General features: G+C 41.0%; 1 protein-coding gene across 4 annotated transcripts; it reads right to left on the bottom strand.

Moving 5' to 3' along the window:
- Window positions 1–33,940: 33,940 nt before the first annotated feature.
- On the bottom strand, window positions 33,941–70,594 carry DSP (desmoplakin). 4 transcript variants are annotated; one of them, XM_072329344.1, is made up of 24 exons: window positions 70,159–70,594; window positions 62,139–62,241; window positions 60,327–60,475; window positions 59,828–60,002; window positions 57,265–57,393; window positions 56,211–56,261; window positions 55,215–55,376; window positions 54,117–54,221; window positions 52,892–52,987; window positions 51,908–52,033; window positions 51,356–51,508; window positions 50,091–50,245; window positions 49,479–49,605; window positions 48,753–48,957; window positions 48,042–48,259; window positions 47,101–47,267; window positions 46,644–46,782; window positions 45,148–45,341; window positions 44,515–44,677; window positions 43,864–43,947; window positions 43,154–43,261; window positions 42,426–42,524; window positions 39,297–41,588; window positions 33,941–37,864 (listed from the first exon to the last, which is right to left on the bottom strand). In XM_072329344.1, the coding sequence occupies exons 1-24, from the start codon at window positions 70,350–70,352 to the stop codon at window positions 34,670–34,672; spliced, it is 8,589 nt and encodes a 2,862-aa protein (XP_072185445.1). In that variant the 5' UTR covers window positions 70,353–70,594; the 3' UTR covers window positions 33,941–34,669. The 4 variants fall into 4 exon arrangements, with proteins under 4 accessions (XP_072185445.1, XP_072185447.1, XP_072185448.1 ...); XM_072329346.1 differs by having other exon boundaries at window positions 40,623–41,588; XM_072329347.1 differs by having other exon boundaries at window positions 41,091–41,588.
- Window positions 70,595–72,089: the final 1,495 nt, after the last annotated feature.

Raw genomic sequence — 72,089 nt, 5'->3', positions numbered from 1 at the left:
GAGTCTTAATTCATAAATACATGCACATGCAGGACTCCAGAAACACATTGCAAAAGTCTGACCAACTCCAAAATTCAAACAGTTTTAAGTTGGATGTTTGAACTGCTTCTTTTGGGACAGGGCAACTTTGGATACATGTATAGACTGAGGGCCAAAAGGCTGGAGAACAGCCCCATGGAAAAATAGCTAAGAGGTCTGTCTGATGAAAAGTTCAATCTGAGTCAACAGTGTGCCCTGGCAGCCCAAAGGGCCAGTTGTACCCTGGTGTTCATAATGCCCAACTGTGTTCTGTGCTGTGAGGCCTCACCTCAAGCACTGGGTGCAGGTTGGGGTGCCATGATATAAGAAGGACATAAAACTATTACAGGGTGTCCTAAAGAGGGCTGTGAAGATGGAGAAGAGCCTGGAGGACAAGACCTATGACTGTGGTTGAGATCCTTTTGTTCAGCCCAGAGCAGAGGAGCTGAAGGGAGGCCTCATGGGAGCCACAGCCCCGGATGAGGGGAGCAGAGAGGACACGCTGATCTCTGCTCTCTGATGACAAAGACAGGAGCTGAAAGAATGACATGGGGCTGCACTGGGGGAGGGTCAGGTTGAAGGTCAGAAAGAGATTCTTTGCCAGAGTGAGGTGGGCACAGAACAGGTTCCCCAAGGCACTGGGCACAACCACAGGCTGCCAGAGTTCAAGGATTCTTTGGCCAGTGCTCTCAGACATAAGAACTGATTTGTGTGTGGTTCTGTGTGAAGCCAGGAGTCAGATATAATGCCCCTAGAGAATCCATTCCAACACAGGAGATTCTATGATTCTCTAAAATTGCTCTTCCAAAATACTGCAGAAAGGTGGTACTTGTACTTCTCAATTTCAGAAACACCACTTGAGTCCCAATCATTTAGCTTCTATTTTCAACATACATCAGAAGTACACACCATTGAAGAATGAATCACTCAGTTTTTTTAAAGTGATCATTACAAAACTAATAATCAGTATTCGATACTTCACAGTTCTGAGCTTATGCACATGTACCTATTCACATATATCCATCTGCTAGTATTTTAAAGCACATCAAGTAGATCCAACTGTGTATGCCTGGTGTAGTTGTCAATATTTTACATTTGTAAAATGAAAAATATCTGCCTTTGAAATGACACTCTAGAAACTGTGGCAAGCCTTCTTAATGCTTTAATAGTAAACAATTCACACAGAAGTTTCCCACCTATACACCCAAATAACGCTTCCTTCTAATTAACAGTTAACAATGTCTCTCCTTGCTTTACTATCTTCTTTTGATAACTCACAAAAGTTCTCTGATAAACCCTTTGAAAAAGCTCAGAGTTGCAGATTCCAGACATGGGTTTTGTTTACCATCGTCTCACTATTCAGCAGTGAAACTTTCAATATAAATGAATACAGTAAATAAAGCAGGCATTAAATAACATACATGCACTCTTTCCTTATTTTGTGTTTCATAGAACCATAGAACACCCCAAAAGTTGGAAGGGACCCACAAGCAATATCAAGTCCAACTTCTGGCTCCACACATGACCACACAAAAATCAGACCGTATGCCTGAGAGCAGCATCCAAATACAGCAGCCTATGCCCACAGCCCAGGATAACCTGTTCCAGGACCTGACCACCCTTTGGTGAAGTATCTTTTCCTAACCAACAACCTGACCCTCCCCTGACTCAGCTCCATGCCATTTCTTTGGGTCCTGCCACTATCAACAAAGAGCAATGATCAGTGCAGCCCCTTCACTCCCCTCCTGAGAAGTGGTAGGTCCCCATGAAGCCACATTCACATGACTCACAAGGGCTTGGAGAATCAGCCCTACAAGGAGAGGCTAAGGAAGCTGGGGCTGTTTAGTCTGGGGAAAAGGAGGCTGAGGGGAGATCTTATCGCGCTCTTCCAGTACCTGAAAGGTTCTTACAGTGAGAGTGGGGCAGGTCTCTTCTCACTAGTGACAAGTGACAGGACGAGGGGAAATGGCCTCAATTTGCGCCAGGGCAAGTTTAGGTTGGATATTAGGAAGAACTTCTTTACTTAGGAAGAACTTCTGGGTAGTTAGGTACTGGAATAGGCTCCCCAGGGAGGTGGTTGAATCGCCATCCCTGGATGTGTTTAAGAGCCGTTTGGATGTGGTACTCAGGGATATGATTTAGCAGAGGTTTTTTTAGAGATGGGGTACTGGTTAGGCTGCGGTTGGACTTGATTTTCAAGGTCTTTTCCAACCTGGGTAATTCTATGATTCTATGACTCTGACTATGCCTATATTGCAAGCAGTGCAGATCAAAATTACCCATGCTAAGGATCCATTTTCTGTGCTACATACATTTCAAGGCAATTTTACTTTCTTTCAGTTATATGGTTCCACAGAAAGAACTTCAGTCCATGGTTAGAGCTCACGCTTTGTACTCCTGTACTGCTTCTTCCTGCACATGGAAGGAACCCAACTTGAATACTCTACAGCATGAGAAAAAAAGTACATGAAATAGAGGAATTCAGCTTCAGGAGTAAACCCTTGCTCTATGCATCTCAGGAACACAGAGACTGTAACTAGGTTTTGCCTAGACTTTCCAGGCTAGAAAATGCACTAAATGCACAATGAGCTCTTACTGTAGCCATCTGCTGACTGTTAATATTAGGGCTGACAACTGTAAGAAACCTCACCTATTCTAGAAGACGCAGCCAGAGTCATCCACTTCAAATGTACTGAACATCAGCAAAAATAAAGCTGAAGCTCTTCTGTTTAGAGCATTACTAACTTCTGGTCTGTTAATCCCAACTTCCATAATGGCTCTCTGCTTTTCTGTGATGATGTCTCCCTTCTCATGCAAAGACAAAACACAACAGCCAGACTTAAAATGCATTTGGTTCATTAACAAGGGTGTCTGGGATGCTTACGTTCTCCTATTACATTTACCATGACACTTCAAAATAAACACCAGAGGTGAATCTAAGGTATTATTCCCCCTGCCCCCAGAAGTTACTTCTTCACAAGCATGATCCATCATGAAGTATGATTTCAATTTTTACACTGCTGTATTTAAGTGGATTTTGCTCAGCCTGTGTTTAAAAATCAACAAATCAGAACATAGGCCATTTCCTGGGGATTAATAAGAAAGACCAGCTGTGAAGAATGGATGGTCTCAGGCACAGCTGGGGACCACTAATCTCTCTGTACAAAATGAAAGATATTAAACTTTGCCTTAATGCCTTAGACAGATTTGGTCAGCACTGCAGACATGTAACATCTGGGACTTAATTCACGTAATTCTGCATACTTCAAGTTGTTTGAAATCTCTTTTGGTAGTCCCCCTTCAAAAACATGAACATCTAATTAGGCAGTGATTAAGATTAAATGACAACAGAGTAAAACAAAGTTTTCATGGGATACAAGAATTCAAATCTATCAAGAAATGAAGTCCGGGAATAAAATTCTATTCTCAGGGAAAGTAACAGGCCTGCAAACCTTCTGGGAAGGGATTGTCTTGTGGTACGTGTTTGAACAGCATCTAGCAAAACGGTTCGGATTTCTAGGCACTATTGTAACACAAAGCAATAAAAAATAACAGCAGGAATTTACACAGAACTACTCCAAACAACTCAAGCACAATGGCGAGTATGAAGATAAAGGTACATTCCTTGTTGACGTCTTCACTGCACATAGTTGAAAATACAAAGTTTTGCCTTTGAATAACACTAGGTAGGAAGGTAATATCTGAAATTCATTTATATATATGTATATATATGTGGTTGATTTTTAAATGTTTTAAACTGTTTCATCCTATTTTCCTCAACACAGCAAGCTGGATGTATACAACCAGGCTCTGGCCTTCTCACACAGTTCCGGCAGCTTCATGGCGGTCTCCTATCTCTGTGCAACACTGCTGGAGCTACAAATGTTGGAAACATTAATGCTGAAAGCTCTTCCATCAGAGGAAGAGGACAGGGAGCCCCATGGCGGGACATACCCTGTGAAGAGGTCCGTTGATCCTGCATAGCTATCTATTTACACACTTGGGGACAGAAAGACTAATAGTTGTGGGAACAGGATATTTTGTCATATATTATTATTCTGGATTGAGAGTGAGGAAAAACTGCTGGCTTTCCTTCTCAAGTTATTGTATTTTAAATTGCTCGCAAGGTCTCCTGGAGCCCAGAGAGGTATTCTGTTAAACACTGAAATAAATAAAAACTGCTGTCTGATTGGCTAGAGATGAATAATTTCTACTACTCCCAGATGCATCCATCTAGGATGTGCTTATTTGTATGATATGTGAACTAATTGTTTAACACTACCCCAGAACATGGTATTGTTCACCCAGAGAAAGCTACACAATAGAAATTTATTGACTCATCACACTACTATTTTTTAGCCAGTGATGTGCCAGGATTTTTCCTTTGGATATGTAACAATAGCAGAAAGATACTTCATTTCCTTGGGACTATTGCTCTCCTGGGTGGCAAAATTAAAATCAGCCTCCATAAAACACTCTTGTGACAGTTCACAGCAGCCCCAAACTGCACAAAGGGCAGACTTTCTTCTTATACATTATTAGTAGCAAGCTGAAAAACTGCCTGTGTCGTATGGACGACATCCGTGCGCCATCCCCATCCCACTGAGAACTACCCCAAGGCCATCGGCCATAGCGCTGCGTGTCGATGTGATTGAGCTCAATGGACGCCCGCCGTCGTAGCAGCGTCCCCTGCCGGTAGTCCGCCGCTCCTGCGGCCTCCACAACCGCGGTGGTGGGTTAGTAGATGCGAGTGGCACCAGCTGGGGGCCATCCAGGGATCCTGACTTCAGTCACTGTGCAACCCTACAGAACCCTCGTGTCACATCCATACCTTTGTTTTCTTGGTGTCCAGAATGAGCGAGCCATCTGGGTTATTAAGGTGCCAAATGGCCTGCAGGGCGTCCTCCCATTAGATCTAGCACTTTTATCACTTCCGCGTAACAGTTTGGGCAGATAGCCTACGATTCAGATGTCTCAGCAGGGATGTATCTGCAGCTGCAGACAGCACATAATGGTGTGTCTCTGCAAAGGAAAATTTTATGCCTTCTACAGATACCTTCAGCTTGTTTTTTTTCCCCAAGCCCTCTCCTCCTGAACAGAGAGACCCTTTCAAAAACCTCTTTACTCCAGAAATACCCACGTTACTGTTGCTTTCAATCGATGAAAGAGCAAAAGTTCCCAAAGCCAATATTTTCATTTTTTACCTTCATGAAATTTCAAGAGTTTGCTGGCAGATGGCCTTTTTTGGGCCATTTGTCAGTACCTCTGCTTGCTTTTTCTCCATAGACTCCTTCTGGGCAGAAGAAATGGATCCACATAATGAACACTGCAGGTAAAAACATTCATATTTGTACACTGTTTTAGGGCAGATCCTCAGCTATTGTAACCAGCCTCTCATCTAAGCCATGTACTCTTTACTACACTTAACCCTAAAATAGTGCTGATAGAATACAAGCCTGTTGTGATACAGGGTCAGCTATAGCACCGCCCGTTAATGTATACACACACAGTCCTCGCTTCACATCATGCATGTGAAAAGTTCCATATGTTCAGCTATCATTTTAAAAATGTGGTTTCCTGTTTGCTTTTCCAGTGAATGCTCTTCCTTGTCTATTCTGCAATCCATATGCACTCTGCAGCAAGTCTGGACTAGATTTCAAATATAACTTCCAGGTACCGTCCCAGTATCTGCTGTAAAATGTGCATTTGTCTTATTCTTAATGCTGCTACATTTCTTGTCTTTAGCACACTACGTACTTGCGACGATTCTAGGCCCTTTTATTCTACCTTCAAGTTGTAAGAGAAGGAACAGTGTTCTTCATTTCAATACCCCAAATTTCATCCAGAGTTCCAATCTCCAGGATGACCTGTTGTCATTTCCTACCGCCTTTGGGAACTTCATGGAAGAATTTGTAATCTTATTAAATGACAAAAAGATGCAAAGCCTGCTCTTTGCTATCAACCTGGACACGTTGTTTGGCTGATCGTGATGTCTTTTTAATTGTTTTATTTTGGGAAATGTGTGCCTCCAGAAAGAATATTTGATCAGTTGCAGAAGTATCTCGGTTTCAGTAAATCAACTGGTAAGTAACGAGGATGACTACATTAGTCTCTCTTTACTGCCCATAGAAAACCAGCAAGAATTTTATTAGCAAGGGGTTGGCTATGACCCAGAGCAGATCTCTGAAAGCAAGGAGCTAGCAGCGTATATAACTTAGACTGATCATGAGCTTTGGGAAAGCGATTTAAGAAAGATGCATAGAGTAGTGTTGTATTTTAAATGTGGGTGAGCATTTTTTGACATACAAGCCCAGAAAATATCTGAAGAAAATAGCAGAGACAGAAACTTGGACTTCTGCACAAATTATTAACGCAGCTACCTTATCAAACAACAGAGCAATGCACAGAGCATTCTAGAGCACTCCATGGGATCAGAAGTAACCCCTCACTCTGCAGCTTCATGAGGAAAAAATCCTCTGGTTAAGGCTTCCCAGGGCAAGACCGTCACTCACTAACAAGACTGAACAAGGAGCCTGAGGCAACAGAGTTTTCCATGTTCCATGTTCCTCCTTATTATGTCTGGAAAAACATAACAACCCCAGCATGTAGGAAATTAATCTGCTTCTCAGATGCCTTCCCTTTGGGAACAACTAAGTAGGAAGAGAGCATGCTTTTTTGCCCATAGGTCCCACTCCCATTTTGCAGAATCAGAGAAGGCAGGGAGTGCCCAATAGAGCACTGATCTCTATTTGTGTGGTTGTGAGGTAGCATGCCAAGGAATCATGTCTTTCCTGACACAGCATTCTTGCAACAGGTAACAGGTAAGTGATAAGGAGTTGAACTCAATGATCCTTGCAGGTCCCTTCCAACCCAGGATTTTACATAAAGTCCTGCTAGATCCAGTCAAGTCTCTGTGTAAATTTGGCACATTCCTCATCAGATACTTCAGCTGGAGAATATCAACATAGGTCCAGAGAAGCTGTGCCTATAGGTTTGTGTTGACCACTATGGTCCCTTCACATACTCTTTGACAGGGAAAAAAATTCTTCTCAATCCATTGTACTTTAAATTCCATCTCCTAAGTTTTATTCACTCCCTATTAGGTTTCTTGGCCTATCCCTCATCATGACAGTTTTTTGTTGGCTTGTGTGTGTGCATTTTTAAAGAGCTCTGCTGGATAAACCATGTCACAAAGTATGCAGCTCAGTGTGGACTGGCATCTCTAAACTGTGCAAAACCTAAAGAAAAAAGTATTTTATAGTACATTTCTGTCTTTGATTTCTCAGTGTTGGGTATACTGGCAGTAGGCTCCCAACAGAAAAGCTTTTTTTTTCCCCCTTCTCTTCTCCACACTGTCAGAGGCAATGACATATCCCCAAACAAAACAGCTCTTCAGCAACAAGAGATGCAATGTTGTCCTGCTTTATCATCCATTTAATCCTTCCTCTGTTGAGGCTAACAATTAATGCAACGATTAAAAGAGACTCAAAATGCAATATCTTGGTATAAAATTTTGTACTTGTTACTCTGCGTGTCTGTGTGTAATACATCATCTTATTTAACAAACTATCAGTTCATTCATTAATCACCTATAGGCAGTAATTCTCCAGAGAAAACCACCATTTTCCTGGTCATCCTGTATGTCAGAACACCAGATAAACAGTTGACAGTTGTTCTGCTTAGTACAGAAGAGTTTGTATTACAAACTTAAAGCCAAATGCAAACAATAAATGACAAACTGCAAGGCTAATCAGCCTTTGTCTTCTGGCCCTCCAGAATCCAATTTGAAGAGAAGATAATTGGAAAACTGCATTTGAAATTGCTCTCAGTGTCATTAATTGGACACATTCTATTTTTCTCCCATCATATTTCAACCATATGTCCAAAGTTTCTGTTTCCTAAATGACTGTGTTGAGCTCCCCCCTAAGCATCTTTATAGGCCACGTTTTGAAAAGAAACACATTTCAAATTAATGGTCATATGACAAGAAACTTGGGGAAGCATCTGTATTTTGCTTTTTCAGATGCTTTGTGGTGAGAAGAGGTTTTTCTTTTTGAAACTTTCTGGAAAGCCCTTTGCTTTTTGGTAATGATTTCTTGGAAGAGTTTATTTCATTTGCTAGTACTTCTGATTAGAGAATGGATCACCAAGATGCTTACGTGGGAGAAGCAGGAATGCGTCAAATGTTAGCATCGTTTTATGCATGGGTATAATTAAGAATTAACAATGTTCTTCTATGTCCATTTGACCCCTTATCACTCTCACACCCTGATTTCAAGGGACGCTACACTGTTTAATATAAAAGGTCTACCAAAAATGAAAATTTAATGTTCCAGTTTTAGCTCGCTTCAGCTGTAAAAATCAGGAATTTGTAATCCTGAGCTAAGTTAACGGAACTATATGCACTAAGATTCTGTACTGATGATTCTTTGTGGGTTATTTTTCTTTCTGCTGGGGTTTTTATCATATGTTATATCATTTATTTGGGTCTTAGAAGGTTCAGAAGTACGTCTGGGCCCCAAAACCATGGTGCCTGAGTGTCTCCCAAATTATTAGAAACAGATCAAGCAACAACATCAACATCTATTTTTATGTATAGTGCAATCATCAGTGCTGTGACCCCCATTCAAAATGAAATAAAATAAAATAAAATAACCCCTCAGCATATGTTTAACTAAACATTAGTATGAACCACATTGAAGTGGAGAGACTTAAGCACGTCTGAAGCTAAACAAGGTATTTATGTGAATCATATATTTCATCCCACATTCAACTACTAGTGCCACAAGAAAGAAGAACTGCAGAATAAAACTTCCTATTGAGTAAAATGCATTACAGGACCGGTTTCAAGTCATTTATACACTTCCCTTAAGTCAAAAATGAGAATTAGATTTTAGCTTATCTAACTGCTTCTTGCAAAGTTTGTATCCTTTTGCACAGCTTCAGTTGTTATGACAGATATGCATAAATGGAACCAGGAGTGAACGGTCCGCTTATTCCAACCACAAGAGAACAATCTGGAAGACAATTTGAGTCATAAATTAGTGGAAAGTGAATTAAAATTGTAACTTCTGAGGCCGATCTGTGGTCTACTGAAGCTGTAAAAAGATGAAAAAGCACACTGATTTATGTTGGTTTACTGCTCCTTTGTCAGTTGCAGAAAAGGATCAGTAGTCAAAAGTGATGATTTCTGTGAAGAACTAATGCCAGACTAAGAATTCTTCACTATAGCAGTAGTAAAGCTACCCTGAGCCCCTACAGAATTCAGCAGCTCTTAGGAAACAATGGATTCATTTTGAAATTGTTAAACAGAGCTACAAAGCTTTTGAGTTTGCTTCAATAGAATCTGATTGAAAACAAAGTTTGGTTTCCTTTCTCTGGTTTTCTGATCACAAAGCTGTAGGCTATGTCTGAACAAAACCACTACTGGTTTGCTACAAAATCTGCCCCATCCATTTTGACCCACTTAATGTGCCCCTATATTTCTAAGAAACTTAATGCATCAGAAATTTTCCCTCTGTCTATGAAGACCCTTCTGGGCTTCATTGTGATTTTAAGGAGTTCAAGAATACAGAAAAGGAGAACATCTCTATTACTAAACAGCTTAATCTGGGCATTTAATAGCCATGCTCTTCTTGGAAAAATAACAGATTGTCTGCCAGGAAAAGAAAATAAAAGTCAGTGATCCTTATGTGTACTTCATCTGTACATCTGTGCATGCACTTTCATTTCACATTGTCACGGTTAACCCGTGACACACATCCAGATGGAGCATCTAGGTTCACATCCACATTCCTGAAGGCATTTGTACAGACTTTCATACTCCAGTCATAAATGTTACCAGGGCCAGGTTGCAGCACTTACAATGCCTATTGTGGGCTGCAAACATCTGATGTGGCCTCGCTGCTGATCGCCTTGACCAGCACTGCTCTCAGTCAGACCCTGACTTTCAGAAAGATCAATTGGCCTTTCCGACATACACCACCGAGGGAACCGCTAGATGGCACTTCAAAACATGATTTTGCAAGTAGCGCCCAGCCAACTACAAATCCGGACCTCAATGGCAAGATATGCTGTAAATTTGTACAGCAGATGCTGTTATCCTTGATATACACCGACTCCCCCAAACACTATATATTTTCAAGTGTCTGATGAAACAAATATTAAAAACAAACAAACAAACCCACAAAACCAAAAACAAACAAGTTTATCCTTCCCTCATAGCATGATCAGAGCACCACCCTTCCTGTAGCACAAGGCCATCAGTTTATAACCACGGGCATGATAATTATGACATCTGATAACCCCTACAACGTTTTATGACGGGTAAGATAAAAGACATATGGGGAGCAGCAGTCCCTTTCCTACTCTGCAAACGACCCAAGACATCAGATTTTTCAGCCATGAGACCAGAAATGCGCTTACATTTTAAGTATATTTTCTATGTTTCTCTGTTGTATCCCTCCTTGGCTGCTCTTGCTGGAGTCAATACAGATAAAGAAATTCAATTGTAATAACAGAAAACCGAATTCTTATTTTAGGCAAGTTCAGTGGGATGTGACAGTCTCTTTCTGTTTCAGTAGTACTCTATACCATCCATGCACACTGAATGAGGCCTTGAAAACCTTCAGCAGTATAGGTGAGCACAAGAAAAATAATCCTTTCATACAATGTTGCCCGGTGTTGGTAATAAGCCATTACAATTAGCCACATATGATTACTGTTTTCTCACCACAAATCAGAACAGATAGAAGCATGTTACTAGTGTAGTAGAGAACAACAACCTACTAAGCCTCTTTATAAGTGGGTTTCAAATCCATTGTAATCTTGTAACACCTGAAATACAGACACCACCAGGCACATATAACGGTATTCAGATCTCACAGCCACGGATTTAGAATTGCTAGTTTCATTTTCATCACTCACTGTCTAAACATGTCTATAATACCTTCCAACAGTATGTCAGCAGACACCTTCAGACCCTGAGTCCTGTTATTTTTTAGAGCTCTGGATGTATAGTATGTAGGATTAGACAGGGTTTAGTGGCTCTGAGTGTCTTTGTTTTCAAGGCAGTTTTAAAGACTGCACTTAAAATCCACACAACCTCTTAAAAGCTCTACGACCTCAGCTTTGGAAGGATTTTCTGCATATGGAGTTGATTTTGAGGGTGTAAGGCAGTGCCAAAATGGGTACCATAGAGGCACCTATATCGCTCTATGCACTTTGTTGTACAAGACATACTATAAGTGTATTGCTCTGAGGGAAATTTCTCACAGTTCTAAATTTTGTGGTTGAGAAGAAGATAAAATAACCTTATTCTTGAATCAGACGAGGCTTTGTTCCTCTAAGCTAGCATTTCTGATAGCATATGGAAGTCTTGTTAACTGTGTCAGTCTGCTTAGTCTACAAGGATTTGGAATTCTTGTTAACAGGGAAGCATTTTTAATGTTTTGTAGGGTAATTTTTTTGTGGCAGTATGGAGAAAGATAGTTTTTATGAAAATGAAGACAAATCATAAATATATGTATCATATACAAAAAGAAAAAAAAAACAAAAAACAAAAAACAAAAACAAACCAACTTCTTTAGGTTACATAGCTGAACATACCTGAGTCAGGAAATACCAGAATTAAGGTTACTCCTGGGCCATTAATTTCATTGCTTTGAGCCTACAAATTCTGCTAGTCTTTAATTTCATTACAATAGCCTGGTGGTGTTTTACTTAGACTGTATTAACTGACTGTCATGTATTTTGATATTGATAATTATTGTGTTTACTTTTGTACAACGCATGGCGCTTAGCCTTATTTGCTGCACATTATTTAAACCTTTATATGAATTTGCTCATTAAATTTTCTAAGGTGTTAATCTCTTAAATAGCTCGGTGCTTCATAAATCATGCATTTTCATAATATCCATGTAAATTGATGATAAATGAGAAAGGGATCTCACAAGTGGGAAAGGAGGCAAAGAGAGATCAAGGTTATTAACATTTATTATGGATGCTTACCTGGTAATTCCTAGGATATAACTTTTTGCACATTTACCACTATATGACAATTTACATAGGCAGGCAGGACGCTACTGGTGCTCACGCAGTTAGTGAAAAACAAACTATTCTTTTGTGAATTCTAAGTGACTCATTAGCATCAAGACTAGCAGAAGTAAACAGGTTAAACTGAGAATCACACACTTCTCAAAGGATTTGATGCAATTCTTTGATGAAATGAAATGAATGGTCTAGTAGAAGAGAAGAAAATAGTGGTTATTTTCTACCTGGACTTCAGTAATGCCTTTGCACTATCTTTACAAGTGGCTGATCCATGGGCTGGATAAGAAGAGAGTGAGATGAAGTGAAAGGCAGCCCAGCGGTCAGTCCCAAAGGGCAGTGATCAGTGGAACAGTCTATTTGGAGACCAATACTTAGCTGTGTATCCCTCAGATCAGTCCTGTTTAACATCTCCATTAACAGACCAGGCAAACTGCTAGAATGTATCTCCAGCAGTGTGCCGTTGCTGCAAAGAAAGCTAAAGTTAGCCTGAGCTATGTTAGGCAAAGTATTCCCAGCAGGTCAAAAGCAGTGATCCTTCCCCTTTACCCACTAATGGTGAGGTCTGTAGCAGCCCAAAGAAAAACACTTTATCTGTGGTATGCCTGAAATTGTTTCAAACACTTGCAAGATAAGACCTTTACCATGTCAACAAATTGAAGACTGGAGGATGGAATCCTGTGAACAACAGGATGGCCTTGCTCTGTCCAAAACATTCCTATTTTGCTGCAGGAAGTTTTGGCTGCATACTTGTTTTTGACAAAATTATTCATTGCAGACTTGCTTCTTTACAGCCTTGGGATAGCACACTGATAAATTTAGTAGGTGTAAAAGGATGCCTGAGAGAAGCTTGGGGAGCTTTGATCTTCCATACCTTGAAATTTCAGAATGAGTGCTCTCACACACCACCATTGCCTGGACCAGCAAAGGAATCTAGACCAGTGGTCTCTTTATCTGTCTGTTTCTCTCTCTCTCTCTCAACCCCACTGCCCTCCCACCCCCCATCTCTCTCTTTTCTTTCTTTTTCCCTTGTAAATCTGTTAAGTAATGCAAGGTTTATTTCCACCCTTCTGCTTGACTTCCTAATTCACATTGTTCAACATCTGTGATAAAAGAGCCATATCTATGCAGACAACAATGCTTTCATCACATAGGCTTAACTTATCTTCAGAAAGTTTCCATCTTTAGCCCTCAGTGATGTAAGACTTCCATTGGAAAAGATTGGTGGGTCTCTAACAGCACCATATTAACATCTTCAGATATTAACCAGGTTCCAACTTTCAACCTAACACAAAATTCTGACAAAGTAAAAATATCATAATTGCAAAACTGTTGTTTTCTTTGTGAATTAGTTCTACAAGAATCTGGTTCTTACTGCTTTTCCAGAAAAATCCACTTCTGTTGGAGTTGAAAATGTATCCTGATGGCCACAAATTCTCTTAACTGTTCCAGAAGGACTGGTTTTAGTTATCAGTCTGTAACATGTCCTTATCCTTATTCATCTTTGAATTCTCCTCCTTAGTTCTAGTCTCCTTATCTATTAATCCCCTTTAATGGCTCCAATTTTCATGCTTTCTCCACACTGAGCTTGAAATAGGCTCTCCCTCATTACCATTCTATTCTGGTTGGTGGGGCAGAGCTGTCGCCATGAGGGTGCAAAACAGGAAGTGACTGCATTGCAAGCCAGACCAGGCCCTTATGCAGGCCAAGGGCCAGAGATGACTCCCCAAACAGTAAAGAGAAAAATCTAGAGTGTGTAAGAGACGGTGTCCACCTTATCAGTGTACATTGTCCTTCTGCAACATTTTCATGTTAATTTGGCTAGTGGAAAAGAACTAGTATAATTAAGAATGGAAGATGACACAGAAACACAAAATCTAAGAAATAAAAACACAAGAACCATTTCACACATGAGGTTAATTACAGTAAATCAATATACTTATTTTCTCCTCTGTTGCATGGCTCCTATAAAGAAAATTAAAAACTTAAATGAAGAAAAAACAAAGAATTAATTTCCTCCTTGACAATAAAGAGTGTGGAGGAAAAACAGAGGGGAAAGAGTGTCTGGCTGACCTGTGAGCTGCTTCTAAAATAAGTGGCCAAGTTTAAAAATTGCTTTCCAAGTTGCATAAATGTCTCAAGCTCTCCTCACTGTAGTCTGTTCAATACTGCAGGCGCTGAAAAATTCTGCATATTTAAGCACAGAAATTGAACAAGACACTGTTTAAAATACAATTTAAATTACTAGTAGGCCTAAACAGAAAATACTTTGATAGAAGAAAATGTTTCCTTGTAGATGAAGCAATTTTGTCTAGGAATGAACAGCTATGACTCATCCTCTGACTAATCAGAATCAGAGTGAGAAACAAAAGGCAAATTCAATGAAATTATTTTGCATCTGCTAAGGAAGAGGCTGCTTTTGTTCAAGTTTTGTTTGTATCATCGGGTTGTTAGAAGACAATCAAGTAGCTTAAAAGTTCCAGCACATGCACTGTTCCTTTTCTGGATACTCCTTCTTACTCACTTCATGCGCAACAAAAGGAATTGTGACATCTATTTCCAATACAAAAATCATCCTGGCAAGTAATGGGCAAGCAAGGGCATGAAATTCTCACAACAGATCCGGCATGTGCAATAGACTGCTACGAATCACTAGGGGACCAGTTTCACATTCTACGAAGAGTGAGCTTCGTTTGCTGGTGGTAGGATCGCCGAATCGATAGCACCCATGGGAAGACCCGCAGCTCCGGCCCCACGCTGCGGTTCAGAACCATGGACAGCGCCAGCTCCCCGAGCCTCTTCGCCTTGTGAAACGCGTCGAGTATGCGGTGTGTCTCCCGGAGGGACCATGGCCATCACAGCGCTGCACGATATAGGACAAGTAGCAATGCAGGCAAAAACTGCTGCAGCTGGCAATAAGACCAGGTTTTGAGAGCTGACTCAATCGGCACTTCTGATGTCATGCTACCCTCAGTAAAAATAAATAAATAAAAATAATAGTGCATTGTAGCATTTCAATAGGATGACTTACAATGACTGAATACTTGTGCTAACATTTTACCCCTCGCATGTTTCCTACCTTACTAAATACACATCAGGTCATACTGAAGCACTGCCTTTGCTGTTGATCCAAAAAAAGATTAAGTACAAATAACAAGACAACAAGCAAGTTGTCAATGAAACAAATAAACAAGAGAGAAAGGAAGGTGATCACCAACAGCCAAAGTAGCAGTGAGGTCCTGAAATGTAAAGTTGAAGAATTTATCCTTATAGTTAGTAGATCTTTGTCCAGACAACTGCACTTCATTATAAAAGTGGAATATGAAATATAAGAATATTTCATATTTGAAATAAACCTATGTTTAAACGATTCTAGGAATGTTAAATGCTCTTTGCTTGTCATCTCAACCTTTTAATGGGATATGAGAAATATTCCTTTTGGCATGGGTTTTTACATTTTTCCTACGGAAAAGAATACTGTAGAAAACCCAAAATTCATATGCACTAGTTAAATCACAGAACATGTTGTGGTGAGGGGCATGTGAAAATAAGAGAACTGAGCAGAAAATGAAAGAGGCTCAGACATGTCTGCTGTTTGGAAGCAGGTATTTCCTGATTTTTTGAGCATTATTATAGGTGTGACTGGAGCACAGCCATCAGCATGAAACAGAAGCTTTACAAGAATCTGACCAAATATCGTCTTGAAAAAAATCATCACAAAAAAAGGCAGTCAAGGAAGAGAGAAAGTTCACAAAGGTGCAGCATTAATGAGTAAATGTTATGAGTTGTTACCAAATGTGGAACATTCCTGGCTGGTAGTTTTAAAGACCAGTAATTGCAAAATTATATCTGGTTAAGTACAAAGGAACAGCAAAACCTGTATTTTCTTCTGTTGTTTTTTAAAACAGTTATAAACCTGTTTAAACAGCAACCTGTAAATACTATCAAAATTAAATCTATAAGACAGTGTGGCTTTTTGAATAATATATCCTGTTGACAGAATCTTACAAGAAGGCTTACTTAAAGGGTACTTTAGGCTATATAATTTTAGACTGATCATGTGTTCTTCTGGGCATCTCTTTCTGTGTCATGTGGCAAGCTGGCCCTGCTTATTAAGCCGACCTTTATGGCATCTTCAGAACAACATGACAGTTAATTAGACATTGTGTGTGACTGAAAAGGACTGAGTATTGTGTATTTTACATGTCAGGAGATGAGCACATGTATTTTCTCATCTAACTTCAGCTTAGAAAAAGAAAAACAGAGAGAGAGAGGAAAAAATGTAAATGCAGTCATTACTGTGTCCTGTAATCACCCATAATTAAATATGGACTTGCCTGCACATTCACTTATAAGGGAAAGGCTCTTGTCTTTTCATTCTAATGTAAAGAAGATGAAGTCATGAGTCTTGGTTTTCAAGACACTAGGGCAGTGGCATAACAAAGTATAGAAAAGCTACTTAATCACCAGCATGTGAGAAGTCTCATTGAGACTTGAATATGGAAATATTCAGGCTGCATTTTAACCAGTCCCTCCAAAGCCAGTGGGACTCTTTAAGAACTGATGTTACTTGGTACCATGATTTTGCCACTTTCCCTTATATTATAAGGCATTCAGAATCACACAGAATGGCCCACATTGGAAGGGACATCAAAGATCACGAATCTCCAACCTTCCTCATTTAATACTAGACCAGGCTGCCCAGGGCCCCATCCAACCTGGCCTTGAACACCTCCAGGGATGGAGCATCCACAACCTTTCTGGGCAGCCTGTTCCAGTACATGCCTTCCTTCCAAGATTACTCCAATACATCAGTCAATCCTGTATTTGCCACAGCACTGTACTGAAACTGCAAACAGGCAAGAAAGTGACCCATGAAAGAGCAAAACTGCTCCATCATACTGTTAATTCTTCTAGGAAGTAATTTCACTACCACTAGCTTGCTATTTTTATTCATTTTAACTTTTCATTCTCAGAACACGTAAGAAATAGACCAAAACTTAATCTGGCCACACTTTCCACTAAAGCTACTACACTGGAACTCCTGCACATTTGAGATGAGCTCCTTTAACTTTCATGTCAGTGGTTCCCACATCAGTGCACAGCACCAAGTTTAGCAGCCTGATTTGAATAACCTTCTATTTAAAATTAAATGGAAATCAAATGGAAACATTTTCATGTCTCAAGGGAGAATGCTCAGACATCGATAATCTGCAAGGCAAAACTGTTCCTTTAAAGTTTTTACAGTGTGACACACGCATCTGAGACACACTGTAGATTACTATGCACCATGGACTTGGGTGGCCTACTTGGTTAAGCAGTTGCTCCTGATGTATTACGAAAGCATATGAAGACATAGGTATGCATATCTTGTTACAATATACATTACAATTACAAAATAACTCCTTTTTTAATCAGTCTTAATAAGAGATTGCTGAAATCAAGTAACCTCTACATAGCTATAAACTTTTTTCCCTTAGGCCTAAAAGAGTAACATGTTATCCAATAGCTACATGGTCAAAAATATCCTTTCCCAAAAAGACCTAGGAGGCAGAAAAACATTCCTTGAAATCGCAACAAGATCCCTGATGTTCTAACACACCAAGATAACGGGAAGGATGAATAAGTTGCCACAATTTCAAGATTAAAGAAATCATGACTGAAGTAATCAGTTATGCTAAGTTTTGTTCCCATTTTAAATAAAAGTATGCCAGAAAACCACTAAATCCTGTTGCCTTTTTTCATCATTGTATTGATCTGTATTCATTTATTCTCAAAGGCAACAAAGCATTTAACTGTGTACATAATTTCAAGTATGTCTTAAAGCACCATAGCATCTTAATCCAAAATTACACTCAGTCATGTTGCACCAAAACAGTGTTTCCAAAAACTGACAGCTACTGTCTCCCTTCTATCTTTCAAGAAGAAAAGGTCAACTGTTTCATTTGTCAGAAGGATGTTAAAGTAAGTAACCACACAGCAAGAGCCAAAATAGTCCTACACAGTAAAGGCTGGCCCTATAAATTACCATACATCTCAAACCAAATTTTAGCTGAAGACGTTTTCTGATATGCCTTCACACTTCTAAAACGTCTGGATGTTTCTTAATTTCAATCTTTATCTCTTATCTCTGCACATAGATAAAACAATTCTGTTTGATAATGATGTTGGGTCAAAAAGCAAAACTAATACTCAGATTTTCCACTGGCCTGTTGATTTCACAAACTCAAATGAAGAACCAGTATATCTCTGCCATGTTCAATACCAGGACCTCTTCAACTGTGTTCACAAAGGCACTGGGTCACTTTCTGTCTGGTTGGGAATGGCTCATCTTGCTGCTAGTTGATCTTTCGTTCTCCCATTCCAGACCACATTCAGGGATTAATAATTCCTAACCACTAGGGAGAAATGTAATTCTTTTCTTTTTTCTACTTACAATTTAAAGGAGCATTTCCTACTTCATTCTTTTTAACAGTTACACTTAACACATTTTCAAGCTTGCAATAATGACTTTTAAAAGTAGAAAAAGGAGCAAAATGTGTAATTTGTTTATTTTTTTAAGCTTATTCAATTGCAGGGACTCTCCAGTCTCAGGTATATGAACATCCATAAGCGTATATTCTTGGAGGAGTTTACTAGAATATTACTATTTTTGTAAGTGATCTTTGTGTTTTACCAATGATTTTAAAAAGAACTGCAATTCAGCTATGCGCTTCAATCTCACACTTACCACAGAGCATGCACCTAAGCTCTACAGGTTCCAGATATTATTACTAAGACATTAAAATGGTGTCTCTCTGGGAAGAAAACATCCTTATACTGTGGGTGAGCACTTTAAGCTCTCCCTGAGGGTTGGGACTCAAGTTGCTAGAGGTGTTTTTGTAAAAGAGCGAGTAACTACATCCTTTGCAGGGAATAAATAAGAATAAAAAATAATTTTTAAATACGTTGCGCTCTTGGCACTGCAGCAGTAATTGTGGACATTAATCATCTGTAAGAAACATGTGGCTCCTAAGTGATTTCTAGTACAGACTTAACACTGGTTTCAGCTAAATAAATATCAGTGCCATAACTGCCATTTTATAGGTACATCACATCTCCATTACAAATTCATTTTAGAGCTGTCACAGACAGTTTATCTCTTTAAAAAAATACAACCAATGTTAACTTCTTCTGGAATGCAAAAAGTTACTGAAAACACAGTCTACTTCTAGATAGATTTATTCCTAAAGGAACTGCTGATTGATATTTGAATCCCAGTTGCCCAGAATTTTCTTTCATCAAAATATTTGGCATGGTTTCTCAAAGAAAAAACTCTGAGGGGGATCTCACCACTGTTTATAAATATCTAAAGTATGGGAGTCAGGTTGATAAGGGCAGATTTCTTTTGGTAGCAGGCAGCAACAGAACAAGGGGCAATGAGCAGAAACAAAAATGCAGGAATTTCCATACTAACAAAAGGTGTGAGCATCTAGTCTTTGCTGACCACCTGATTTACCACCAATGGGTTAAAAAATAAAAATAAATAAGAGGTAAGCACTGCTGATAAGTACTGTGTGATTCAGCATGCTTATTTAGATATGGTCTCTCTATTTTCCCTGAATATAGAGGACACTCAGCTGGCTAGATTAACGTAACCACTTAACATTTAGATTGCTGGGGTTAATCGTGCCTCTGGTATACCACAAATTCAGTTGTACATGCTAGTAGACCTTGAAGTCCAATGAAGTTTCTGCAAAGGTATGGACAGCAGAAGCAATGCCTTAGACACACTGGAATAAGTCATGATAAGAAACTTACTTTTATGTAAAATACATTCATCTTCATTATTGCCAGTACCTCAAATCCGATTAGATGACAATGAGACATATAGGAAAACAGGATTAGAATCCTCTTCCACTGCACAACAACTGAACATATACACTCTATTGGCTGTATTAGAAAGTAACTGAAAAACGACTGCCACAAACATGCCTTACATCATAGGCTATTCTTGTATGTACTTTGTGGAGGAAACCTCTTGTGACTTTCATGAGACCACATCATTTGGATGACTCACAAAATGAAAGCTATACCTATACTCCAGCAGACTCCTATAACAATGCCAGAGCTGTCATAGCCTCCACAGTCAGTACACTGCTCAGCATGAAGAAAGAAGTCACAAAAGAATAAGGCATGTAGGACAGTTATTCTTAATGATTCCTATCACACAGTACACAAAAGCTGAACGCAATATCGATGTTGCAGCCAAACATTCAAAAGCAGTATCTCATGGACTGAGAATGCATGTGGCTGAGTAAGACAAAGAACAATTTATCCAGGAAGTATTATGGGCAATTATAGCATCTGCCTTCCCATTATGACCCTGAATTGACACAAAGATGTTACTGCAAAAAAAAATTCAGAACCTTCCAACCTGGAAGAACAACACAGGATTTTATAGGCAATTAAACTCCAGAAACTCACTACTAACCAAGATCATTTCAGACCTTAACATTTCCTGAACTCAATGAAGACAATATTTTCTTGAGGTTTGGTATTTCCTCTACTAATTCTTTAGATGCAAGCATCCCAGCACCAGAAATCCATTCCATGCAGAAAAATGCATAAGCCTACCAAATTCTTTCATCCACAAAGTGAGAATGAGTTTTTGCACTTAGTCTTATATTTGGGATGAGCTCAGACACAGTGGTGAAGGTGTCTATCTGGATAAGCAGACAGTCTGGATTTAGTCTGTACCTGCTCGATGATTTAAAATCTGTCTTCCTATTGACATGTCCCAGAGGCTGTTGTGCAACAGCTTCAACTTCATGTAGACCATAACATAACATCAGAGAAAACCTGCTGTAAAGTTCTCGGGGTTGTGAGCTGACTGAGTGCAAATCATAGATCCTTGTGGTTTCTTTTCCCCAAGATTGTAATTAAATTTATTTGCCTAATTTTCAGTCTTGTTTTTCTTTTGCTTCTTTTCTTCCTTGTAGGAAGATGAGTGGGTGATTTTCTTACTTTATGGATTTGTACATACAGAAGTTAGGCATACATTTTTTCTCCTTGGAGCATGCAAGGAAAGAGTCTGCCAAATACTTCTTAAACATAACTTCTTTTCTAGCCTACGTATGCTCTGTTAATTTGCTTTTCTTGCTGTGTATTTTCTCCCTTCCTCACAAATGTACTAACCTGGGATATGCGGACTGTTGTGCTTTCAGAAAGCTAGGTCATGTCAGCCTTCCTGATTTAGAGGTAAGGAGGACAAGCATTTACTAATTAAAGTAGAGCAAGACACCGCACATGAAACATTAGAGTTTTGCAAAAATATATTGCTCATTTGCTTAAAAGGATGAGTTTATTTTAAAATATTAAAAGACTAAAAGTGAAAAACTGGTCCCACTGGAACAGTAACCAGTTCCCTGCTCTTTTTGTAGAGCCAGAACTTCATTTTGTATCTCCAGAAGATACAGCCTCTCTCCCTCATAGCTGCAAATCAAGGCACTTTTAATTCTCCTTGATTTACCTAAGATTACAAACAGGTGCAGTTACTCTGTTTTGTAAATAAGTGAACTTGGGTGTAAATTTCAACTCTAGGGCCACTACAAATTTAACTTTTGGAGAAGACAAGCTTTTTCTAGTCTCTGAATATTTTATTTTCTTAAACTTTACAGGTGTTTTAGCATTTACCATTAGTGACATGTTACACACTTTGTTGGAGGAAGGATTCTTAAGTACCAAAGACAGTATAATATCAGTAACCTTCAGCCTGTTCACACAACACCCTTAAACATCTCTGGCCTGAAGTCTTGACCGTGTTCTCCCATCTCTGTTGCAATGTTGCACCAGAAGTAATGATGTATGGTATCACAATTCTCCAAAATAAAGGTTAATTAATATTCTTTGTAGTTGAGACTGACCCTGGAGCAATACCTTCCCACAGGAGACACGCAGCTTTGTCTGAAGCACATTTATGCCTGAGGGAAGTCCATAGAAGAGAAGATTTATGAGCTCTTCTCACAATTGTCTTATCCTACAAAAATGTTATCATGCTCTTGAACCAAGGGATGAAAAGCAAAGGCGCCCATATAATGAAACAGAAGAGAAATTTAGATACAAAAACTGAAGCATTTCACAGGTGAGGAAAGGCTGAGAAAGCTGGATTTGTCCAGATGGAGAAAGAGGAGAGTCAAGGAAAAATAATCAATATACACAAATATCTGAAGACAGTGCTCGGATGCTGAGTGACAGGACGAGGGAGACAATGAAACACAGGAGACGTATCACCATAAGATCAGGAATCTCTGTAAAAGCACAGGGGTGACTGAGAGCTGATACAGGTTGCCTAGGGAGCTTGTGGACTGGCCCTCCTTGGTGATATTCTGAAACCACTTGAAACACGGTGCTGGGAAATTGCTTCTAGGTGTCCACACTTCAGCAAAGAGAGCTGAACCCAATGATCTCCAGAGATCCCTTCCCACCTCAGTTTTTCAGTGAATGTAGGGAGACAGATCATGTTGTCACATATAGGAATAACAAATAGTATGTATTTGTCAGATGCACCTATAGCATAACGGCACACGAAGTAAATGAATTACAGAATATCCCAAGTTAAAAGGACCCACAGGAATCATCATCCAACTTCTGGCTCCACAAAGAACCACCCAAGATTTGATCTATATTTCTGAAAGTGTTGGCCAAAGGCTTCCTAAATTCTAGCAGCTTGGTGCCATTCTTAATGTGAACAAACTTTTCTTGATATGCAACCTCAACCTCCCCTGACACAGCTCCATATCATTCCCTTGGGCCTGGTTGCTGCCACCACAGAGTAGAGAACAGCATTGCCCCTCCACTCTCTGTAAGGAGCTGAAGAAGCCTCCCCACAGGCTCCTCTGCTCTGCGCTGAACAAACCCAGGGATCTCAGCCACTCCTCCTTGCCCTCCAGACCCTTCCCCATCTTTACATCCCTACTTTAAGTACTTTCTAATAGTTTTACGGTTTTTTTACACTGTGACACCCAGAAGTACACAGGTGTTGCAGGTGTTTTTTCAATAACTCCCAGAATAACCTTATACATAATTTTTCCAGGCACCAAATTGAGACTGACAGGCCTATAATTACCAGGATATCCTTTCTTGTCCTTCTTGAAAACATTTTCCAGCTTCAGCTAGCTGTCTGGGACCTATCCAGATTCCCAAGAACATCAACAAATAAATAATTGAGAGGAAGACATCAACCAGATCTTTGAACCCTGGGATGAATCCCATTGAGATCTGTAGACCTAAATGAATCCAGCTGGAGCAGCAAATCCATACTAGTTAGATAGACATTGGCTGGGAGTTCACCTTTACCACAGTCATGGTCACAGAATCACAGAATGACCTGGGTTGGAAGGGACCTCAAGGATCAGGAAGCTCCAACCCCTCTGCCTGGCAGGGCCACTAAACTTCCACGTTTACTAAATCAGGTTGCCCAGGGCCCCATCCAACCCGGCCTTCAGGGCTCCCGAGTTGCAGGGCCATTATCAAAGCTGAAGCATAATTAACATCTACGCGTTATCTGGATGCCTATTTGTGAGATGACCGTTCTCATCAAGAAATATTATTTCTAGTCTTCCTTTTGCTGATAACACTTTTGTAAAAGCTATTTTTATCATCCCACACAGTACTGGCTAGCCTCAACTCTAACTGAGCTTCAGTCACACTAATTTTCTCTCTACACTGGTGAGCAACATCTGAGTTCTCCCACATCATCCAATCTCACTTTTGACACTTCTGCCCACTCCTCTGTGCCCCCACACACCTGAGTCACCCTAACACTTACACTGACTTATTTTTAATCTGTACAGCTTTTCATCCAGAATTCTATCTGTGTGAAGCTTAAGGAAGGACTGAGTAACTTTCAACAGGTGTTGCTGGAAGTATAGGACATGTGAGAACTATCTACTCTGTAAGGTTGGTAATTTACTTAACAAGGGAAAAAAGAAGTTCACCAATCTCTCCTCCCCAGCCAATGGACAGGATTCAAATACATAGCGAGGTGGTAGATGCACAGCAGCCCTGAGGAGATACCATTCATCATGCTAAAGTTAATGGAATTTTTACTATACAGGGTGATGAGTCCTGAAAGTAGACTTGGCAAAACAACCATTCTGAGATTAAACATAGATAACGATTTATCAAAGGTGATTTTCTGATGCTTGCTATTCAAAGAATCACAGTCTTGATGATGTTGTACATTGCATACCACACGGTGTTCCAGGCAACTCCACTACATCTCTATTCCTTTAATTTTACTTTTCCTAAGACTAGCAAGGAGTTACCAGAGAGGCTGGAGAAGATGAGCACACAGTATAAAAGAAAATCTATTTTGAGTTTGGTTCTACATCACTGACATCAACAACGCCAGAAATTTCTGCAAAAGTAAATATTTTTTTACATTTGTTTTTAGGAATCCATAATGAAAACATTTTATACTTTCTTCCCTTTTTAGAAATTGCCAGTGTCCTTATTCTTAGTCCTGGAAGGACTTCACCACAATATTTTGACTGTACTGCAAAATATTGTGTAGAAAATGTCATTTCCCTGGTTTGCTGCAAGTCTAACAGGATTTTCTCTTGAAGGACAAACCAGAGAACTGAAAGGAACAAACAGTTCCATAGATTTTTCAATTGGCCTAAAATCAAGGGTTCTTTTGTGCCTGAAGATAGCTAACTAAAAGCACATAAACTGAACATGATGAATCCTTTAAGCTTTCAAGTAGTTTCTGTTCTATATTGGAAATAATTTTCTAGTTGTATCAAAGCAGATTATGTGAGAGCATTAAATTAACTTAGATATACAGACAAATTCCAAAAGTTAGATCTTTGCAACACTAGTAACTGTTGGGCGAGAAGAGGATCTTCATTTGGACTGCTTTGTTCATTTCCAGGATGATGAACAGCATACAGGCAGTCCAGGAAAGGTCTGGAGCACAAGTCTTACTGCTCTCTACTACTGAAAGGAGGTTGTGGTGAGACAGGGTGAGCTTCCTCTCTCAGATAACAGTGAGGGAATGGCCTTAAGTTGTACCAGAGAAAGTTCATGTTGGATATAAAGAAACATTTCTTCACAAAAGTGTTGAAGTAGTGGCACAGACTGCCCATGGAGATGATGGAGTCACTGTCCTTGTTGATGTTCAAGACATGTATGGATGTGGCACTGAGGGACATGGTTAGTGGGTACGGTGGTGAAGGGTTTGTGGTTAGACTTGGTGGTCTCAGAGGTCTTTTTCCATCCTTAACAATTGTATGAAGTAACACTCATCTCAGAATGCTAATGAGGCCAATTTTCTTCCAAAAATAATATTCTCTGACAGAGATTTCACCAGTTTTTAGAGCAGTTGATTCACAAGGTCACAGTTTAACACTCAAAGCCATCAGGACATAAAACATAGAAAAGAAAGAAAGAAAATGATAACAGAAAGTATCATCTTCCAGGGCTTTACCTTTCATCATCACATGATTGACTCCACAACTAAAAGCTTTCCCAAAAATCTAAGAGCGGCTAAAAAGTTCCATATGATTCATTCAGTTTAATATTTATTACAGTTGTGCTGAGATGCTTGCCAAGTAATCCAGTAACATTCTTGGCTATTACTGATGCCTTCTAAGTGTCTCCTTTCCAGCTAGTCAGTGCTGTAAAACTAAGCAAGAAAGACAGATCTCATTGTTTCTCCAGACCTCAAAAAGAGAAAGATATCCATACTGTGAACTTAGACAAGTCCACCTTAAAAACTCATTTAAAATTCACCTGGACTGCACAGTGAGCTTAGATCAAAGGCTACTATCATAAACTCATCTTTCCCAGATGCGAACAACCTCAAGTGTTTCACACTGCCTTGACAGGGAGCCAAGGATGAGCAAGCACAAGGATGTCCTCAAAGAAGACCAGTCTCTTTTATGGTGGAGCTTGGGTACCAGATTTTAGATCTGATATCGTACAAATACACACGTGGCTGTGCATGCCTGTCCATTTGCCAGTAGAATGGGAAGCGGTGACTTAAATAAATAAACTGCTTCAATCACCATTCCTAAGCTGTTGCAAAGCCCCAGTAGGAAAGACACCGGGCTGAAGTGAAGCTGATGGCTGGTGATCCTGCTGATCCATCGGGCAGATGTGCAGCAGTGGCTCAGCATGTCACAGTAAGGAATGGTCACTTGAAGGACCAATAAACACCAAAGGTGCTTCCAAGACTGCCAGCAGGAAGGGATAGTCTTGTCTGTAGGAGCTGCCTTTGTTTCCAGAGAAGGAAGAAGGGAAGAGCCAAAAAGAAAGAAGGAGGATGGGAAGCCTTCAAATATTTCTGGTGATCTGCTCACTGAACTTTGGGACAGTTCCAGATACAAATCTGAAATTTGACATCTTCAAAGATATAGACATCTCAAACATTAAACTTGGAGAACTGTAAAGCAGACAAGTCTGTAAAAGAAAAATTCTGCCCCACAGTGACTCCAAAAAGAAAGATAGGCCAAATCTTCCCATGGAAATCAAACTGAAAACCATCTTTACTAAGTACGTATAAAAATATCACAAGCAAGGTAATGCATTACTAATGTTAAGTAAAATCAAGATGATATATATCTTACATTTTTAAGCAGACTCTATACATGTTAATGAAGAAGTTTAGGTACAGGCTGCTTTTAAATATTCTTTTAGAGCAGGTGTCAGTTCCAATAAATTTAGGACACATAATCATGCCAGCGCAGTCTAATATGGCTTCTGAGTCATGCTGATGTTGTATGCAAAAGCTTTCCACTGCAAAGACAAGATAATCCAGCCACTTTATCAGTTGTGAGAGAAAGACTATTTAAATCACTTTTTTCTTTTTATTTGTGGAAGATGAGCAGCATGCACGATCTTCATTCCACAGTGTTGCATATGTAGATGAACTTTGTACACACTTTCTACAATAATAGTGATAGGACACAGGGGGGGGGGGGGGGGGGGGGATATCATTAAATTTAAAGAGGAAATTAGGTGAGATGTTAGGAAGAAAATCTTTACTCAGAGGGTGGTGAGGCAGTGACACAGATGCCCAGGAAAGCTGGGCTCCATCCCTAGAGGCATTCAAGGCCAGGTTGGATGGGGCCCTGGGCAGCCTGAGCTGGTGGGGGATAGCCCTGCCCACAGAAGGGGGTTAGAACTAGATGGGCTTTGAGGTCCCTTCCAACCTAAGTCATTCTGTGGTTCTATGAACTTTCTATCTCTGATCTTTCTTTGGCTCATTTCTCCTGTGCATCCCAGACTGGCAGATGACAGATTGGGAAAGCAGCCATTTATCTTAGGCCTAGTGTAACCCAGGTAATCCTCACACATGTCTGAGCTTAAATGCTCATGTTGGCTACATCAGGAAACAGAAAATACTATGAATGAGGAAGTCTGTCTCTAAGGAGAGTGTATGATGTCACTGAGCTGGGTTCTCTCTTTTAGAAGTTGATATCTTATGAAGAAGAAACAAAGATGCTTGATAAAAGGTAGAAACCATGCTCCATGAAGTTAAGGTAGCAAACATTTTCTGATCTTTGTAAGGTTTCTCCATCTGCCTTCTCTCCTACCTCCTTCAAAAATGCACTTCTAATAAGGAACTCATGTACAACTCTATCCCAGCTGGAGCTCCTCATACATAACACTTTGTGTTAGCTACATACAACAGGAGATAAAAAACACTGGATGTCTAGTTTTGTGTGCTGGCCATACCTCAGTTGTTAGAGGGAGCATCACACATTGCACACACCTCCACCTCCAGACTGTAACAGCAGCAACCCAGTACCATGGCATTAAACTAGCTGAAATTAGAAAGAGAAACCACTTGTTCCCACTGCATTCAAACTGCTCTACAGTCTGTTCATGTTGCAAGAGGAAGCAGCGAACTCCCAGGGCTAGAGAGACTGGGGCAAGGAAGCCCAGATGAGGACGAAAGATAAAGAGCATTTTAGAGACCAGCAGCTCATCACTGATGTGGCCAGATGCTTGTTTCCCTTACTCAAAGCTGACCCCTCTTAATCTGTCTTGGTACATATTTGTGCTTATCACACATACACAAGTAAGAACCTACATAGGATAACCTCTTTAAAAATGTGTACAGCTAAGTTACTGGGATCAGAGCTCAACACAGAGCAACTATGATCTGTGCTGACTGCCTACAAAATTATTACGGCCCTATTACAATATGGCATTAGCATGTACCACCTCTTTCCCAGGTTACAGCAGGTAACCATTCTATTAACTCTGTGTTTATGGTACTGGGTAGTGGACTGTAGTTCACACATGCCACCATAGGAAGCCAGCAGTAAGAGGAGATAGCAACCACCAGTGAAGAGTTTGCATCCCATCTTCAAACATTGCCCGCAGTGAGCTTGTAGCTAAGCAGAGCACAGTATCCTGAGGGCAAGACTAGTGATCTGGCCTAGAATGGCTATTTGAGGCCAGAGGGGCTCAAATAATGGGGGATAAAAAACAACGCAGCATCTGAGATAGTTTTATTCTCCATTTCTCCAGGCTGGATGTACACAATGGGTATAGAACGGTCCTTATTGAATTTGGAAGCTCTAATATCAACCTGAAAGAAATGGAAACCTAAATACTTCCAGGCTATAGCTACGCACATTACCCCACTTCTCCTTCCATCCCACCTCAAATTATTCACCAGAAAACCAAACAACTTCAAAGGAATTACAGCTATTTTGAAACTTGCCTTAAACTCCATGAATAGTTCTACAAATAAAAGGCAGAAAAAAAAAACAGCTAGAAAGCAAGACAGGTTCAAAGACTTTCCCTGATATTTCCTAAATGAAAATGTTTATAGCAACATTTTGAAACAGAGCTAAGTTTTACAAATAAAGATATTTGAAGAAGAACCATTTGGTTCCGTCTTCAAACTCCTCAGCTCATCCAAGAAACCGAGTGCTATCCCTGTTCTGTCCTTGATTGTTTGTAAAACCTTTCCAGGACTTTGTTCTTTGTTTTGTGGATTTTCCCCCCAGCCCCCTTCTATGAAAACAAATACAATTCTATTGGCATAATAAAAATAAATGAAGTCAGCAACATTTTGGAAAGGGAAAAACTGGTTGGCCTGGACTTAATGGTGAGGCTGGCCCCAGAGGACATGTTGGATTTCCCAGAGTGAAGGAAGCCTCTGGGAAACAAGGCAGGAAACCCAAAGTCCCCAGGGTCAGGGTTGCACAGTTTGCTTAGATTACTGTCAGGTTCTATGAGATAAGGTTGAATGACAGCTCAGCTTTATTGAATGATTGTATCCTCTGTTTACTACTTATTTATCTGTTAAAGTTTAAATGCAGCTTCATAGGAACAGGAAGGCTTTTTATACAGTAAAGGAGGTACTTGTAGTAAGGTACTCAACAGTATTCAGCAATGGCATCTCCTGCATGTTTCTCTCTGTCAGGGTTTGGAAGGTTTGCAGAGGGAGCTGCATAAGCCAGGCAAGTGTGCTGTATGGCTCTCAATGAGGTTTAGTGCCAGGTGCTGCACTTGTGTCGCAACTCCACATAGCAGGCCCAGAGCAGAGTGGCTGAAAAGCCACCAAGCAGAAAAAGATCTGGTAGTGCCATTTGACAGGCAGCTGAACAGGAGCCAGCAGTGCACCTGATGGCCAGGGCCAACTGCTCCTGGGCTGCATCAGAAACAATGTGGCCAACAGAACTGGGAAGCAGTGGTCCCCATGTGTACAGCATTGGTGAAGCTACACCTCAAACATGGTGTTCAGTTTTGGGCTCCTCACTGCAAGAGAGGCACTGACTTGCTTGAGCACGCACAGAGAAGAGCAACAAGCTAGTAAGGGGTTAGAGGAAAAGTTAAGAGCATCAACTGAGGGAACTGGGGCTGTTTGTTCTGGGGAAGGGAAGGCACAGGGGAGACCTTATCGCTGTCTACAACTCCCCGACAGGATGCTGCAGCAAGGAGGGTGTTGGCTGCATTCCCTTGGGTCCCATTGCTTGTCACCTGGGAACTGGTCTCAGGTTGCACAGAGAGCTTTAGGTTGACCATCAGAAGAATTTCTTCACAGGCAGCAGCAAAGCACTGGAACGGACTGCCCAGGTGCAGTCCCCACTCCAAGACGTATTTTAGAGTTGTGTGGTCATAGCACTAAGGTACAGAGTTTAATGATAGGACACAGTAGGTCAGGTTGGTGGTTGGACTTGTGACCTTGAAGATATTTTCCAACCTAAATGACTATCAAACCGTTTCCACCATACAGACAGATAACGGAAGAGAGCACTAGGGCCCAGGTGGAAGAAATGGCATGAATGCCTGTTTTTTAAGTTGAAGGAAAGGAAAATAAACCACTTTCTCTCCAAGTAGCCGGATGATAAGATGCACCCCCTCCCAAAAATAAATAAATAAATAAATGAATAACAGCAGCTGCCACGAGCAACCAGCACTCCCTGGTTCAATGTGTGCACCTGGGCTACAAGAAGGAAAGGACCGTATATTGCCAGCAGAACAGGAATCTGCAGAGGAATCAGCAACAGAAGTACTTGATATATTAGCGAATGGATATTCAGCTCCCACCAGTAGAGCATCCACTGGATTTACGCTACTAAGATACGTTGCTGATGATCTACTAGATCCAAAACACGCTCTATAATGAATAGATCTCAAGACATTGCTCTGCTTATTATATGATGCAGTTATACATGTACTAACTGTGCATTTGGTGTTACTCTGAAGAGAAAGAAATAAAGTATTAGCCTCAAATTACAGATGCATAGTCATTAACACCAGGATAGCTAGCAGAGGTCAGAAAGGAGCAGAGAGCCTACACACGGCCTGCTCTGAGGGTCATGGGGATTGTGTATGTTGTCTGGCACATAGAAAACACGCATTTCCAAATATAACATAACTCAGACAGTTACACAGGACAAGTGAATCCCACTCATCTCAGAACAGCCTAGATGCACAGAAACTTGAAAGTAAATGACTCATACAGATTTATCTTAGAAGAATATGCAGAAAATTGAAATATAAACAAGTTAAAAAAGAAAAGAACCACACCCACACTCACTGTAAATACCTATAATTTAATAATCCAATTTTACACTGTCACATAAAGTTATTCTGTAAGTATTCCCCACCCATCTTTCATATTCAAAAGGCTAGACTATTAGTCAGCCATGCTATACATGCCATTACAAAGTCACAGAAGACAGACAAAACTGGCTCATGCACTGCTGCCCCAACTGCAGCCTTTTCCCAGCTCAGAAGCAGATGGACAGTGACCTAACATCAAGGTGATTCACTCCAAGAAAACCCTCAGAAATAAATTCCTGTCCTGATCAGAGCAAAGCCCAGCTCCATAAGAAACTGACACTGCTAATAACCAAACACTCCCCAGCCAAGTCAGCATGCAGAACACTCATTTTCCAACAAACAGGGTCAACATCCCCTATCTCCTGTCCCCAGGTGCAGGGAAGAAGCGGTGGATTTGGGGGACTGACTCTGACCACAAGCCTGCTAATGGACACATCCCACCCAGCACCCCTTCCACATGGGGAAGTGCTCACAGGCAGCCTGGGCCAACAAGTCTACCCTGGCTTTTTAATATTGTAGAACTGCTGTCTCAGCAGAGATGAAAATTCAGAACTGCCAGTCATTCATTCATTCAAGGCAAATGGAAAAAACATTTCATCTTTCATGCAAGTGCCAAGCCTGTGAACACCCTACCCCAAAGCCCAACATTCACTTCTTTGTCCCCACAGCACCACACCACAACAAAACAACCTGGGTATATCCAGTTACAGGTCACCCGTCTCACCAACACCACATGCTGCCTCAGAAACATGCTCTCACATTGACCATGCCCAACACCTTATCCTCCTGCTGCTCATACCTGTTATATCTCTGCTGTCTGACCATATAAGACTGCTGCAGCTAAGCTTCAGCTCCAGAGAAGGGGAGCTCTTCCTATAACTCCTTCCTCTGTACCTTTTTACCACAGAGGAAAACTCTCTGGCACCTGCAGATTATCAGTTTCCTGCCCCACCTGCTGCCTAACTTGGCTGAGCTGCCACTCAGCCCCCTGGGTCTCTGCACCAAATGCCTCTAGCCAAATGAGACCACCATTGACTAAAGCAATGCTACTGTATGGAGAAGAAAGCAAGGTCATCATCATCCGGGAGATATGATGTTATACTTAGGTTACCACCGCAGAACAGAATGTTGATCCATAGGATAAATGGTTGATCCAGAAGTAAGAGATGTAAGACACAACTATAAACAGCTTATCAGAGATGCCAAGAATATCTTATACAGAACATACACACTCAAAGCTAGCAACTGTGCCTCAAAGTAAGAATTCCCCAGACCATGCTAAGTGCTGGCACCCAATTGCAGGCTTCTCTTCAGTAAAAGGCTCACTTTTAACACTTCACCATAGAGCACAGCAACCTCCTCACCATTTAAAACTGCTGCAACAGATTTTGATTAAGGTCTTTAAAAGCAAACAAACAAAAACCCACCTACAGCTGTTTCTCCCTAGCAGTCCAGGCACTGAGTTTTCCCCTGTGGTACAGCTAATGAATTTCAGCTGTAAGCAAACCTCAGAAGCTGTGAATTTCCTCGTAGACAGGTTTATCACTTCATCACCTACTTTTGACAGAGGTCCCTACTGACTTGTACCAGTCTGCTCAGTTTCTTAGTCCAGTAATGGAGGATACTTTATGTATGGGAGAGTTCAGATGTTATCCTCAGAAGATACTGGAAATGCTTTTCAGGTTAGAAGCTATGCTTCAACAGAGACAAAATTATCAAAACCCAATCTCTTTTCACCCTAGGAAAAGAATATGTTACAAAAACCATGTAGCACCATTGACAGTGATTAGCATTTGTTCCTATCTGTTTCCTCTTTTTACCTGTAACGGCTCATAAAACTGATAGACAGATGACATGGTACACAGCTAAAAGTTTGTTATGCATCTCAGGCAATTCTTTCAGCTATTTACAGGAAGAATTTATTTCAGGTACTGGCAAACCAGACTAATAGTTTTTTTCATTTAAAGCTCTGTACTGGTATTTGTCTAAAACCATACTATGTTATTAAGTGATAACAGAGGTAGGAACACAGTACCTACCACAGGTATTGGCACTCTGGTGTGTGGGAGAGAACACAATGCTCTCAACATACACAGACATTTACTGCTATGGCTGAGGAACAGCCACATCAACTAAGCAGCTTCAGATCATGCCTCTAGTCCTGTGCTCCATCCTGCTCTGCTTTCTGAGCTCAAGAGAGACCTCAGATACAAGACGACAGCAGGCTACTAGCAGAACTTGCAAAAGCAAGCCATCACACAAACAATGATATGTGCTTGACATTTTCTAGTTTTTCAGGGGCCACCAGAGGTGGCTGGACATCCCAGGAGGTGACTGTTTAGGTTTTTGAATGACCCTCCTATCCCACTAGACTGTTTAGCTAAGTCCAGTCACTTGTCTTTGTTCTGCTCACTGTCCAAAACTGAATGATGTGCAAGGGAGTATCTGACTCAGAGTCTCTTGTAGCTGCAGAGACAATGGATCGTGAGCAGAAGAAATATGCTTCTGATCATCAAGCCGACAATCAACTGTGGAAACTGGCTTTCTGCTTCTAAAGCAGTGTTCATTATTGGTGCAATCTTCCCTTTCCTTCTGAAAACACAGAATCAATCAAAAGCCTGTATTCATAAAAATGATGTACAGGCACATTATTTTTCATGATGTCCAATCTACTGTTTTTACAACAAGACTATTACTTCTTTCTTTTCTAAATGGTCCTTTCTATAATTCTTATCTCTAAGAATATCCATAGCTAAATTTAATAAGCACACAACGAATAGTTTAAAACTGCAAAGGTTTATTGCCCAGGATAGCTGACACAGTGCAGTTAGATTTGTATATATATTTTTTGTTACATGGAAATCAAGCAAAACAGTAGAAAACATATATAGGTAACAGTAAAACAGAAGCCCAGCCTAATACCAGCCCTTTTTTAGTCACCAAATTAATACTTAAGAGAATGGCCAAACATACAGAAGTAGCACATCTGGAAGACAGCTTTTCATGTTATAGAATAGATTCTAGACCAATATTTAAGGTATTTTCTGTCCACAGTGTATTTTTTTCTCTGTAATAACACACTGAGAAAGGCTCTATGTGGAAAAAAAAAAACAAAACTTCAGGACTTTAAAACCCTCAGCTATCAGTTTATGAGTTAAGAGTTACAGTTAATAGGAGAAGACAAATGACAGTATTTAAAATATACAGAGGCCCATTAAATATCCAACACTAAAAGGAAATGGCAACTGAAAATCAAAATTCACAAACACTACTTCTTTCATCCCCCTATCCTCTACTCCACAAATCCGTGTTCAAGCATTTTGCAGATTTTTCAGACACTGAACACACCCAGAAAAGACTTTATTTTGGACATGCCTTTATTTCCTTTGTTTCAGCAAAGTGGTTTTGCTTGGGCAAGTAACGACAGGACCACAAACTATATTGCTTTCATTTATTCAGTTGTTGATTTAGGAAAGGGGATATAGAGTAAGCTAGATGATATTAAAATGCATACACATTCCCTGCCTTACTAACGCCCAATAGACCCACTGCTGAAGGTTGAGTATGAGTAAGAATATGAAGAAGTTGCCGATGCGTCAAAACTTCCCCTCCTAGATCCACTGCGTGAGCCTGAACGGGAGCCAGAGCGAGAGCCAGAACGAGAGCCAGGTGCTGAGGAGACATTGTAGGGACTGGATATACCTTTTGATGAAACAGAGGCTGCTTCCAAGAGTTTAAGACCAGTAATATCTTCCACCATTGACCGATTCATTGCATCTTTGTAGGATATTTTCAGCTTGGTCTTGGGGCAGGTCAGTATTTTGGGATAGCTGTTGGTGTCTTGCAATTTCTGGGCAGCGCGACCATCAATCAATGAATTTCGAATGGCTTCTTCAATACTTATTCTTCCACGTATTTCTGGATCCACAAGACCACCGGTAAGGTACTGGAATTCAAGGAACCGCTGCCCAGCCTCATAAGGCAACCATTTTTCCTTGACTGCTTCTGCTGCTGACATCCTCTTGCGTCCACTCTTTATGCCTTCAAATCCTATGAAGGCCTTCTGGGCTGGTTTGAGCCGTGTGGCCATATCCTGATCAATGATGCCCTGACTGGTAGCTTCCTGAAGGGTGAGCCTCTGGCCCGTGGTAGGGCAGATTATGCCCCCTGTGCAGGCCTGGGCTTCAAGTAACCGTTGTCCAGTGATGCTATCCACAATACCCCGCTGTATAGCTTCTGAAATTGAGATTTTCTCCAAGTTTTCGGTGTCAAATATGGCTGCAATGGGACTGCATTCATCCGGGGTCTCTGAGAATGAACCACTCCTTATCAGTGAGGAAGAACTCCTGACACTCAGCACTGTGGGAGACCGAGTCACCGATTCATGTCGAAACACCTCATCAGTGCCATTACGGCAGGAAATCATGTCTGCAAACTGCGTCAGGCTTAAACTGCCAGAACGGTATTGATCAAAGAATTTCTTCTCCACCAGACCTTTATCAATAGCATCTTGTATATCATACTGGCTACCTGTTTTCCTGTCAACAAGGACTACTCTACTGCTACCATCCGATCCAGTAATAGTTATTTCTTCCCACTCACACTCCTGTTCAGCTAGTTCTGTATAGGTGTCAAAATCTATGAGGCCTTTGCTGTATGCCTCCTGCACTGACATTTCCCTGTTTGTTTCTGGATCTACAATGACAACTCGGCGCTTCCTAAGGGTGTTCTTCTGTGAGGTGTGCACCACCTTCTTCTTCTCCCTCAGGGGCAGAAGGCAGAGCCCTGTTGCATCATCCTTTATGCATCTTTCCTTCAGCTGTAAGTAGGTCAGGTTCTCTTCTGTATTAGGATCAAAAAACCCTTTGGTGTCATCGCTTGGATCACTGAGGATCAGGTTGAGCTCCTCATTGAAGTAGCCACGCTTGTAGGCTGTCTCTACAGGCAAGCGGTAGCTTTCTTTGGGGTCAATGATTCCACCAGTAGCAATCTGGGCCTCCAGCAAGCGAATGCCATGGCCTCTTTCTATGAGCTCTTTGTTCATTGCTTGAAACAGAGAAATGATGTTTCCAGTTTCTGGGTCTTTGTACCCAGTGACAGCTCTTTCAGCAGAGAGAAGCTTCTCTTTAAATTCTATTCCAACAAGACCTCTTTTGTAAGCTTCTTCAACAGGCAGCCTTGCGTTGCTGACAGGATCAACTATGAACCCAGTGGCTGCCTGGGCTTCTAGGAGTTCAAGGGCTGTCCCTGGTCTAACCAAGCCTATTTTCATAGCCTGGTAAATGCCAAGTTTCTCTTTAGTAGCCTCATTGTAGATACCTGCAATACAGCTAGAGCCCTGAAGGAAATCAATAATCCTCTCACTCACTTCTTCCACTGTAATTGCACCTCTTTCCAAATCATTCCTTGTTGATTCCTTAATAATTCCAGCCTCAAGAAGAGCATCTGCTGAGACCGGCTGCCTGATGCCTTGGAATGACATACTCCTCTTCTGCACTGGAAGGAGAAGCAAGCCAGTATGTGGCTCAATCCTGCATTTTTCCTTTAGCTGCATGTAAGTGACTGCCTTTTTGGTGCTGGGATCAATGAAGTTCTTTGTGGTACTTTGGCAGTTGTTTAGAATCCTGTACAGATCTTTGTCAATCAATCCACGGGATAAAGCTACATCTTTGGGTAGGAAAACACTGTTGACAGGATCAACAATCCCTCCCACAGCCAGCTGGGCTTCAAGCAGACGCATCCCAGTTTCTCTGTCAATCAAGTTTTTCTTCATGGCTTCAGACAGTGGCACAGTTTTGCCTGAGAAAGGATCTTTGAAACCTGTAATAGCCTTTTCTGCTGTATAGATTTGTTCTCTGTCATCAAAGTCAATCAGATCTCTGGCAATAGCACTGTCCACTGTTAACACCTCATTGCGGTGCGGGTCTATCACTCCTCCTGTTGCTGCCTGGGCTTCCAAGAGCAGGACTGCATTTTCTGCTGTAAGCAGCTGGTTTCGTTTGGCCTCAACAAAGGAGTACTTCTGTCTGGGTAAGACAGACACTCCTGCAATAGCACCTGCTCCTTTCAGGAAGGGTTCAATGTCAGCAGCGACTTCTTCTACTGACCTCTGCCCCTTCAGCAGTTTATCCAGAGTGAGTTTGTCTATAAGCTGACACTCATATAGCTGCATTGCTGTAATTTTCTTCCGCAGCCCATTGAACACCAACTTGGAGGCATCAATACAGAAGTCTTCTTCAGTCTGAGTAGATCTGTGGGACCCGTATGGGCGCTGTTTAAGTTTCTCAATCTCTCTCTGCAGCCTGAGACGCTCAGACTCCAACTCTGACTGGTTTTTGACAGCAGTCTCTTCCAGTCTGCACCTGTATCTCTCCTCAATCCTCTTAATCTCCATCTGCAGCCTTTCAATCTCACTCCTCAAGGAGTTCTTCTCCCTCTCACTCTTTTCTCTCTCACACTGGATCTTTCTTATGGATTCCTCCGTCCGGGAGTGCTGGCTCTTCCATTGGTTGAGGTCATTCAGGATTTGTTGTTTCTCATTTTCCAGGCGTTGCTTCAAACGAGACTCTGACTCCAGGTTAACTTTCAAACGGTTCAGCTCCTCTTCTAATCTCTGCAGCCTGGCTTTGTCTTGCTCCAAAGCACTCATTTTTATCAGCAAGGTCTCTCTTTCTTGCATAATGTGATTATACTGATTTTTGGATTCTTGAATCCTGTTGGATGCCTAAAATTTTAAACAAGAAATAAACAAAAAAAAAAAAAATAGTTAGTCATGCTCTCCACTTACAACACCCCTCAGCCTGTCATTTAACCTGCAGCAAACTGCCACTGAAAAACATTCTAGTCACAGCAGTGCTTCACCCAAAACCACAAATAAAATAAAACAGTGAAGGTACATCTGTCCCTTCAATGAAAGTATTTTTAGTACCAGAGTCTCCATGCCACTGCCTACAATCTTAATTTTCTAGAGATTTAGTTAGCTCTTTATGACTTCTTAATGCATGTCATAGTACACACACAGAGCACACAAGATTCTTTAAGAGTCTGATGCCCAGTAGGTGTACCCTGGCATAATTCTACTAACCTGAGTAAATACATATTAGCTAAGGACTGGGATGAAAATGAAATATGATTCACTTTTTCATATTAGTTTCAAACAATTTTACCTGTGTTGATTTACATGTTAATTCCCTTAATATCTTCATAATATAATATATATACACACATACTCTTTTATACACCTACATGCACATTCACATGCAGTCTATATTAAACCAAATAAAATGTTACATATTTGTAACACATGCATTATGTATGTATAGATGTCAGGTAATGCTAAATGTTATTAAAAATTAGTATTAATGTTCTAAAAATAAAGAAAAACTAAATAATTGACAGAATAGATGAGAATGAGGGAATAAAAATGGAGGGCAAATGCAGGAAAAAAAAAAAAAACAACACATTTTCAAAAGGTAGAAAAAGGAAGATGCAAAAATGTTTTCTTTAGCTTATCTATACTGTCATCTCAAGTTTAAAGAACACGGGCTGATAGTGAAATTTATGTCACCCTGGTGACTTAGGAATGGAAGCCCCAACAGTCAATGAAATTTAGGTTTTAGGTATCTTAGCTGGCAGCATCACTTTTAATTCTTAGTCACCACTTTACGCAGCTAAACAGCACTTTGATGGTTTGTTGGTTCTGGGGCTTTTAGCTTGTTTCGTTTGTGATACAGCTGATGTCAGCCTCAAAGGATTGCTTTAACCCATTCTGACCAAAACAGACCTGGGAAGCACACAGCCAGCAGAGCACAGCTAAGGAACGGCGGTATTCCATGTATTCTTATTTCCCCTTAGGATAGTTTGGTGAAGACCAGTACATACCCAGGGTTTCCTCCATGCTGAGTGCAAGGCTCAGCTAGCTGAAAAAGACACTTTAAAGTTTCCTAGCACAGTCCTCAGGGAGCAAAGGGGCTAAAGAAAGTGGCCAAATCCTGCCATTTTTCTTTTAAAAATAGCAAGTGGCCATAAAGGGAATATTAGTCACAAGTACAGTGAACTTAATCAGTAAGGTGTGAATTAAGTTGGTTCAAATGGACATTGTGATTAATTATGTATCTGAGAGACAGTAAAGCTGGGATCAAAATACGTGTGAATACCTCCAGAGCCTGCTTTTGGAATTTTTCAATTTCCTGTCTCAATTTTTCCCTTTCTTTCTGTAAATCATTAATCATCCCCTGAAGTTCCAGGGTTTGCTTGCTGCTTGTCTGAAGCTGATTCTTTAGTTCAGCAATGGCAGAATTTTTCTCATCAACTTCATTTCTGACCATTCTGAGCTCATCATACTCCAATCTAACATTTCGCAGCTCTTCCTCCAGTAACAAGTGTTCCTTGGTTAGGTTCTCAGTGAGAGACTGAAGCCTTTCGATTTCAATTTTGCACTCGTTCAAGTTTTTGCTCTTCTCCTCGGAGGTCTTCTGTAAGTGCTCATTTCGCAGGTGAGCCTGTTTTAATTGCTCCTGTTCTTGTACCAACTGACGACGTAAAGTCTCGATATCAGATGTGTATTTTCTTATCTCCTCCATGTACCTTTGTTTCTCTCTCACGTGACCATCTAGTACTTCTCTTTGGTGTCTAAGGTCATCTTCATTTCTCTTCTTTACAATAGACACTTCCTCTATCTGCTGTGTGAGATTAGTTATTTTAACTGATTGCTCTCTCATAGATCTCCTCATGCCTTCTACTTCCTCTTCCACCTTCTTCCTCCTGGATGCCTCCTCCATCACATTCTTATTCTGCCTGCAAAGTTCCTCCTCCAGCTTATGTTTTTGGATCTGCAAGTCTTTTATAGTGCTTTGGAACTTTGCACTTTCTTGATCCCTGCCTTTTTTCTCTTGCAAAACTCTCTCATAGTCAATTTTCAGTCTGGCCAGTTCCTGCTCTTGGATCCTCAGCTTGTTAATTGTCTCAGTAGCGCTTGTGTTTGCTTTCTGAAGGTCAAACTGAACTCGTTTTAACTGATTGTTCTCATCCTCTAGTTCTTTTCTTTGACTTGTCTCTACATCCAACAACTTTCTCAGCCTTTCAATCTCTTTGTTTCTCTCTTTAATGGTCTTAGAAGCATCATCAAGTGACTGTTTGTATCGCATGCTTTCATCAGAGTGCCTCTGAATAACTTGCTTTAGTTCAATCTCCAGCTGCTGTTTCTTCTGAGAAAGCTCTGAGCCAGCTGCCTTTTGCTGCTGAGCATTCTCTTCTACTTTCCGTAGATTATCTGTTGTTTGAGTTATTGTGTTCTTCAGTCTCCTAATTTCCTCACACAAATTCCTATTTTCTCTCACAGCATTATCAAGCTGTGTTCTATAATTATTGGTATCCTCTTCCTTTTGCATAGTGACCTGGTGAATTGTGGTCTTTGTGATATTAATCTCAGTTTCATATTTGTTCTTTAAGCTAATAATTTCCTCATCATAACTGTTCCTTACCTTAGCCAACTCATTTTCAAGTTCCCATCGGCTTTTAGCTTCTTCCTGAAGCTGAAGCTTTAGCCTTTCCAGCTCCTTAGTTTTATCCTGAATAGTAGCAGCAGCCTCTTCAAGAGCCTGCTTGTATCTTGAGTTGTCTTCGCCACGAAGCTGAATGATCTGTTTCAGCTCCAGCTCTAACTGGTGCTTCTGCTGCGACACCTCAGAACTGCAAGCCTTCTGCTGAAGAGCATCCTCCTCTGCCCTCCTCCGCTGATCTGTGGTTTGCAGAATGGCATCGTTCAGCCTCACGATCTCATCCTTAAGGTCTCTGTTTTCTCTTGACAGTCTGTCAACCTGGGCTCTGAGACCTTTTGCATCATCATCTTTCTGTGCAGCTATCTGCTGGATTGTGGTCTTCTTAATATTAATTTCTGTTTCATACTTGTTCTTTAAATTACTCATCTCCTCGCTAAACTGGTTTCTTACCTTAGCCAGCTCATTTTCATACTCCCTCTTCCGTGTGCCTTCATCCTGCAGAAGAACCCTTAATCTTTCTATCTCGTACTCCTTCTCCTTGATGACCTTCTCAGATTCTAACTTTTGCCAGCCAAGGCTGTCTTTCTCGTTTTGTCTTGTTTTCTGCAGCTGGTCGTAGTCATTCTTTTGTTGCTCATATCTGTCCTCCAGCAACTTCCTTTTCCTTTTCTCATCTTCCGTCTCGTAAGTCAACCTAGTTATTCTGTCATTTAGATCCTTTATTTGGGCATAGCATTTGTCCAGGTTTTGCTTAGCAGAATTTCCATCCATTTCAGCCTGTCTTTTCATCTCCTCCAAACTCATCAGCTTTGCTTTCAGCTGAGAAATGTCCATCTGGTACTTCTGCAGATTCTGTTCCAGGAATTTATGTTTGTTGTTTGTCTCTGAATTTGAATCCCTGGCAAGTCTGAGTTCTTCTTCCAGAAGTTCAATTTTGGTGGCTTTCATCTACAAAATGGTAACAAAAAACAGGGAGGAGGGGGGGGGGAGGAAGAGAAAAAGAAATGCTCACTTGTGACAACTGTTTCAAAAGTAGCAAAGTCAATATGACATACAATATACATTTGCAAATCTGACAGCTCACAAGACGTATATATTTTATTTGCTTCAGCGATAGCTGAAAATCCTCCTTAATTAAAAGTCATCATGACAAATTCTGGCAAATCTCTTATTCATTCAGATTCATACTTTATTCAGAAACCAACATGATGACTTTCAGAGGGAAACAGTACTTGATGGACGAGGGAGATGCAATACAGACAGTAAAATCTGGTGTACCAAAAGTTCACCAACAAAATATTAAACAGCCTCATTTAGAAGCTATTTCATTTTCAAACAAGTGATTCTCATCCTTTGTATATGACATTTCAAATGGGCCTGAATGGAATCCATGTAGCCATTACTCCATTCGAAACAACAGATCCCAATAAGGTGTGTCCTTTTAACAAGTTTTCAGCATGGAGATAATTGTATTCTTATTGAGGTCACTCTGACGGGGACAAAAACATCCTGCATGCTTTATCAAGCCCCTCTTATGTACTAAAAAGGCTAATATTCTCCACCTAACACGAGACCTTGGCAGTAACTCTGCAAGGCACTGTACTATGAAAAAAAGGTTGCATGAAACTACTCAAATGCCTCCTTCGTGGGAGGAGTCTCCTGTTCTGTGATAAAGTTCAGCATTTAGCTTTGTGTATTGTTTAGCGCTGTATAAAGTCTTAGATCAGTGATAGTGCTAACCTGTGACAAAAATAGAAGGCAAAGGAAATAAAAGAGGCAGATTACCTTCAGGTCCTCCATGCTCTTTAACATTTCACTTAAGAATTTGTAATAATCTCCGGATCTTGTAAGAAGCTCTATGTAGCGAGCCTGAGCCTCGCTAGCCTTGTAAAGAAAAAGGGAATTATTAGTATCTTATGCTACAGAGTTAGATATGAACATATCTACTTCTCAGACTATTTAAGAATTCTAATCTACTTGAGAAAATGAGTCATTTGACAACTCAGTAGCAAAGTTTCCTCGCGAATTTGTCTGACTTCCTGGGGAACCCAAGTATATAAATTCTCCCTTCTAACAGACCCACATCTTCTTCAGTATTACTTTCCCCATAGTGCTCACATAGTATTAAATCCAAGCCTTCATCTCCTGGTTCTTCATGCTATTCCTGCCTGACAGTCGCAAGTAAGTCAAGTTAAACTTTTAAAATAGTGGTTAATTCCCAGTTTGAAAGTGACTGAACCACTCAGGTCACAGATCTTACTTTCTCACAATATGTATATAATGGACACTGGATAGGAATGAGCCGAATTCCTGAGGGTTAATCTACTGTCTAAATGTGCCTAGGTATAATTTTGCAGTGCAGCAACTATTCTGCACTAATTACTTTTGCATATGTGCTTAGTAAACACTACCAATGGCAATGCTAATTATTATATAGCTGGATATGACTCATGGTGGCTCATATAGAGGAATAAATGTATTCAAAAGACTGATGAGGGAGGAAAGAAAGATACCTCTTGCAGAATCAGCACTGCAGGAGACTGAACCACACACTTCTTGATAGGTATGTTGAGCAGCGTTTCTAATCCAGAACTGTAGGAGGCAACCTGAAGCTCATAATCCTGTAAAACAGCAGGATAAGGTAAGACCCTGATAGAAACTGCCAAATAACTCCCAGAATCTGGATTTCTTCAGTCTCTTTCACATCACTTTTGCTACAACATGTACAGTGAGATCTTCGTGACAGAAAGGAAGGCTTAACTGAAGAAAGTAGAGATACAAAGATGACAAAGAAGGGCAAATACCATAAAACCACTCCCTGTACATCTTTTTGGTTTTCATGGCTACTGCCTACTATTCTTCCTGCCAATCTGCACTGACCAGATCCTAATCAGATTATATTTCTAAGTAACCTATCTGTTCTCTACTCTTATTTTTAACATGTAAACTGGAAAGGTTGGTGTGGCTAGAAGGAGGCTTTGATTCTCCTGAAGAGAAGTATTCACTGGCATCTCCCACAACACCCTGCCATCTTCAGGAGGCAAGTACAGATTGCTTTTGTTATGTTCTGTATAAATGACTATTTTACCCCAGCAGTTTCTTCTTGCAAGCACACACACACACACCCCAGAGAACCAACATTTTGCCTATCACTAGAGTGGAGACAATAGGATGTACCTGACCATGAAAACCACAACCCGTAAAAATGCTGAAATCAAAATACCTTAATTGCAGCTGAGCACTGATCTGCATGCTTGAGAAGCTCCTCAACTTTGTCTCGCTTCCCACAGATTTCACTGTGCAAGTTCTGCCAAGAAAAAAGTGAGCTGTGAAGCAGTCCCTCAGATTTGCCAGTACATGCTGCATCCACAAGATGCCTGCAGCATGAAACCAGAGGCTTAGACTGAAACCAAGTGTAGCCACGCCATTTCCACAGAGGTGGACACACTGTATAGGAGAAGGCTGTTCTTCAAAAGGAACACCTAGCAAATCAATAACCTTCTGAGCTGGGAAGGGACAGATGCATGACTTTAGATTACAAAAATTTACCCTATTTTTATTTTTGTGCTATAATCTGTCCCATATGTTGCAACATCTTACAGTTCCTTGACTTAATTCAAAGCTGCTGGACCAAAGTGTCAGTCATCATGAAGGAGACAAGCATAGCCTTCTTCATAATCAACAGCACAGCTGACAGAAAGTAATGAGGGTAATAATACTTTCTCTCTCTTAACTTCTACATATGTGGTGGTTTTTGGTAGCTTGTATATTTTCTAATTCAAAACAGGCCACTGCATTGATAGTGTTATTTCCTGACTAGCAAAGACATTTAACATCCAGTTAACTGAAGACAGCTCAGCCAGGTGTTGCATACCTTCTGATCATGCAGATATCTCATAATAGTGTTGGAATCACACAGTTTTGTGGACTCAATAGACTCCTGCCTGCGCTTAGCATCACAGATCCATTTGCACAGAGCCTGATATAGATCCCGGTAAGTTTTCAGCTGTTTGATCTGTCTTTCTAAATCCCACGATCTAGAAAAAAACAAACAAACCAACCCAGAGAAAACTGTCAAAATGAAAGTACATTCACTTTTTTCTCTCTTCAAGCATTTTCCAGAAACAGGACACCTTGATAAATATTGCAATAAAGTGAGTAAAACAATGTACAGCTCTAAATGGAGAAGCTACGGTTACCCAATAAGAGGTTTTGGTCCCTGACTTTTGAGCGATTGTGCATTACACAGAAGCTATAGTACACAGATTACACAGTAACATGAAAAACTACATTTTCTTGCTGGGTCTTACATGATTTTGAAGTATACTCAACCTATTCACAGTTGCTATTTACTGTTTACTACAGTCTTTCTGCCCTACAGTAATCTGTGCAGTAATTTGTGCAGTATCTTTACTTTCAAGGGATATTAGTTCTTTTAGACTTATTGTTAAGAAGATCTTAGTAGCAATAGCCATGCAGAAGAAGATAGTAGGAAATTCAAGCAAACCTGTTATCTATCTGCTTTTCAGCTCTCTGCCAGCGGTCTATTAATTGGGTAACTTTGTCAGTGAACTTTCCAACATCCATATCATACAGGGTATATGACTGGCAAGACTGTGAGTGAATCTGATGCATTTTCTGCAGCTCATTTTCAAGGGTACTCAACAGTGATTTCTTCATGTTCAGATCACTTTTCATTTTCTGGAGAGGAAAAAAATGGTATCATACATTTTATTCAAAGGTTATTCAACCATCAACTACACACACAGTTTGTTGGGACCTAAATATTCTGTTTCTTATTCAGCATAGTATGTATGCTGGTGCCAACTGGAATTAGTATATTTGAAGTGAAACACCTACTTTGGTAAGCAGAGATTTACTTAATAAACATGTTTGAAGTTAGACTTATTCTTAAACAGTTTACTGAACCCACAGCCTTCTGATGTCACGCGCTGTCGCCACCATTTCCATTTCTGAGAGCTCCTGAGGAGTCCCAGGAGGGAAGGAAGTAAAAAGATGAAGAAAATCCTTATTGTAGGATCAAGCCTTGGGATTGCCATACAGTTTCTAAATATTAAGAAAGACCTGCACTTGTTATGTATGCTTTTTTCTTCTTTCCTGTTTGCATTTTCCTAAATGTCCTACACAAAGATGTTGCTTTACACCCACATGCAGACTGTTTTTTGTGTGCAAATACTCACACACTGTAGTGTGCCACCAAATGTATATACAGTGCAGGCAGGCCTCTCTTGTGTTCCCCAGCTACGGGGATGGGTGCACCCTTCGCTCAGGCATTTTTTTGTGTGTGCAATTCAAATTTACATCAGTTAAATACATCTACCAGCAACTGGAACTGTAGCTCTTGGGTAACATGGTAAAAGAGCAACCTGGTTGTGCTCCATTTTTGCCACCTCTTGCCTTTTCCCTACTGCTTCTTCTGAGGAGAGTAAAGAAAGGAGGACTGACTACTCTACCAAAGGCACTCAGTGCAAAAAAAAATGACCAGCTCAGTGCTGGATAGATTGCTTCTGCATGCTGTCACTGTGCGTAACAGCAATCATTCTTTGCCATGTTCAGGATGAATTTCTCACTTTAAGATTTTAAATGCACTCCACATATAAAAAAAGGACACACACACCAATTCACTTGTTACAACTAGATCACAACACAAGTAACCAACAAGACTTTCTGCAAGAAATAAAGGAGGAAGCTAGATTTGAAGGCAGTAACTGACATGAATAAACACAGGTAGCCTTGTTCAGAAACTGTTTCTGGAGACCTTCCATGCCCCTGGCTTTTCTGTGTGGGAAGAAATAACTAGTGGTTGCAAGACCTGTATATTCCCTCTAATAACCCGCAAAAGCATTATATATCTATGCCAAAATATGACAGGATCAGCTTCTCCATCTCCTGCTGTTTCAGTAGGCTTTCACCAAGCTCAATAAACTAGCGATGACAGCTACTACTTGTGTCTTGCTGTGTGCCTGGGAATTAGCCTCTCACCTTTAGACAAGCTCGATAAGCCTCCACTTTATCAAGATCCAAAGGAACAGTCTCCTCTTCAGATAGCCTGACTTCAAAAACTCTGATCACATCTTCGGTTTGGAGAATAAGCTGGAGCAGACACCTCAGTGCATTCAAGCTACAGTAAATAACACAAAACAAGACAAATTAGCTATGGACTGAGGCAAAAAAAGATAATTCTAATTAAATGCAGTTAATTTCATTAACTAAAGAGAATATGCAATAAACAAAGAAATTTCAGGAATACCCACAAGTCTCATTTTTGTTTTCTTTAGTCTTCCAGAAAAAAATAAACTTATATTTTTCTACCCACATAAAGGAAAGAAGATATAATTTTATATTACTGATAACAAAAAACAGATTTCTAGACTATGGAATTGTGGAAGAATTGTGAAAGAAGGTGAATGAGTTATTACTACAGCCTCAATTTTCTTACCTGTCTAAGTAGCCAGCAGAAACACCATTAATATTTTCCAGTTTTTGAAACAGAGCATTTATCTCTGATTGCAAGTACACATACTTTTCAGAGCCTCTGAAGTTAGGCAGCAAGTCCTTATGCTTATTGAGGGTTTCAGCCATTATCTGAGAGTCATTCTGCACACCCTGAAGAGAAAGAATGCCCAATTTATATATTTTTGCTTGCTGAATTATCATTCTACAGCACATCTGAGGTTGATTTCCTTATCCAATTACTCTCATCTTATCTAATGAGCTTGACTGAGGAACAAAGCAGGGACTCAGCTTGCTTCCTTTGAATTAAGTATCATTACGTGGTTTCTGTTTTGTACAGTCCACAACAGTTGACATCTCTTTCTAAGTACCTCTTCCATTATGGAACTCTGCTCTGTAGAAAGCAGTTCACAAAATGCCTTATTGCCAGTTGCCTACTTCCCCAGTGGTCATGCCAACGTCCTTCTAGTAACCTCATTTCCCCAGAGGAATGCCTCAAACTGAATCTATTCTCTTTACTACACTCTCTCTCCAGTCTCCTTCAAATCTGAAGTGCTGGGAGGGTGACAAAGCCTGTGAGCCTCGTGTATGTACAGACAGCACTTAAAAGGTAGGTGGGAAAGTGGGGTCTATACAAAAGAATCTTAATAGTGCTTTAACCTGGATGACACTTAACATGAGATCACATCCAGTTGACATCAGGCTTTTTGTAACCTTAGCCTGAAAGAACTTTTATCTTCTAAAATCCAAGAGTCAACTTTTCCTACTTAGGCTTCTGGAATGCCAAATCTTTTAATTGGAAGCTAACTGTGATATATACAGAGTGTGCATGTCACTCCCAGCTGATCAGGAATCCAAATACAGTATTCTCTGCTGAACAGAGTCGCGATAAGTTTGAGATGTTCAAATGAGAACACACATAGTTACCTCTAAATCCTGTATTCTGACTGAAAAGTCATGCAGAGCCCCTTGATCCACACCAAGTGGAGCTCTTTGAACCATTCGAATCTCAGAAGCTTCAATCTGACGCCGAAGTTTCTGAAGTTCCATCAGCAGCCAAGCCTCCTGTTTATCATGTTCTCGAATTCTCTCATTAACTATAATGGTGTTTGAGGTACCCACAGGACAAATCTCAGTTGGAATCACTGTAAAGTGAGTTGGAAGTAAATATCAACTGCCAGAGAACTGAATTTCTACATACAGAAAGCTGAAGCAGTGCCCAAGCAACCTAAACACTGATTAGAATTGTAGAATGGAGAACTGGTATGTCTGGGCCATTAGGCAGTGTCTGAAGCAATGAAATGTCCCCTTCTCAAAACGATAAACTTGCTTCCTGAAGTGAGGTTTTGCTTCCTAACAACTGAAAATTGGTGGATTAAATTTCTCTCATTTTCGCAATGAGTTCCATGAACTTCAGAGAACTATTCCCAGATACACAGCAATGGAAGGAAGAACAAAACATACTCTTTCCTGGGCATGGCAAGTTTTGTTATCCTAGGAGACAGCAGTTACAGTTCTTTTACATGTCTCTGCATATGTTTACAAGACTATTTTCACATGAAAAGGAAACACAGACTTCTCTTCCGCCTCTAACAAGGAAACACAAGCAGTACAATCTGTACAAGGAGGACAACAAACCTGTTTGAGGCTGCCGTGGTTGATTGGGCAGTTGTATTATTAAGGTTTGGTAGTGCTTCTGAGCATCAGTGAACTGCGTCTGGATCTTTCGTTTGTCTTCGTCACCAAACATCTCAGAGCCTTGGCTGTTCCTGAGGAATTCTTGATAATGGATCTCCAAGTCGGTTATTATTTTTTGGTAATCTTCCCTACGCATTGTTTTCAGCTGAAATAACAAAGACAGTTTTGAAAAAGGCAGCAATCGGAGAGGACATAAAGACTAATGACTCATTAAGGAACGTACTAATACATCTACCGAAGAACAGAGAAATCTCATTTCAGAATAAAACCAATACAGGCTGCCTCTAGAAGTATAATGCACAAAGCAACCTTTGAGCTAGCTATCCCTGTAACAAACATTTCACAACTTAAGAACAGTTTTGCAACTCTGCCTTATACTATGTCTATCCATGCCCTTGCATAGTGGGAATGAACAGCACAAGTATATAGTAAGTCCCTTTAGTTAACCTTCATTTTTATATATATCATGTTTGAATGGGAAAGCATTTTTCTTCTCCTTAAATAAAATGCTGATTTCAATATATAACTGCTTGTGTAGCCCAGCAAAAGGCAGGCCCGCAGTTTTGCAGAACATACAGCTGAATAGGATACTGCAAGCACTATTTGGAGCAGCAGAGGACAGGTAATGCATGTCCCTGTTCTACAGTTATGGCCTGCTAGTCTCACCTTGGCAATAGTCATCGCTCTGATCTTCTCAATGTCAATCATGCAATAATGCCAAGATACCAGGCTCTTCATGTTGATATACAGCTGGTTCCACAAGGCCAGAATAGCTTCATAATATTGCTCAATTCTGAGATGGAAGAAGAAATTTCATGGTCAAAACTTGTACATCTTAGAAGCATAGCTAAAAAATATCACAAGAAAGAGCCACTGGATCTTAAGTGTTTTAAGGCTTGTTCTCTAATATAAAGAAAAAGCAAACCTGAAAATGAGTATACCAATGAATACACAGCTAGAATTTCAAGCTAACTCTGGTAATTTGCTTAAGCGTATAGGTAGCACTGCTAACCATTTTTTTTTTTCACAATGGCAAAAAGAAAAGAGCAAGCTAAGGCTTTTTTCTTCTCATAGAAGAGGCTGAAGTAATATTATGCATGTAATTGTAACTTCCAAAAGGCATAAAAAATTATTAACAATAAAACAAATCAGGCTTTCAGACAGAACTCACTCTTTTAACAATCAGGACATGTCTATGGCATGAGCACAGCAATGCCTGAGATGGATCCCACTCCATCCAGTTCACATCTACAAGAGAAATTCAACTTGGCAACTCACTTGGTAGCAAGATCCACTGCTAATGGATTTGGGGGTGGGATGATCAGACTAACAGATGGCACCAGCATATCCACTCCTCCAGGGCCAGTCACCAACCACTTGCTGCGCTCATTGTTGTCCTTCAGAATGCATTCATCTCCTTTGCGCACCGTTTTCTGTAAGAAACATAAAACAACATTGTTTTTTTTTCTCTAGTTAAGCAACATGGGGTTTCTAGGAGAGATAGGCAAGGATGATGCACCTAGCTCACACAACTGGGAGTGCTTCACAGCTGCTATGTGCATGTGTACATCCTGGCTTGACATTAACAGTGAAACTAACTGGGCGCCACAGAATACTCTTAGAATCTGCCAGTCCAACTCATCATCAGATCTGGGGCTTGCCATGACATACATCAAAAGACAGAGCGTGGGCACATGGATACTGTAAGCTATGCAATCATTTATGGCTATAAGCCACCCCACAGCAAGCTGGAAGCAAACGGATGCTTAGTGCTGCAAACCATACTTGAGAAGTTACTGGGAGCAATTGCCACAAAGCTAGATCCACCAGCAATGTCTGCCAGACATTCTGACACCCTGAGGCCACAGGTCTGGATTGTGCAGCTTACAATCCTCACACACCCAAGAGGGGGAAAGCTCCTCCTATCATTCATCAGGCCACAGGCTTTACATTGACCTGACCATGCAGAGTCTTTGAATTTATCTGGCTTTATCTTCTCCTGGGCAGATTCTAGCTTGTTTAACTGCTAGGACAATCGTCAAGCAGCCACGCAAACACTGCCTACATTTGTTTAGTTTTGTTTACAGTACCAACAAGTAGTTGCTTCTGTGTGGGCCGAACTTCTGTGATTCTAGAGTAAAATGTGATATGGAAGATCACAGAGAGTAGATAGCAGAAACCCCAGATTGCAAACACACATCACAATGGTCAGTTAGTGGTCACTACAGGAGTGCAACTTAGTGAATCGGGTAAAGAAGGTTTTACAGATAAAACATAGGAAAACTAGGTAACTGGGAACCAATAAGGAAAAGAGCAGAAAAAGAGCAAGTAAGGAGAAAATACATGTGAGCATGCTGCTAAGAAACAACACAGAAATAAACTTCAGCATATCCAATACTTACGGGGAAGAAATCACCACCATTAACTTCATACTCCAACTTGCAAAAATGTTACACCTATCAGCTCAATAGTTTGTGTACTAAATTATTTGCCATAATTCAGTTTACATTATTTTCATTTCAGCTGAAAAAGGGATACATTACCAGATCCTGTTTGTAGTCACACAGAGCCTTGAGGATAATGGGCTTGTTACTCCGGTAATCTGGGTTACGTGGCTTCAGCTGCACAATCTTCTTGGATTTATTCACCAAACTCTGCACTTGCCTCTTGTATTCAAGAATTCTCTCTCGTTCATTCTGCAAACATCAGCTTTAGGTTAAAAACTTATTCTAGAAAGAAACCACATCTAGTTCCTGCTAGTTTATTAAGAGGCATACATCTGGAGCTCACCAAAGGCAAAAATTCCTTTATCTACAGTGGGATGAGTCTTTAGCCTATTGTGTAAAATTGTAGCTTAAAGAAAGAGAAGAAAAACAACAAATTAATTATTTTTGCAACTTGAGCAAGCTGCTGTATTTTGTGCCTATTTGTAGGCTATGTCAAGAAAAGGAGATGAATATATCAGTGATGTTTCAAGTTTACTCAGTACTGTTTATTGCCATTCCTGTATATTTGGGTTAATATTTGGCATCTGACAGGGGCAACTGTTACCCGTGCAAGGCAGACCATGATCTGTGAGTAGGATGGAACAGTACCTCCAGCTCTTTGATCTGCTCCAGCAAGCTCTGAAGTGACATGCTCTTATCACATATGAACTTCTTCCTGATGGAGTCCTGTAAATTCTTCAGATAGCTCTCTGTAGCTTGAGCCTCCTCAAAGAACTACAGGAAAAAAAAGTTGGGATTTCAGTTGCACACAGCTCTCACAGAGATGTCTACTAGAAATTAATGAATTCCTTTCATGAGAAGTCCCAGTTCATATCCAGCAGTACTGCAGCACAACAATTTGATAACACTGTGCTACATCTAATTGATAATGCACTTAGGAAGATTTTGGTACAGAAAAAATACCTGTGGTGGGATCCACACTTTTGACAAAACCTTTGAAGGATGGGACAGATCTCCAAAGAACTATTAATCACATTCACAATTAGTCAATTAATTTCTTAAAACTCTAATATGAGCAAAACGTGTTGATAGCCCTCAAAATTCTAAATGTGGAAAAGCATAAACACACTTTTACGTTACCTTATATTGCTAGCTAATGAAAAGAGCTTTTAGAAATAATTCAGTTCTTTTTATAAGTGTATGTTTTAAATGTTTTGATGCTGGAACATGAAGTTTAAAGTAGCCATTTATCTGAAAGGCGCTTACAGTGAGAGCGGAGCAAGTCCCTTCTCACTGGTGACAGGACAAGGGGAAACGGCCCCAAGATGCACCAAGGTAAGTTTAGGTTGGACGTTAGGAAACATTTCCTTACAGAAAGGGTAGTTAAACATTGGAATGGGCTCCCCAGTGAGGTGTTCGAGTCACTGTCCCTGGATGTGTTTAAGAGCCATTTGGATGTGGTGCTCAGAGATATGATGAGAGGGTACTATGGTTAGGCTGAGGTTGGACTTGATGATCTTTGAGGTCTTTTCCAACCTGAGTAGTTCTATGATTCTATGATTTATGGATAAATACTTGTGTAGTACTTCTATAATACAAAAGTAAGTGTGAATTCTCCACATCACTACCCACCTGAAAGTAAGCTGCATTCTCTTTCAAATGAACATCAATGCACTTGGTGATCTGAAGTATCCAGCTCCACTGAGTTTGTAGTGTATCCATGTAGGCCTAAGAAAATAAATAACAGGCAGAATTCAAATTACCACATGGATTTCTCTTCTGTATCTAGACTCAAGCACAACTATTTAATTTGCATTTCTGTAGAGAATAAATATCTACTAGAACAAACTAACGTACACCAGAATAATGTAACTCATGCAAATAGTTTCCCTGCTTCTAAGTGCCTACCTAACTGAAGGGAGTTACATACCTGTCTGTGGGTTATAAAGAGAAACTTGTTCTTCACTTGAATTTTGTTTGATCAGCATAAAGCCTGAAGTGCACGAACAAAGGGGTGAAATGCAAAAACAGCAGTGCACATGAAATATTTCAATGGCAAATTGTCTTGTTCTCCTTCAAGGAGGACAGGCAAACAGTTTTTCAGGATGGCTACTTTTTTAGCAAGACTTCTCACGTACCCTTCATGTAAGTCATCTGGAAATTTACACACTACTTTTTACTTCACTGCTGAAGCTCAGCAGGGTTTTTCCTTCAAGGCAGAAACTGACCACAGAGTGAATTATGAATGATGATTCTACACAGTGAATAACAAATTACAAACTAAATGCATTGAAAAGGAGAGAGAACTCTGTTTTTGTGGGTTCTTTCACACATTTAAAATGATAGCGCTTCCTAAAGACTAAGATTTTTCCTTAGCCTTGACTGAGGTGAAGAAACATACAATAAATTTCAGCTGCAGAAAGTATTTGCACTAGATTAAACATAAACCCATAAAGGGTGCGGCTATCTTCAAAACATGCCTATTGAGATAGCAGGGGAATGGCACGTCTTCCTACCATATTCTACTGCACTGAAGTTAACTCACATGAAATACAGCAATTTCAATATATTTAGACAACTCCCTAAGCCCCCATATTAATTTTTACATGCATCCATCATCAAATTTGGTAGCAGTGAGATCTCTTCCAAGCTCTTAAGAAGCCCTCAGTAGTTGTGTCTGTAAGTTTGCAGAAGGTGGTAACACTTACTAGAGCAGTTCTTACAGCTGGATACAAATTGATACGATTTTTGGCAAGCAAACTGTTCCCATGTCTAAAGGCAGCATTTCCTTTCGTCAACTTTGACTAAGAACTTTTCCCACACAGCAACTAAAGGAGCAAGTTAAATCATATCTCACCTCAATTTTGTCTGAAGCAGGGTGCTGGTTGAGAACAAGCTGGTCACTTTCTTGCTTTAGCTTGTTGAGTTCTTTTTCTTTAAGCTCCAGTTCACTCATACGTTTCTAATAACCAAAATAAAGAGTCAAATGAGCTTTCAAAGGCACAGTACTTAGAGTGATTTACTCAACATTTTCCTGATAGTTTGAATAAAGATTTCATAAAAGCAATAATTGTATAAGATTATCGCTGCTAACAGTGCATATTAATTCTACTAAATGCACTGAAGCTATATATGAAGTCAGAAGAATTGAAGAAGGTGGTCATTTCAGTTCTAGTCTCCCTTGGCACTTCATAGAGCAAAGCATTCAAAATGCAGCCTTTCTTGTCAAAGAGGAATGATGACAGCAAGAATTAGTGTATCTTGCAATATCCAGAACACCTAACATAAAAAGAATGGAAAATCTCCTTAATGGTGTGGCTTTCGTTTCTCTTTTACTCTGATGACCAGCACCAACACTGGCTAAAGAAACACATGCTCAATTTCCATTTGTACCCACAGAAGACAATAAGGAGCACTGAAAGCCAATCCTGACAGTGCTCTCAATGTGCCAAGACCATCAGGGAAAAAGAGAGTACTTCCATCATGTGCAGCTCTACTACCTGGTGAAGAGATCAGGACTACGTACAGGGATCAGTAGCCCCTGCAGAAGTCCTAACAGGGAGAACTGAGCTACTTGATTCAAGTCCCCTAGTTTACCATGCATGCACAGGCTACATGTGATTACTACCCCTCAATGAACTGTACTGATAAAGCTAATTTCCAAGGTCAGTACAGAATACACAGGTGGCTGAGTACGAGTATGATCTTCCAGTTGATGTTTAATCTTGATTCAAAAGGTTGTCACATAGTACTTAATCCAACAGTATTTTGACAATAAGAAAAACAAACTAAACTTTAAATAGATAGATAGATAGATAGATAGATAGATAGATAGATAGATAGATAGATATTTGTGAAGAAATGCCATGATCAGTTTCCCTGAGACAAACTGTTCTTCCCTCAATATGCCAAAAGAAAAATCCGGGGCAAGCAGAAAAAGATAGTGCTGTCTTACAGAGAAGGCCTCCTGCTTCCTGGAGATATCCGTGTTCCTGTCACTCCAGTCGTAGAGAAGCTCCTCTTCCTCACAGTCATTGATCCACATGATCTCTCTGCTGGTTGCTTGGATAAGGTTCTGGAACTGACGGAGCTGATCCATTCTCTCAAAGGAGTATTTCTGCAAGGAATTCCAAAATGAAAAGCAATAAACACAGAAGAGCCTGTGTTGGGTGGAGAAGGGGAAGCCAAGAGAACAGCATGCACATTCATGTTTTTTTTTTTAATCTGAACTGAGAGTAACAGTAAATGCCACACAGCTATAAAACCTGCTGGCAATGGACAACAGATAGCATGCATGGATATGAAGAACAACAGGGATCTGAAGTCACCAGGTTCTTAAGTCACTTCAGATACAAATGCAGCAGACTCACAGGCAGGCAAGCAAAAAGACATGGGGAAAATAAAAGAAACTCCTGAAAATTTAACATTGCTTTCACTTCCATTTGCTGCTGGTAGTATATCCTTCATGTGGTACCAGTGCCTTTTGCATAGATAATAATTCATGAAAAGATTCTTTCTCTGTCCTTATATCATACTGCATATCTTGCTATTTGAAATGTGTATAGGAAACAGCTTCCAATCCCAGGGGTTAAGTCTGTAATTTGCACAAGATTTTCAGAGCTTTACATGAAGACATGGGCAAGATACACAGCCTTTCTAACATAGATTAACTTTGCTGCTATATCTATTCCCATTAAGGAAGTAGACTTCTACTCTGCACCTGCTTAGTTATCAACCTCCTTCACCTGCTGCAAACTAGAAACTTCCTGGTAAGTCAATTATAAACATGGCAATGAATCTAAACTTTGTGCCTCAAACTGTGCCTTATATAAGATACAAGACACTGTTGAATGGCACTACTTATATATGCATCTAAATCGACTATCACGTGAGTGTTAGAGAAAAAACATTTATCACAGAAGTATCAGACATGAAAATATCCTGTGCTCACCAGTAGTCCTTCGTATTCCTCCTCCAACTGATGAACGGCAGCCTTCTCACGCTGAAACAGAGAGCAAATATTTAGTGTGCCTTTTAGAAGTTGCCTTTACAGAGCCAGTACCATGATGTTGTAACTTCAGGTGGTAACTCACAGTGTCTGCAATGGATATAGGTCAGCAGCAGGTCTGCACCACTGGAGGACCAGAAGTACAAAAACAAGACTTGGGCAAACAAATTTCCCACAGAGATGTTCATAAGCAAGGTTGAACATAAACCCTGTAATACAACAACAGCTTCCAAAATGGGATCTCTCTCTGAATCAGATTCTAGGTAGCTATGGGGAGCTATCCAGTCCTTGAGCCAGCTTTCCAAAGACTATGAAATAGTGTAAATCATGACCTGAGCAGTATGCTCTGATTTTATTCTCATTTCTATGACTGGGAGTGTGCATAACTTTGGAACCAATACCTTTCCTACCTTTTGAATAAGCAGAAGGAAGAAGGGAAAAAACAACCCTTTCACTCAAGCTTGTCTGAGAAAACAGCACCAGAACTGAATCCTTTTTCTTTACGTCCAACTCCCTCTCATCCACGTGAGGATTTAACAGAAAAGAGTTGAGATGAAGTAAGCCCTTCTCCTACATCTAGTTGTTGGGCTAATAACCAAAGAAATTAACTAATGCACAGATACACAGAAGTTCTAAACTTAGTCCCCAGTTTGGGCTAAGCACTCACATAATCCTTCCACACAATCCTAGTTGTTAACTTAAGAAAGTGAAACAATCACTCTTGGCCATTCTCTCACCAGAAATATCCCAACATGTAATTGCCAGCTTGGGTACACAATGATATAACATTAAATAACACTAAATTTTCATTATAAAATTCTAGGGAAAGAAGTAGAGCGTGAAACAATAAATAGTAGGATGGGAAGTTGCTGCTATCAGTACATCAGTGCTTTCTGAAGAGAAGTCCTGTTTTCAGCAGTACTCGCTACAATGGAACATTGGCAAGCCAAGGTTACAAATCCAGACTAAGCAATGTGTAATGAAAGGCAGTAATTACCAGATCTGTTTTGACTTTGTCCAGGTGCCAACGATAGTCTCCAATGGCATTGTGAGTTCTCCTATGGTCACTAATCTGTTGCTCAATGGATGCTGCATCAAACCCCCATTTCACCAGCTCCATTTCAGCCTAGGAAAAAGGGACAGCATTTGTACTTTCATTTCAAACAAGACACTATCACCTAAAGCAGAGCATCAAGGTTGAAAGAAACATCCTCTGCAGTAAGAAGTAAAACTGAACTGATGTTTAGAATAGGGGTTAAAAATGTCTTCAAATTGCCTTCACAACTGCATGACAGGCTCCCAAAATAGAAGAAATGAGGTAGGGAATATAAATATACTTAAGCTGCTTGAAATTAGATAAGATGAAGCACACTCATTAGTGTAGTTTTCTACAACACTATTCATAATACATGTGAAAAAATACTTTCATGTTCTACAGCCCAGTACACTACATACCATTTAATTACATTCAAGTAACACCACTGATGATGAGGAAAAATCTCTAGAAACAGCATTTGAAAGTACAGCAATACACCTGGATAACTACTAACTTGAAATCTGTCTGACTCCAGTTATTTGTTTCATTATTTGCAAATACTAAAATCCACCAAATTGACATATCAAACCTTCAAATTCCAAAGCATCTTTTACTCCACGAAGATGATCACAATCCATCCCTTTATGAATGCCTCTGTGAGCATATGCACTGCAGAGAGTTATGTATCTTAATCTTGGGCTGGGACTCAATTTGATAATTACCAGCCTGGGGCCGAATCAGTATGAGTCAACAGATGTCAATTAAGCCCGAACCACACTCAGGCGTAGGGGTTCAAAGGCAAGGCTGAAAATGTTCTGAGGAATGAAACCATTTTACATTCAGCTATCTAAAAGTTACAGGACTTTGACCCTTCTTATTATATTTATACAGTCTAGAGAGTCTGTAGCAACAGCGCCGATCTTGAAAGACTGCCAATATGCAAACAAAGGCTGTCTGGATATCAGTCCACCTTCCTTAATTCTGCAATGGAAATCTGACCAGCCTTCCTACCACCTGGTTCCCCTGTCAGCACACCATCCGGACACTAGATGCAAAAACACAGGCAGAAATCCACCACGGCTGCTCAGACATGTTTTCTGCTATCTCATCACATTATCTTTGTCACAACATTAGCCAATAGTAAGAAAGTGGGAAGAAAAGATATGGTGCAGAGTTCAAAATAAACTCCCTAAAAAAAAAAAAAGAAAAGCTCAAAAGCCTAATAGGAAACCTCAGCTTTGCTTTAGGGGACTGAAAAGGAGAGAAAGTGAGACTTTTTCTTTCACTGCAGCTATTGCGTGGGAACTCAGCTGCAAAGTGCTTGCTCAGTGAGGGGTGCCTGAGCAGGGAGTCACATGGCGGCATCTCTGGGAGGTGCAGCATGTTCAGAACCTTTCATCACTGGAAGGAGGCCCAGTGTCTGTCCAACATCACTCCTCAAGCCATGGCAGGTCTGATAATTAGCCTACTCTCCCACAGTATGTGAAGAACAATCATTATCTGCTGCTGCTCTATTGGCACAATGCCTGTAAATGTTAGCACTCAAAGGAGTGCATCTCCGCTTCCCTTTCTTCCTCTAAAACAGGTCGTGAGATGGGAGGGCACTGGAAGACCAGACTATGACTGGCACTCACATAAATATGGGAACAGCTCTCCCCTGCTCATCTGGTTTGCATAGCAGCCACCTGGTAAGCACCATATGTAGATAACATTACAGAATCACTAAGCAACAACCTAATAAAAGAGAGATAAAAACACTGCAACTTCAAATTACAGGGAGTCTGCAAATTCTGTCTCGGGCCTCCCTGCTCCTTTTTCCCCTACCAGTCTCTCAGTAAGTGCTGTCCAACTACAAACACAAAACTTCCACACACACCAGCAGCACAAGAACACTACAGGCTCTCAGTGCATGCTTCTTCTACTCCAGCCCATACCATCAACAGTTGTGAATAGACAAATTTATTCTGTGCATGCAACAGATTCACATGAAAATGCTGAAGCTGCTTTTTAGGCAGCGACTTCAGGAAGGCCGGTCCTGTGGCAATTAACTTCTAGCTCCCGTTTTGATGAGGACGTATTAGAGGAGGAAAAATTGCAAAATACTGGATAATAGTTAAATCTGTGAAGTTGGCCTCATCTGTAAAGGGTTAAAATAAATATAAAGCATTGAGGAAGTATGTGGAAGGAAGGAAGGAAATATTGAACACCATAATCTCTAACACAAACATGCTAATGTCTCTTGTTACGTTAACAGCTGTGTCTCATTTTTTGTTTTCAAATCTGACTTCCACTTTTTCTCCTGCAAAAGAAGATCCCCAAAATCCATTTTTGTATTTTAGTGAAAACTCACTGTGAGTACAATGTTGTAAATAAGAGAGGGAAAAAAAACACAAAGAGGAGCTTGGAACTATATACTGTCATCTAAACGTACTTCTACTAGCACTCAAAACACTACTGCACGCAAAAGTACATTCATAAGCAAAATCAGGTTTTACGATTGTCTCTAGGTTTTGTACAGATTTACCTTCTGTTGCCTCATCCAGTTTAAGCATTCACTTGTGACACGTTTTGTATACTCATCCCAGCCTGAACCGCTCTGAGAGGAATAGCAACCACCACCTTTGGAGCTAGCCCTTCTGGCACGGGGAACGCTAATAGCTTTGTACAAAGCACGCATTTGCTCTTGAAGTTGAAGCAGCCTGAAAGGGAAGAAACCAGTTAACTTTCTTTCTACAATGTAAACACCCAGAAAACATGAAAACATACAATTCCCACCTCCTGCTGAACCACCAGGTATTCAAAAAGAAATGCTGATAGCATAGGTTGTAGGAAAAAAATGGCTGAAATTAAATTGGCACAACCGAGATGTAAAAAATAAATACAACACTACAAGGCCTTTCTCCACCTCAGCATGCCCCTAAAAGACCTTGATTTCTGCCTGCAATATCAGAGAATGCGAGCATTTCAGACACTACAGGATTGCATCTATCACATTCCCTTCTCCAACCCTTCCCTGGTAATACCTTTTCTGATACATTTCACAGGGCTGATTCATCTGCCTTAGCTCTCTGATCAGCCCATCCAGGATGTCCATTTGGTCATTTGCCTGAGCAAAACATTCTTCCAGATCTCTGTTTCCTCTGATCTGGACACCATCGCCATATTTCAATTCCTAAAATTAAAAAAAGATGGAGATTAAATATTTACAGCACAACCTTCACGTTGTTTTGAGAGTGATGAATGATGCTCTGAGGACCAATGATTTTTAAGAAGTATAAAAGGTTTCAACTGCTAGGTCTCTGATTGACAGATTTAATTAGCTGGAGTCCAATTATTAAAGAATTCCTAGTTGTTTGAAAGTCCTAATTATGAATAAAATGTAGAGGAAAAGTTTTAAATATAATACCAACCAAATATTTCCATAAAGAACGAAACATTACGTCGGAGATTTATTTCAGAGGAGCCAAGGCTGCACTCAGTGCACTGAGTTTTTAAGACCTCATGAAGTAGGAATGGCTTCTGTGTTTAGGGGATAAGAAGCAAACATTCTGTCCAAGCTGGAGTTGGTCAACTTTTCTCCTAATTCTTCAGATTTTTTTTCTAAGATTCTAAAAGCTACAGCTATTGCTTCTTTCCTCACAAAATACAGAGTGTCTTCTTGTCTGCCTAGGACCAGCAACATAGACAGTCACATTTGCATCCCTTAAGGCTACACAAATTCTCCAGCTGTCTCCAGTGCACTGGACCAGCATGGTCATGGTGCTTCCAGAAGGAAGACAATGCTTTCTGATCTCATCCTTCACTGAAAATGCCATGCTGAACTAAACATAATCCAGCTGTGATTTGATTCTACAAAGAAAATGTTGATGGGCATCGTTACTTAGTCCCACAGGAAAAAAACAACAACCAAACAAAAAAAAAATAGCAAGCTCTGAATGTTGTGTCACCAAGCTGGAACTAAACATTGCTTCCTTTTAACTTCACTGCCATAACATTAGTCCTTAACAGGAGGAGTTGTTTACTATGGCATTGATTTTTACGTAACCACGCTCTTGCATGCTGTACATCTGAAAAGGAAATAAGTTGCTAACAGAGTTCATTCCCAGAAGAATTTTCAGTTCACAGAGGGTCAAAAAGTGCACATTAAATCACGTCTACTGCGAGAATGCAAACACACTCTAGAACTCAATGGCCTCAGCAGCAAGATGCACTCACCATCCTGCACTTCCTTTGACTTAGTGACAATGAATAACCCACCCCCAGATACAATGGGTTTGTGGGGCATACAGCAAAAATCATCTGTACGTAGTTCAAATCAAACATCTTATTTCAAATGCTTCTTCAGGAATCAGCCAGAAAAACAAACACGGTGAAGGTTTTTATGACGGTTGTTCACATTAATTACGACTCAAAGTGATGATGACACCTGACAGGATGCACTAAGGGAGGGCAAGTGGCTATAACATCATTAACATCTTCACCAACAGGGGCCTTGATCATCAATAAGATGAAAAATAAGATACAGTAGAATTTGTTTAAAGGGAGTTTTACTGTTCTTTTTTGGTTTTGCATTTTGCTTTTTGAAATCTGAAAGGCCTCCTTTTTTTAATCAGCTGCATTTCAATCAGTGTTACTGAACACTGAGTGTAGACAGAAGCAGAAGACCCAGCAAGGATATATGTCACTCCATTGTAAGGGTAAGTGGCAGCTGCCTCACATAAATAGCGGAAAGGGTAGAAAAGAGATGAACCACAGTCACTGTATTAAGTTAACAACGAAGTATTCATTCCCTACAAATATTCATAATCACTTTTCTAAGAAGAAAAAGCACTCACAGGTTGTACTATGAGCTCAGCTCTCATCAGGCAATCCGAACAGTTTTGCAGAAGCTCCTGAATGGTGTTCTGACGTCTAGTAACTGTACAGGTCCCATTCTGACTGTTGGCAAAGAAAAGAATAAGATGAAGTGAGTACAAAGTAATCACACTTTACAAAGAGAAATGTTCAGTAGGAATTCCCAACACAAGAAGTTACGTGAAATAAGAAATCTAGTTAAGCTTTGGAGGGACAAACATGCTTGGTCTGCTCCCTCCTCCATAACTTTACTGTGAATTTTAATGCTGATTCCACAGTGGTAAAGCTACTTCGACATTGTGCATCAGCAGACATGGAATAACTTCACCACAGGATCATACAGAAGATGGAACCTCCCATGGGATTAAAAGAAAGGTTTTACTCCAGTACAGGTATTTGCAGCTTTGACAGATGAAATTTTGACAGTAGCACAGTATGAGTAAATTATTCATGATCTTTCTTGGAGTCAACACATTAGAATGTAGTCTCTAAGAACATTATCATATATGTTATCATGCCAGCCATTGAACTTAAAAGTACAAAAGGATTCTCTGCTATGTAAGTGCATGAACACACAGGTCTACACAAGTATACCAAGGGCCTTTTTATAAGAGGAAATGATTAAAAAAAATCTATGCAGTGTCTCAAAAAGGCATTACAAGATGTTTAAGCTATTACAAAAGCAGATGTAGGAGATGGAGTCAGAGGACCTGTTTTTTCCTCAAGTAAAAAGGGAGCTTGGGGGTTCCAAGTAAAACTACTAGATTAGAAACGCTAGAGGAGAAAACAGCAAAGGTAGATAGTGGGATCGTTATTATTGTCTTGTACATAATCCACTGCAACTGCACCACCAGAAGGTTGCTTTTTCAGGATTTGCTCACCTTGGGACCCTGCCACCAAAGCGAGCCACTGCTAGTTGAAGGTGGGTGAGGTGCTTCAAGCTAGGAATCATTCCTTGCTGATGGAATCAGAGCTCCCAAGCAAGCTCAGGCAGCTCACAAACCCAGGCATTTGCCAGCAACACTGAAGTAAACCACTACTAAGAGAGGATAAGAAACAAAGAGTCTTCCAAGCCTTGCCTAGTTCTCTGACTGTGGTGCTCATAGCAGGTAATGTCCTCCATTTTAAATTACTGGAGGCCCAAATCTTCCATACAACACTGATATCAAAAAGACTATCCATGCAAGCCTGTCCAACGCAACATAACCAGCATGCCATTTGGATACTCTGGAAATCTTTCCATTGACTCCGATCATACTTAGCAAAAGAAACTGTGACACACGGTAGAATTGTCCTTGGGGAAAAATCACTGCCATGAAGGGAAACATTCAACAGCATGCTTTAAGAGGGCTTCTGCAGCGCGTGTACTTTTTCCTTTAGCAGCCTGCCATTCTCCTATGAGCAGGCTTGATTTCTTGAAAAAAGTGGTCAGAAAAACTTTAAAGCTGTTCTTGCCAATACCTGGGAATAAACCTTTGCAAACAAGCGGGACTGGAGGATCAATGGATGACTTAAAACAAGCTGTACACACAACCCGTACTTACACCATGACCCTTTGGCTGCATAAACACTGTACACCCTACTGTGCTATGCATGCCTGTATATCTTGGAAACAGCTTAAAGAAAGCAGCTGCACAACTGATTTTATGCCAGGCTTCCCCATTGGTTTCCTTTTCTAAATCATTCCTTCACCTTAGGCACAGCTGTTGTGTTTGGATTGAGAAGTATCTGACTGCATCTAAAATTTACATTAATTATATCCACAATTATGCTCATTAATGAAATGCTGAAGAAGTGAGAGGAATCCTCCATATAATTTTCTCTTTTTAGAACACAAGAAGGGTTTTGGTTTTTTTCCTTCAATTGCTTTTGTAATTGTCTCCTTATAGCTACAAATGCACGATGTCCATTAAAGCCAAAGGAGCCAGACCTCTACTCTAATAAATTAGCATACATCCATCGAGTTCCATGTAACTTGACTGATCTCAAAGCAGTTAGCTCACCTTGTACTGAGAGAAGTCTAAATAATGTCTAAACAATGGCTGTCACAGTTAACACACTGAGAAACTGTGAAGAAAAGGTACTTTCTAAAACCTAGCTACAATATGGTAGGCAGAAAAATACAGAACTGTAAGCATTATGTGTTCATTCCACTGCTTTACAATACCATATCCAGCATTACTGCTCCAAAATTTGAAAAGGTGGAAAGCTTAAGATGGCTTAATAGAGACAGACAGAATGGATTTAAGACAGGAGTAAATGCCTCGTAGTGGGAAGCTTCAGTGTAATCTACTAAAATCTTTAAATAAAGATCTGTAACAACTTTCTTTATTGCTCATGGGGGTATTTACAAGAAGAAAGCAGCAAACATTTGAGGCTCTCGAGTCTGTCTAAATAAAGACATAATAAAAAATAACAGCAGAAGTTGTAGCCACACAAAATGAAACCAGGAAAAAGCATGGTAATTCAGTATTCTGGGGCACAGCCAGAACCAGCAGAAGCCCACACAAGAGACAGCAGTCTGGAAGAAGAGCTCTACCAAGACAACATGACATGAGGCCTTTACATTTCAAGCGGATTTGGCTGCACAAGTGTACTCTAGAAAAGCCTACCTCAACATATCGGTTGATTTATCAGATGCAATGAGGACAATCCAACATGGACACAAGTTGAATATTTGTCACCCGTGCGACAAGAAAGCATTTTACAAGTGGTTTCAAAACCCTCAGCTCTGATATATGTCTTCCTGAAGCCAACAGGTCTTTAATGGGAATGAGTAGATCAAAGCAAAAACCCCAATGCAGAGTAAGCAGAAATCCGACCTTGAGGTAGAAGGAAAAAATCCAAACAAAGAAATACCATATCCAACAAATAGTGCAAAGGAAGGAGAAAAACACTGGACTAAAGACAACTGTGCAAATCCTAGCTTGTAAACATGGTAGGTGGCATGATAACGTGGAAGCACAAAAGTACCTGGACTTCTGAAGTACACTCCTGTAAACTAAATCCTCTTTAAAATGACATTTGTGGCCCTCAGAAGGACATAGGACCCTGACAATCCTCACATAACACATCTAGTGGTTTACCCGTAAATGGTATTTTAGAATCATAGAATAGCTTGCGTTGGAAGGGATCACAAAGATAATAGTCCCAGCTCCCCTGCTGTGGGCAGGGTTGCCAACCACCAGCTCAGGCTGCCTAGGAACCCATCCAACCTGGCCTTGAGCACCCCCAGAGATGGGGCACTCACAGTTTCTCTGGGCAGCTGTGCCAGCACCTCACCACACTGTGTGTGGTGTACCTCCCCTGTCTTAGTTCAAATTCATTCCCCCTTGTCCTCTCTCCTTCCATTTACATCAACAATATTAAAGTAACTGTTGGTAGCAGCCACGACAACATTTTGATTTGGTTTTAACCCGACATCCGGGACCCTGCTGCATCAACACCACAGACAGGCCAGGCAATAAGAACGGGCCAGCTTTTCACTTGGTTTAGAGCATATCTGTAAATACAGAAAGAACTTTCAAACTTTACAACAGCCTGTGCAGAAAGGGAAGGAAATGGAGCTCTGACCTTTCAGCCAGATTCACAATACAGCTACTAAGAAAGACACGCTTTGCAGGATCCTGGCTAATGGCTGTGCTGCTTTTCATCTGCAAACCCTATGCAACAGAGCAGAGCAAAACAGCCCAGGTTGCTCCAGACCTTAACTACCTCCTTCTACCTGCACCTTGACGTGCCAGACTGCAATACATATTTTGAAGGCAACTCATGAATTTTAAAACGACACTATGAAACCAAATTCTTTATTAAAATGACTTGACTTTAATAGTCATTAATTACTAAAGGTACAAAAGAAAACATACAGGGATAGTGTCTTTGTATTAAAACTCTGAGAATACTTCAAAACGCAGAAGAATCGCTTTTGATTTGGAGATCTCTTTACTGTGAGGGTGACAGACAGTGGAACAGGGTGCCAAGAGAGGCTGTGGTGTCTCCTCCTCTGGAGATATTCAAGACCCATCTGGACACTGTTCAACATGCCTTAGGGAATCTGTTTTGCAGACCTCCGAAGGTCCCTTCCAACTCTTACAACTCTGTGAAGGCCACAGGTGTGAAGAAATGGCTCTAGGGATGGGACAGCACCTTTATGCTGCCATCACTCCGTATAGGAGGTTCTGTTGCCTCATGGTAGAGCAGAAGACACAGCTCCCTTTCTGTGCTGCACTCCTGCTCTCCCAATGAAACAAGGAGAGCACAAGGCCCTGCTGCAGCCACGCTTTGTGCACAACAGCGCTTGGGACAACACCTCCCCACTGCAATGCCCACTGAGATGAGCTCAGCCATTGCCTTGCTGGTAAACCCTGCATTTCTGAAATTCTTAAGTCTGCACTTAATTGGTATGTGCTACCCCCATGAGAGCTGCCACTGTCCACAAAGAGTAAATAACAGATACTGCACTTGTCAGAGGGTGGTGAGTCCAGAGGAGCACTCCAGAGAGGGCACACAGAAGCAGGTCTAGCTGGCAGCACAGTGGGACTGCTAATGCTTTGGAAGCACAAAAAGGATACTCGCAGCCCAACAATATGATTCGAGAGGGTGCACACCAGGTCAGAATGATCCTTGTTAAATTTTTTTTTGGATTGCTATTCAAAAAGTAAAAGAAACTTAAATTAAGGTCTTCTTGCACCTCCGAAGTTATCAAGCAATTCCCATAACTCAATAAGGAAGCTGAAACTGAGCAAAACAATAGTACCTCCTTTCCCCACCCCCCCTCCTCCATCCTCCATTCACACAAACTTGTTTGAGCAAGCAATAGGTTCATCAAGGGATTACTGGTATGCTCAGGGAAGGCAAGTTAAAAGAAAAACCTGAACTGGAACAACAGTCTGCAGCACACAGGCTGCACCCATCATCAGCGAGCTGTTTGTGCGCACCTGGAAATCAAGTGTTAGGAAATGGATTTGATTTGTAGGAAAAGACTGGCCAATACTCTGGAGAGAAACTGATAAAAGGTGGTTAATAGCAATAAGGATGAAAATACAATCAAAATTAAACTGCAGTTTGACTGAATACAGTTTAATTGAACTCTGACAGCTAAATGCAACTGTCAGCAAACACCCTGTGCGCTGCAGGGGAGTTGGACCAGATGGCCTTCAAAGGTCCCTTCCAATTCAAACGATTCTATGATTCCATGACCAGGAATTTTCTGAGTGTGTTCTCTCTCTGTGCATTCTCTGCTCTTACTGGCTCCATCTTGGCACGCTTGCAGCCTCATCAAACACTTTCATATTTGGAAGCATAGAACACGTGTGCAGACTGCAATGTGATAAAGCTCAAAAGAAATCCATATCTCGCATTATTGGCCTCTTAATCCTTTTAGGAGTGTGCACAAAAAAAAGTCACTGCTGACACATTATAACTGCCAGGTGCTCACAGTGGAAGTTGCAGGGTTTCACAAGGGACTTGGCCACACCTGTTTGAAGAAATTCTCACACTCCTGAGCGGGACTTTTGCCACTGGAATGAGTCACTGAGAGCAAAGGCACCATTTGCAGAGGCAGCAGCTGGTGGCTTTACACACGTCTGCACAGCTCACGCTTGGAGGGAGTTGCACCTGGGGCCCACAGCACAGCACGGCACTGCAGCCCCTCCAATAACAGCCACCTGAAGTATGGCTGTGCTTGACAGCGGCTTTCATGCTTTCAAAGACGAATAGCTTGCAATGGAACCGATCTCTCACCGGTACCTATAAAAAAAGGTGAGTTAGGAGAGGCACGGCGCAGTTTCTATTCCTCATGGCAGCGTTACCAGCTACTGGTAAAAGCTGTTCTCCTGCTGGCTCTGATAGTACAGCAGGCATTTGGCAGCTCAGGCACATTCTTTACTCTCTGTCTTCTGATAGTTCTGTTTGTCACTGGGGCAGCTCTCATGACCAGCACAGCACAGCGATTCACCTCGGGCAGGATCCTGCAGACCACCACAAGGCCAACAGGACAGGCAAAGCCACAATTCTGAATCTGTTTCCTTTAAGTTTACCCCATCTGCCAGCCCCCTGCAAGTAATTTCAAGGCTTCGGTGTGAATTTCTGGCTCCTTTTCTACATGTAAGGCACCGGCATTCCATTAACCTTCAAACTTATCTTGCGTGTAAACCAATTAATTCTTGCAGCAATGCATTACATTGTGTTTTTTGTTTTTTTTCCACCTAATCTCAGCCACAACAAATACAACTGCAGAACTTGCTACTGTCTTCTCTGCCAGCTTCTCCCCATTGCAAAGGCATTGATAAATACCTGGCTGATGAATTTGCAGTTTAGGGGTGTGTGACTCAACGTCAAGCTGAGTATCTGTACCCAGGGCCAAGCTCACCGAGTTCCCAAGCCAGAAGAAACTGGGAATGTTGTAAAAGCACCTTGCTGAGCCCTTAGGGTAAGGAGCGGCTTGTATTGCTCTGTGACTAATGTAACACTCGGCACAGACTTGTTTGGCAGAATACGCCCCAAATCTTACAAGACTAGACCCTACATTGAATCCTCTTGTGTTTAAAATTCAGGTACAGGAATTGTCCTAATTTGGGAAAAAATAAAATAAAAAAATAAATAATAATTAAAAAAAAAGAAACCTCTGTTTTTAGGGTTTGGTAACTGACACTGAAATTTGGCATTAACAACATCAGGCTTAACAACAACCAAAACCAGTTCCAGAGATCACAGCCCCGGTCCTGCAAGCACAACACACACACAGGATTCAGAGGATGTTCTACACATGCATAAAATTAGGCCTGTTTGGTTTTGGGTTTTTTTTTCCCCCATCGAATAGCAACGAAACCCACCTCTTCTGTTTTGGGACGCATCATTCAAGTCAGCACCAATCCAAAACAAATCTATGCCACTGGGTAAGATGCAAGCACATACAGCGTTTTGCAATTACTTATGTGAAATGCTATGGGGTCAGACCTCTTCGTGTACAAAAGATTATACATAAAATACATATACGTAGTTCAATCTCATTAACAAAGGGCTTTAGATCCATGGAGAGACTTTGGAATAAGGTGAAAATGAACTTTCATTGTAACGTCCTTGCCAAAAAGGAGATGAGAACATTATGTTACAGTGAGTCGATGAAATTATGTTGATAGATTGTTGAAGATTGTTAACCTCTTCATCAACCCTATGATGAGGAACCACCAAAAACTAAAGGAAGAAGTACCTAGCAAACTACGGGCTTGCTTGCAGTACCTAACAAAAGCCAAAGAACGCTAAAAAGAAGGAAAGTATTTATTATCTAGTGAAAGCTCAGACTCACAGGGAAGCCACACCACTGTAACAGCCCTGGAATGAAGTCGGGAAAAAGAACAGTGAGGAAGAAGCATGTTCTGTCATTAATGTTTCATGTCTGTCTCTTAAAAGCAGTAAAGCTACTTGCAGTGGAGCATTGCTGGCAAAACAGACCCTCAAAAATGCAACACAGCGACAGTACTTTGGAGTCCTAACACGCACTCTCCCTTGGTAGAGCACTGAATTGCTCTAATTATATTACGTTAACAGGTATTCTCATGTTACCGCAGCAGTTGGAGGACATCTAGCAGCAGCGGCTAATCAGAGGGCACAAAGCAAACCGAATGTGAAATGAAGAACTACGCACTGCACAAAGTAACAGACAAATACGGGGAGAATACAAGTTTGGTCCTTCATTCAGCAGTCCTGGGCAGCAGATGTGAAGCACAGCTCTCAGCACTGGGTAGGGACCCTCATTCCCGAAAGCCTGATTTCTCATCTGGTACAGGTAACTTCACATAACGTGCACGCTGCCAGCTGCTGTTTGCTTACTGTATACACCGAACTCTCATCCTCCTGCAATCCGATCAGGATGTCCTAGCAATAAAGCCAGGGCTGAACTCGAACACGAACCGTGCGACAGCACTCCAGGAGCAATGCCCAGTGGCATCAATAAGGAGACCGAGAGGTCCAAGAGAACTACCGCTGAGCCTAACCACCTACCCGTACCCGTCGGAGGCGTAGTCCCCCCCGTAGGTCTTCTGGTAATAGTAGGTCTTGTGAGTGTGGGTGCCGCCGCCGCCGCCGCCGCCCACCACATGGGAGCTCATCTCGTAGCGCAGGTCGGTGCCCGAGTCGGCCCGCGCCATGCGGCCCAGAGTGTTGATCCGCGGGTGCGAGCCGCCGTTCATGCTCATGGCGGCGGGACGGAGAGGGGACGAAGCGGGCAGCGGGGGGACAGCCGACCCACAGCCGGAGGGGAGAGCGGCATTCACCGCCCGGCGAGCCCGAGCTCAGACGGGACGGGCGGGGGCCGGGGGGGTGAGGGAAGGCGGCTGGGCGAAGCAGAGGGGTCTTGGGCGGCGGCGGCCGGCGACAGCAGCTACAAGAGCAAAGTTCCCGTTCCGTCCCCTCCCCGCCGGCACAGGAAAGGCGAAGCCACACCTTTCGGCGGCGGTTTTAAGCGACGGTGCGGGGCGTGGAGCCGCCTCGCCTTCAGCCCGGCCCGGCGCTCTCACAGCCCGCCCTCCGCACCGGCGTGGCTCCGACCGTGCTCCTTTACTGCTTTGGTGCCATCACAAGTTCTCTGTGCGGACGTTGTGTCCCCATTAGAAACTTCCGATCGAATTTAGGCGAAATCTGCCGTTTTCCACATGGTACCAGTGCTCTGTCACCCCTAAAGTAGTTTTTTTTCTCATGTTCAGATGGAACATCCTCTGTTCCAGATTCTGCCCACTGTTCCTTGTTCTATTGCTGCACCCCCCTGAAAAGAGCCTGGTCTCACCCATTTGACTTCTGCACTGCCATGAACAGTGTTGAAATCCGCACTCAGTCTTCTCCAGTCCCATGTCTCTCAGCCTTTCCTCACAAGAGAGATGCTCCAGGCCCCTCATCATCTTGGTGGCCCTTCACTGGACTCTCTTTAGAAGTTCCCTATCTTGAACAGAGGAGCCCTAAACTGGACAGAGTACTCCAGATGTGACCTCAACCAGAGGTTCCCCCAGGCAGAAGCACTGCCAATATTCTTAGTGCTTAACTGCACTTCATCAGCTGTTTTGGCCACTTGACCGTGATGTTAGAAAGCTGAGGAAGGATGGTCAGATTTTAAGAAATATCTGTCACTTATGGATAAATCTGTCAAAGCATTTATCTCAAAGTGCCATAGAGCCGGCCAGCTACGTAAGTCATCCACATCTGTAAATCCTTGGGCCCCTTTCTGTCTTTCCTGCACCAATCATTTTCCTGCTATTTTAGATCGGAGTGATAAACAGCATCCCAACTCAAACACTTGATGTGTTTGACGAGGCCTTCTGAACTACTCAAAAAGCAACTGAAAGACAGCATTCCTCTGCAGTGCCACTGTAAATGACACAAGAACCTAACCTGCTGCTGCTCAAGGTGGTGTTGAACACGGCACAGTGGAAGCCAAAAGCTGTTCCAAGCAAATATGATGTTGCCTGGGGCTGTATGGAGTGCTACAAAGTGGCAAAACTCAAGCTGGCCATTAGTTGTGAAGTTATATGGTGACTTCCATATTGGAATACATATCCTATACTATTGAATCATTATGTAGCAGTGCGTATATCACTTTATTAATGCAGATATATGTATTCATGTGGAGTTTGGGTGCTTTTTTTGAATAAATCTGCTCAAATTGATGATTTGATGTTACATTCCGAGTCATCAGGGGGCAGAATACAAAAACAGTAAGGCTGATCAGGAACAACAAATGCAATCCGAAGGTTTCACTACACAGATATAGAGATCACTGCATTAGTGACACCTGCATATCTAAAAGTCAGACTTTTCAAGTGCTGATGCATTTGTGAATATACAAATAGTAAGCATTTTCTTTTTTTTTCAGCAGATCCCTTTGAAAGTTGTCTGTTTATATGTACGTGTATATAGAAATCTGCAAGTATTACAGTGATTTG

The sequence above is a fragment of the Excalfactoria chinensis genome, chromosome 2 (genome assembly GCF_039878825.1).
Source record: "Excalfactoria chinensis isolate bCotChi1 chromosome 2, bCotChi1.hap2, whole genome shotgun sequence".
NCBI lineage: Eukaryota > Metazoa > Chordata > Aves > Galliformes > Phasianidae > Excalfactoria > Excalfactoria chinensis.
The sequence above is the reverse complement of the archived record's forward strand: the minus strand, read 5'-3'. Positions and strand labels throughout refer to the sequence as shown.

Excerpts from the sequence above, each read along its gene's own strand:
- DSP (XM_072329344.1), bottom strand. The coding sequence starts at position 70,352 with ATGAGCATGAACGGCGGCTCGCACCCGCGGATCAACACTCTGGGCCGC. Across the intron at positions 47,268-48,041 it reads TCAGAATACAGGATTTAGAG|GGTGTGCAGAATGACTCTCA; the intron begins GTAACTATGTGT and ends CTTTCTCTTCAG. Across the intron at positions 43,262-43,863 it reads AGTGCTCAGCTGCAATTAAG|GATTATGAGCTTCAGGTTGC; the intron begins GTATTTTGATTT and ends GCTGTTTTACAG.